The sequence below is a fragment of the Oncorhynchus tshawytscha genome, linkage group LG09 (genome assembly GCF_018296145.1).
Source record: "Oncorhynchus tshawytscha isolate Ot180627B linkage group LG09, Otsh_v2.0, whole genome shotgun sequence".
Classification (NCBI taxonomy): Eukaryota; Metazoa; Chordata; class Actinopteri; order Salmoniformes; family Salmonidae; genus Oncorhynchus; species Oncorhynchus tshawytscha.
In genome coordinates, this window is record NC_056437.1 from 33,047,462 (window position 1) to 33,119,550 (window position 72,089).

The window sequence follows — 72,089 nt, forward strand, 5'->3', positions numbered from 1 at the left end:
ATACAAACTTCTCTTTCTCACCCTCACGTAACCTGTAGCCTTGTCCCAGATGTGTGTGCTGTCTTGTCAACTCTTATGGACAGGTGTGACAATTTATCACATAATCAGAATTACCTTTATTCGCCAAATACATTTATACATACTCAGAATTTTACTTGGTGTTATGGTGCTGGTAGTGATAGACAACGTTTAAAGGCAGAACACAGACAGTAGAGTTTAAACAAAGTTTACATACTGTAATACATTATATACAACTTGGCAGAGTGAGTATAGAGCTATAGAGAATGGGAAGGGGATATACAAATATACAAACAGGAGGTATACAGTTGATCTACAATGGATGTACAAATGTACTGAATCGGTATGAATATATCTAAATGCAGAGAGATGAACAGAGTGCAAATGTATAGTATAGTGCAGTTATTTTGTGTACAGTTCAGAGATGGCTTAATGTGTTGTGCAGCAGAGACTGCATAGTCCTTTACTCTCTACCGGCCAGATGGTGAGGGCCACAGCCCGGGGAAAGAAACTGTTCAAGTAGCGGGAGGTTTTGGTCCTGAACTGCCTGCCAGAGGATCATTTTTAGAAGAGGGGTTGACCGGGGATGGAGGGGTCAAATAGCCCTTACACAGCCTGTAGGTGTGTTTTGGGCCATTGTCTTGTAGAAAAACAAATGATAGTCCCACTAAGTGCAAACCAGATGGGATGGCGTATCGCTGCAGAATGCTGTGGTCGCCATGCTGGTTAAGTGTGCCTTGAATTCTAAATACATCACAGACAGTGTCATCAGCAAAGCACCATCACACCTCCTCCTCCATGCTTCATGGTGGGAACCACACATGCAGAGATAATCCGTTCACCTACTCTGCGTCTCACAAAGACACAGCGACACAACATACTCGGATGTATATCCCGAAAGAAATACATGATCTCACTCCAATACATTTTTATAGAAAGTTAGCAAAAATAGATAAGATCTTGCTACCATGGAAAGGAAAATAGTTGTCTATTTGTGGAAAAATTACCCTGATTAACTCTTTAGTCATATCGCAGTTAACATATTTGCGTTTGGTCATGCCAAACCTAGCAAACAGTTATTTAAATTATGTTAAAAAAAAAAATCTATTTTATTTGGAACGGAAAGACAAAATTAAACAGGCCTATTTATATAATGTGAATATGAATTCAGAGGGCAGAAATGATTCAATATTAAAGCATTAGACCTCTCACTTCAGTCATATAAAAGTTATACTTAAATCCAAACAGGTTATTTTGCTAATTAATAAGAATGTCTCACCCCATGTTCAAGAATTACCTTTTTCCCTTTATTCAGATTACAACCTCGCACTTTCAGATATTTGAAAAGGAAATAATCTCCCAAATATCGCTATTTTTAAAACAAGCCATAGAATGTTGGTTGCAATTTCAATTTAATCCACCAGAAAAAGACATAAATAATACAACAAATATTGTGGTTAAACTCAAATATAGTAATAGATTTATTTTTTTTAAACTATTTTTTGAAAAAATGATTAAAAAAGGTATTATCTTTGTAAATTATATCATAAATAGGACTGGTAGAGTTATGTCACGCATGCAGCTAACAGAAATATATGGAAATGTCTACCTAAAATTGCAACCAACTTTTGCAGCATTACCGGAAAATGGAAGAGGGAAGTGGGAAAAAGTAGGGAACTTGGTTGTTGGCCCTGCATTAAAGACCATAATTGGTTAAAGAAAATTGTGATGAATAAAAAAAGTATACCAGTTTCATTTAAGGACCAAAGATTTGACAGCTGTGCCATTGACAGCTGTGCAATTGACAGCTGTGCAAAATAGTTGGGAAGAGATGTTTGACGTACCGATTCCATGGCACATGGTTTATGAACTAATAGGCAAAATGACGACCAGATTCAAAACTTAGAATTGTTCAATTTAAATTATTATACAGAATTCTTGAAACCAATAGAATGTTATATATATGGGGGATACATCCTTCCCAGCTCTGCAGATTTTGCTGCGAAGAGACAGAATCATTACATCATTTGTTTTGGTACTGTCCATATGTTTATTTTTTAATTTCACCTTTATTTAACCAGGTAGGCCAGTTGAGAACAATTTCTCATTTACAACTGTGACCTGGCCAAGATAAAGCAAAGCAGTGTGACACAAACAACACAGAGTTACACATGGAATAAACAAATGTACAGTCAATAACACAATAGAAAATTATATATACAGTGTGTGCAAATGAGGTAAGATAAGGGAGGTAAGGCAATAAATAGGCCATAGTGGTAAAATAATTAGAATTGGTCAATTAAACACTGGAGTGATAGACGTGCAGAAGATGAATGTGCAAGTAGAGATACTGGGGTGCAAAGGAGCAAAAAAACAAAAAGCAATATGAGGATGAGGTAGTTGGGTGGGCTGTTTACAGATGGGCTATGTACAGGAGCAATGATCTGTAAGCTATGACAGCTGATGCTTAAAGTTAGTGAGGGAGATATGAGTCTCCAGCTTCAGTGATTTTTGCAGTTCGTTCCAGTCATTGGCAGCAGAGAACTTGAAGGAAAGGCGGCCAAAGGAGGAATTGGCTTTGGGTGGTGACCAGTGAAATATCCCTGCTGGAGCGCGTGCTATGGGTGGATGCTGCTATGGTTACCAGTGAGTTGAGATAAGGCGGGGCTTAACCTAGCAAAGACTTATAGATGACTTGGAGCCAGTAGGTTTGGCGACGAATATGAAGCGAGGGCCAGCCAATGAGATCATACAGGTCGCAGTGGTGGGTAGTATATGGGGCTTTGGTGACAAACGGATGGCACTGTGATAGACTGCATCCAATTTGCTGAGTAGAGTGTTGGAGGCTATTTTGTAAATGACATCGCCAAAGTCAAGGATCGGTAGGATAGTCAGTTTTACGAGGGTATGTTTGACAGCTTGTTTTTTATCACAGGTCCAGGAATGGCTGAAGAATTGCAACATTTACCTGGAGCTAACTCTGCAGATAGCACTACTGTCAAATCGATCAATAATATAATACTTTAAGCAAAAATGTTTATTTTAATTTACAATCTGTATAAATTATGAGAATAGAAAGGTTCAGAACTTTTGTGAAACATTCAGTATATGGCAAATAGAAATTCAATATTCAATATGGATGGTGTTAAGAGAGAGATGGGAGGGGTTGGATGGAGCTGAAGGTTAGGAATAATAACTAATAACAACAAGCTAACTAATGTACTGTGTCTGTAAAACGTATAATATAGATTCAAAACGTCTGTGAAAGAAATAGATGGGAGAGATTAAGGTTAGAGGAAGGACAGGACTTAAAACAAACTAAATATAACTATTGTAAAATAAACTGTGCCCGTAAAATGTATATAGTGTGAATAAGCTGGAAGTAGAAGCCTACGCTTTGTTGTTCACTAGTTTACTCCAATTAGGGGAGGGGTGGTAGGGTTAGAATGTAATAAAGGAAAATATATATATATTGAAGGGGTTGTGCAGGCTGAAATTGGGGTTAAGACTTACCCTTTAATGACCATTTTTTGGAATGAAAAACAATTTTATTTATAGGTCAAATTTCATGGAAATCTGGAAAAACTGGAATGTTACTTTAAAAGTTGACTTTGGGCCAAAATGCAAAAAGAACAAATTTAAACTGTATAACTGATCAATGCAAGCATCATACGAGGTCATTTAATGCATAAAAAACTGCTGAATAAGATCTAATCAAATTTGTCACATACACATGGTTAGCAGATGTTAATGCGAGTGTAGCGAAATGCTTGTGCTTCTAGTTCTGACCATGCTGTAATATCTAACAAGTAATCTAACCTAACAATTTCACAACAACTACCTTACACACACAAGTGTAAAGGAATGAATAAGAATATGTACATACAAGTATATGAATGAGTAATGGCTGAACATCATGGGCAAGATGCAGTAGATTGTATAGAGTACAGTATATACATACATATGAGATGAGTAATGTAGGGTATGTAAACATTATATAAAGTGGCATTGTTTAAAGTGGCTAGTGATACATTGTCGTGGAAATGACCGGACCAAGGTGCAGCATGGTGAGTGTACATTCCTTTTTATTTATAAATGTCGCAAACAAAACAAAGAATAAGGACACGACCGTGCTGCTTACTTCGGCTATACAGGCCACTAACAAAGACTACCCACAACTAAGGTGGACAAACAGGCTGCCTAAGTATGATTCCCAATCAGAGACAACGATAGACAGCTGTCCCTGATTGAGAACCATACCAGGCCAAAACATAGAAGCAGAAAACATAGAAATAAAGAAACTAGAATGCCCAACCTAGTCACACCCTGGCCTAACCAAAATATAGAATAAAAGCCTCTCTATGGCCAGGGCGTGACATACATTTATTACATCAAGATGGCAAGATGCAGTAGATGGTATAGAGTACAGTATATACATATGAGATGAGATGAGTAATGTAGGGTATGTAAACATTAGTGCCATTGTTTAAAGTGGCTAGTGAGACATTTATTACATCAATTTTTCCATTATTTAAGTGGCTAGAGTTGAGTCAGTATGTTGGCAGCAGCCACTCAGTTATGGCTGTTTAACAGTCTGATGGCCTTGAGATAGAAGCTGTTTTTCAGTCTCTCGGTCCCAGCTTTGATGCACCTGTACTGACCTCTCCTTCTGGATGATAGCGGGGTGAACAGGCAGTGGCTCAGGTGGTTTTTGTCCTTGATGATCTTTTGGCCTTCCTGTGACATCGTTTGGGGTAGGTGTCCTGGAGGGCAGGTAGTTTGCCCCCGGTGATGCGTTGTGCAGACCTCACTACCCTCTGGAGAGCCTTACGGTTATGGGCGGAGCAGTTGCCGTACCAGGCGGTGATACAGCCCGACAGAATGCTCTCGATTGTGCATCTGTAAAAAATACTTGGCAACAGAAGTTACATTTCTTACCAATCTCTACAGCTTCAGTCCAAAAACAAATCCTTAGAAATTATATCAACACATACTGGACGAATTACTGGCTAGCTACAAGTGGCTATATAGCTTTGCTAATGAACTAGCTACATCGGTCGAAGCGCGCATGACCACAATGACACATCAACCAAATGCACACACAAGAGGAGGAGCCAAATTCGACCATTTAAGCTCATTTCCTGCAATTCTGCACATTTTGCCATTGCTTATTATAATGAAGGTTATATAAAAATGTAAAAAAATATGACGTGTTAATTAATATGCTATCTGGGGAGCCCAGATGAATCAACCTGTTCTAAATATTGGGGAGGACTAGGACTGTTGCCGTGACTGTATTCCTGCCACACTGGCAGTTATTAGTCATGACCACAGTCAAATTCCATGTGACTGTTTAGTCATGGTAACTATGCTCCTCCAAGCTCTGATGCTGCTGATGGTCATTAGTAGCCTGCCAAACTTGCTAACTGCCTGGAACTCAGCACTCTATTGTCCCTCTAATCACTCTGACATCAATGCAAACGTATTCGAAAATCAAATCAAACACTTCATGAGAGCCCATGAGCTCATGTTGAGCAACATTTCTATAGGCTATACAATTGCGTGAGAAAACAGAGTTTTGATGGCATCTATTAAAAAGAAGAGGATCCCATCAGCTTTCTATAAGCTAGGGCTACTAAATTGATTTCTCAGCTTTCCTAATATTAAGCGCATTACTTCTCTTTACAACAGGAATACAGCTTACCTGGCTGGCATGAAAATGATCCACAAGAAAAGCGTCCTCCATTCGCTATTTAAGTGCATAATTTTCATATATTTTTCCCCTGCCTGTTTCGAAACAGATGCATGATAATGGTCCATTCTAAATAAATAAAACATTCAGACATAGATTATTTAGTATATGTAAAGACAAGATTAAATCAATTATAGTCTGATGGGTGACAATATTAGCCTATCACGTGAATTATATATAACCACTTGTGAATGCTGCCCAGCTTATGTACAGTAAGGCAAGAAACAGCACATGCCTTTTTTTGCGAGTTTTTCAAATCATAGTCGCACACCCAATGTAGCCTAGCAGAGGGTTTGTTTCACTAAACTAAAGTGGCCAAATAACTTCTTAAAATTCAGCACATTAATCCGCTTTACAACCGGTGTAGAGACTAACTGGCATACATAGGAGGTGCGTGAGTTTCAAATTTAGGGAAGAGAATTTTCACTATAAAAATGCAGCTTTATAATAAAGCATTGCATGCATAATCACATTTGTGGTTACTTTTGAGAACGGTGTTTTACCGCTAATTGATTGCATTTTGGAACATTCGCGCTTACTGTTGTGTGCGCATTGCTGCACTTATAATGTGAAGAAATAGCCTAATAGTTTATCAACATTTTAGGCTAAACGTTCTGATCTATTGCATCAGCCTCATTGCTTTAAAAAGTTTTTTTTATGCTAGTGGTTATATTAATTTGGGATCTATCGCATCCCACAACTGTCCCAAACTATGTCTGGAAAATGTATTTCTCGCACAGAAGGACAAGTAGACCAATAGAATAGGTCAACTTTTGTAATTTGGGGGATAGTAGATTGACATAGGCTAGTGCTTTCGCTGTTTGTTAGGCATAATCATCTTGTTCGCTGATGAAAAGTAAATGTGACATTTTTTTCCAACATATTCAATATACCCCTCAGAATTCGATGAGAAGGACAGGCAGTTGCATCCCTGATGTGTCTGTCTTCACTTGTAGCCTACTTCGGAGCTGAATTGTGAGAAGGGCCCGATCAAATGATGGGCTTTGGCTAATAAGAATTAAGATATCCGAGAGAGCCATGTGAGTGAGAGGTGCTTCGGAGCAAGCAGCCGGGAGAAGGGAATTATAATGATTATATTCAGCCCAAGGGCACAACGGCAAAAGGCAAGGATTATTTTAGGGGCAATGCGGCCACAAAAGGGGGATGCCGGTGGGAAATTTGAGACATTATCAAATGCTTGTCAAATCTTGAATGAGAGACTGATAAAGTGTGTGCAGCCTGCGCAAAAAACATTGCCAAGTTCATGCTTTTCATGCAACTTTTCAAATCATAATTAGTCACATCATGCAGCCTTAGAATGTATTAAAAATCAAAACATTTAGCACAGCGTTTGTATTACAACTAAAGTTGCATAAATATCTCTAAATAGAGCATATAAGAGGACCTGTTTCTTTGTTGACTTCTCAACACAGAATAGCCGCATGTGTACACGCTCCCTCAGAAATCGTTTGGAGAAAATATCCTTTAGATTTTATTCAGCTATGTTCAATTGTATTCCTTATACTATAAAATAATATAAAATAATGCCATGGAATTCTAATCATATCTGGTCTGCTAAATTAACTAGTGTAGCCCACAGCCATATGGCATAGCCAGATAAGGGCCTAACATAAGGACAACTCTGTGTATGCTATTGTGTTCTTCAGAATTATTTTTTTTCAAATCATGTTTCTTTAGACCTGTCTAAAATAAATAATAGATTTATTGTGAAGGTGTAGGCTATATTAAATTGATTTATTAGACTTTTTAAAATGTAGATGTTCCAATGGTCTGTATCAGTGGATTGTAGGCTATACATTGAAGCCAGGAGATGCTAAATATGTTTATGTTAATTAACAGTCAATTACCATGAGACCTGCAGTAATTTGCTTGACAATCATTGGCTGACAAAATGTCATGACCACCACAGCCCTAGGGGGGACATGTCCCGCCATCCTTGTGGCAATTTCACCTAAGGTGGAAAGAGTGGAGTTGAGAGAAAGAATCCTTGAGAAGCTCTGGTGCTGAGGGATAAAGAATCTAAAAGGTGTTTTCCCAGCTTCACGTGTTGCATCTTGTTGATTACGCAGTTAGTGATCCACTGGCAGATGGAGCTGGACACGTACAGCTGGGAAAGTTTGTCTTGTAGCAGTTCTGGGATGATGTTATTGAAAGCAGAGCAAAGTCGACAAACAATATCCTTGCATCTGTCTTTGGGTTATTGGGGGGGTTGACAAGACAGCACAAAAAACAATCTGGGACCAGGATACATCATCTGCAAATGACAGAGAATTTGTAGTGTTTTCAGCCAACCAGTGAGGAGGTCAGGTCCGCTAACCGACAGCGCCAGAAAACTGTCTTTTTGTGATGCAAAGTCCTCCGGCTCTGGGTCCTGTCTCTTTCAAAATGACATTTTTTTTATTTTACCTTTATTTAACTAGACAAGTCAGTTAAGAACAAATTCTTATTTTCAATGACAGCCTAGGAACAGTGGGTTAACTGCCTTGTTCAGGGGCAGAAGGACAGAGTTTTACATTGTCAGCTCGGGGATTCAATCTTGCAACCTTACAGTCCAACACTCTAACCACCAGGCTACTTGCCACCCCACCTGCAAGCTTCAACAGAATATGACAGGTAGACTACATGGCTGATCTTGTTACAATTAATGAGCACAGACCAGCCACACATGCATGCACATAGGGGGAGAGTGTTTTTATTTCATTTTTATTGAAACTTTATTTAACTAGGCAAGTCAGTTAAAAACAAATTCTTATTTACAATGACGGCCTACCCCGGCCAAACCCTAACCCAGACGATGCTGGGCCAGTTGTGCACCGCCCTATGGGGCTCCCAAGTTGAGCTAAAGGGGTAAGTTGTTTTTAGGAAACCATACCAAATGAATAATGACACAAATATTTAGGAAGAGGTCATCCTTTCATGGAGTCTGTCAAGGAAGAAACCACATGGAAAAAGTAGTAAGTTAGGTTAAAAAATATATTTTCACCAAGTCAAATGAATTTGTGTTAGAGGATTCATGATGCTTGTATCTAAACCAAAGTATATAATTTTAAGATTGTTCTATAAATTAATTGGGGGTTCTGTAAGCTTTAATATGATGTCCTAAACCTAGCACGAAAGTGCATCCTTGTCGCTGTGTGGGCTAATATAGTCAAAATGTTTGCTTGGGTAAGTTGAGCCAATGGCAAGTTGAGCAAATGGAAGTGCTTTTTTCCCCAGGTGTAATGCAAGGCATTATCTCTGGGATATGAGGTAACAACAGGGCCTGGCCTATGTTCAAAATGTTTAAAAATGAGAAAGTATTTGTTAGGTGTTAAGTCTGTGTTGAAAAATGCTTAAAATTATTAAAAGACAAAAGTGATTGTGTTTGGAAATAAAGATAAACATGGTTTTAAGAATGTAGTGGTCATATTTCATTCAGTACAGAAATGTGTACACGGCTTAACTTACCCTGTCCCGCGGCTCAATTTACCCCATATCCAGGGTAAGTTGTGCCAAGAGACCACTTTTTAGGACAAGCTATGTTTTCAAAACTGTAATGTTTACATTAATTCTGATTATTTCCAGGGATACATGTGACAGGTTAAAGGAAATATTCATAGCCTGTTATACATTAAAAAGTATTAGTAAGTTCATAGTATGTGAGGATCTTAAAACATCTAAGGTTAAAAATATCATGCATTCAGTATTAGTTGATAGAGATTGATAACATTCATATAATTGTGTTAAAGTTCAAATCCGTCAAGCGTACAAAGGGTACGAATTGTGAGAGTAATGTGTAAACGTTATATTGATTACTTTATTTTGTGGTGCCTAAAAGTGTTAATCTGTGATCTACGAAATGCTCTTAATCTATGAGCCTGACATCGATTGCTCTGGTTTCCACCCATATTCCTGGGGAAATCACGTTTTTTTTCATTGCACTAAAAGTTGAATTGAGAAAACAAGACCGTATCACTCTCGTGATTATTTCTCCCCTGTTTTCAGGGGCGTAACATACACAACATCCTAAAATATATGTAGATACTGTATCTCCATTCAAAGACTCTTCATTCAAAGTCTCAATAATGGACACTTTCTGACAGTTATGGCTGCTTTGCATGATATATTGTTGTCTCTAGCTTCTGGCCCTTGTGCTGTTGTCTGTGCCCACTATGATCACTTGGCTACATAGCTGATGCCTACTGGACTGTCCATTAATCACGGTACTCCATTCTGTTTATTTATGTTTCGTCTGTCGGCCCCAGCCGCGAACTCAGGCTCTGTGTGTAGTTAATCCGACCGTCTCTGCCCTAGTCATCGCCATTTTACCTGCTGTTGTTGTGTTAGCTGACTAGCTGTTGTTGTCTCACCTGTTGTTTTAGCAAGCTCTCTCAATCAAGACCTGCGATTACTTTATGCCTTGCTGTATGTCTCTCTCAAATATCAATGTGCCTTGTATACTGTTCTTCAGGTTAGTTATCATTGTTTTAGTTTACAATGGAGCCCCTAGTTCCACTCCTCACACCTCTGATACCTCCTTTGTCCCACCTCCCACACATGCGGTGACCTCACCCATTATAACCAGCATGTCCAGAGATACAACCTCTTTTATCATCACCCAGTGCCCGGGCTTACCTCCGCTGTACCCGCACCCCACCATACCCCTGTCTGCACATTATGCCCTGAATATATTCTACCACGCCCATAAATCTGCTCCTTTTATTCCTTGTCCCCAACGCTCTAGGCGACCAGTTTTGATAGCCTTTAGCCGCACCCTCATCCTACTCCTCCTCTGTTCCTCTGGTGATGTGGAGGTAAACCCAGGCCCTGCATGTCCCCAGGCACCCTCATTTGTTGACTTCTGTGATCGAAAAAGCCTTGGTTTCATGCATGTCAACATCAGAAGCCTCCTCCCTAAGTTTGTTTTACTCACTGCTTTTAGCACACTCTGCCAACCCTGATGTCCTTGCCGTGTCTGAATCCTGGCTTAGGAAGGCCACCAAAAATTCTGAGATTTCCATACCCAACTATAACACTTTCCATCAAGATAGAACTGCCAAAGGGGGAGGAGTTGCAATCTACTGCAGAGATAGCCTGCAAAGTTCTGTCATACTTTCCAGGTCTATGCCCAAACAGTTCAAACTTCTGTTAAGGGAATTTTTATCAATGATGACTAATTATATATACATTACAATCAGGACTGACTAATCAGAATACTATTATGTTACTGTATATGTACTAATCCGAATACTATTATGTTACTGTATATGTACTAATCAGAATACTATTATGTTGCTGTAAATGTATGAGTTTTCTTTCTTGATCCCAGTACTGAATATAATGTGTGTGAATGAATCAAGGATTAGAACAATGACGGTCTGTTCCTGGGTAGAAATGAATGAACTAAATCTTCAGACTGGCTAGAATGTTTATCTACACCGGAAAACCTTGGCTCAGTCGTAAATTATATTAAATTGGTAGGAAGACGGATGTGGGAAGGCTTGAGATACAGCCTTTGTACTGGAACGGAGATTGCACGAGTTGGGGCTGAAACTAATGACGTCATTTTCAGTTTATAACCTGTGGTAAACTGTATCGTATTCAGTACTCTCGTGAATAAACTCTGCTGTTTGACTTTAAGACTGGGCTCTGTCTATCATTATAGAATAAGGGTCTTACAAATCCTTATGAATTGACAGAGTGTTTAATTTTAATTGGTTATTAAAACATAGAGCAATTAAATTCCTTTAACAACTTCTAATTTTAAAAATGTATCTCTCCAGAAATAAGTCTCACTGTTGCCGCCTGCTACCGACCCCCCTCAGCTCCCAGCTGTGCCCTGGACACCATCTGTGAATTGATCGCCCCCCCATCTAGCTTCAGAGCTTGTTCTGTTAGGTGACCTAAACTGGGATATGCTTAACACCCCGGCAGTCCTACAATCTAAGCTAGATGCCCTCAATCTCACACAAATCATCAAGGAGGTACAACCCTAAATCCGTAAACATGGGCACCCTAATTGACATTATCCTGACAAACTTGCCCTCCAAATACACCTCTGCTGTTTTCAACCAGGATTTCAGCGATCACTGCCTCATTGCCTGTATCCGCTATGGGTCCGCGGTCAAACGACCACCCCTCATCACTGTCAAACGCTCCCTAAAACACTTCTGCGAGCAGGCCTTTCTAATTGACCTGGCCCGGGTATGCTGGAAGGATATTGACCTCATCCCGTCAGTTGAGGATGACTGGTCATTCTTTAAAAGTAACTTCCTCACCATCTTCGGCAAGCATGCTCCGTTCAAAAAATGCAGAACTAAGAACAGATATAGCCCTTGGTTCACTCCAGACCTGACTGCCCTCGACCAGCACAAAAATATCCTGTGGCGGACTGCAATAGCATCGAATAGTGCCCACGATATGCAACTTTTCAGGGAAGTCAGGAACCAATACACGCAGTCAGTCAGGAAAGCAAAGGCCAGCTTTTTCAAGCAGAAATTTGCATTCTGTAGCTCTAACTCCCAAAAATCTGGGATACTGTAAAGTCCATGGAGAACAAGAGCACCTCCTCCCAGCTGCCCACTGCACTGAAGCCAGGTAACACGGTCACCACCGATAAATCCGTGATAATCGAAAACCTCAACAAGCATTTCTCAACGGCTGGCCATGCCCTCCTCCTGGCTACTCCAACCCCCCCCCCCCTCCCCGCAGCTACTCGCCCACGCCTCCCCAGCTTCTCCTTTACCCAAATCCTGATAGCAGATGTTCTGAAAGAGCTGCAAATCCTGGACCCATACAAATCAGCTGGGCTTGACAATCTGGACCCTCTATTTCTGAAACTGTCCGCCGACATTGTTGCAAACCCTATCACCAGCCTGTTCAACCTCTCCTTCGTATCATCTGAGATCCCCAAGGATTGGAAAGCTGCTGCGATCATCCCCCTCTTCAAAGGGGGAGACACCCTGGACCCAAACTGTTACAGACCTATATACATCCTGCCCTGCCTATCTAAGGTCTTCGAAAGCCAAGTCAACAAACAGGTCACTGACCATCTCGAATCCCACCGTACCTTCTCCGCTGTGCAATCCGGTTTCCGAGCCGGTCACGGGTGCACCTCAGCCACGCTCAAGATACTAAACGATATCATAACCGCCATCGATAAAAGACAGTACTGTGCTGCCGTCTTCATCGACCTGGCCAAGGCTTTCGACTCTGTCAATCACCATATTCTTATCGGCAGACTCAGTAGCCTCGGTTTTTCTAATGACTGCCTTGCCTGGTTCACCAACTACTTTGCAGACAGAGTTCAGTGTGTCAAATCGGAGGGCATGTTGTCCGGTCCTCTGGCAGTCTCTATGGGGGTACCACAGGGTTCAATTCTCGGGCCGACTCTTTTCTCTGTATATATCAATGATGTTGCTCTTGCTGCGGGCGATTCCATGATCCACCTCTACGCAGACGACACCATTCTGTATACTTCTGGCCCTTCCTTGGACACTGTGCTATTTAACCTCCAAACGAGCTTCAATGCCATACAACACTCCTTCCATGGCCTCCAACTGCTCTTAAACGCTAGTAAAACCAAATGCATGCTTTTCAACCGCTCGCTGCCTGCACCCGCACGCCCGACTAGCATCACCACCCTGGATGGTTCCGACCTAGAATATGTGGACATCTATAAATACCTAGGTGTCTGGCTAGACTGCAAACTCTCCTTCCAGAATCATATCAAACATCTCCAATCCAAAATCAAATCTAGAGTCGGCTTTCTATTTTGCAACAAAGCCTCCTTCACTCACGCCGCAAAACTTACCCTAGTAAAACTGACTATCCTACCGATCCTCGACTTCCGCGATGTCATCTTCAAAATAGCTTCCAATACTCTACTCAGCAAACTGGATGCAGTTTATCACAGTGCCATCCGTTTTGTTACTAAAGCACCTTATACCACCCACCACTGCGACCTTTATGCTCTAGTCGGCTGGCCCTCGCTACATGTTCGTCGCCAGACCCATTGGCTCCAGGTCATCTACAAGTCTATGCTAGGTAAAGCTCCGCCTTATCTCAGTTCACTGGTCACGATGGCAACACCCACCCGTAGCACACGCCAGCAGGTGTATCTCACTGATCATCCCTAAAGCCAAAACCTCATTTGGCCACCTTTCCTTCCAGTTCTCTGCTGCCTGCGACTGGAACGAATTGCAAAAATCTCTGAAGTTGGAGACTTTTATCTCCCTCACCAACTTTAAACATCTGCTATCTGAGCAGCTAACCGATCGCTGCAGCTGTACATAGTCCATCGGTATGTAGCCCACCCAATTTATATTCCTCATCCCCATACTGTTTTTATTTTATTTACTTTTCTGCTCTTTTGCACACCAGTATCTCTACCTGCACATGTTCATCTGATCATTTATTACTCCAGTGTTAATCTGCTAAATTGTAATTATTCACTCCTATGGCCTATTTATTGCCTACCTCCTCATGCCTTTTGCACACAATGTATATAGATTATTTTTTTCTTCTTCTATGTTATTGACTTGTTTATTGTTTACTCCATGTGTAACTCTGTGTTGTTGTCTGTTCACACTGCTATGCTTTATATTGGTCGCAGTTGCAAATGAGAACTTGTTCTCAACTAGCCTACCTGGTTAAATAAAGGTGAAATAAAAATTTTTTTACCCTGTTTTGTGCTGCTACTATGATGTGCTGCTGCCATGTTGTGTTGCTACCATGCTGTGTTGTCATGTGTTGCTGCCATGCTATGTTGTCTCAGGTCTCGCTTTATGTAGTGTTGTCTCTCTTGTCATTCATTATGTGTGATTTGTCCTATATTTTTATTTTATTTATTTTTAATCCCAGCCCCCGTCCCCGCAGGCCTTTTAGTAGGCCGTCATTGTAAATAAGAATTTGTTTTTAACTGACTTGCCTAGTTAAATGAAGGTTAAATAAATAAATAAAACATCTTTGTTAGAAATAATACTATATTTCCCTCAATGGAGTGATGCTGAATGTAAAAATTCTTATTTTACCACACTACAGTATAAATCTAGCATGGAATAGGTGTCATTGTTCGAAATGAGTTCTTCTGTATCCTTGTTGAGAATAATGGGAATCCACCATAGTTCTTTTCATGAAAGGAATCCCCACGTGTGACTTCATGTGAAACGAAAATGAAAGGGGTATTGGACAGTCCGGTCGTTGATAGATCAGTTTCTCTTCTCATATTTCGCTCGCTTCGTTATTAAAATCTGAATACCAAATTATAGTGTAAACATTTCCCCTATGTAATCATATTAGGTCATACATGTAGCTATTATTCTATTGTTCGAAAATGTTCCTCTAGTCTGTTGACGATTGTTAAACATACCAAGTCTAAAGGGGTTTAATCCAGCGGAATGCATTTGAAAAGGCTAATATAGAGCTCGAATAATGATGATCCTAGATCATACATCGACATAAAATTGTTTCTTTATTTCAAAAGTGTGTAATGTATTATATATGCAGAACGATTTGCATTTAATCTGTATTGATATTATAACACACCCGCTGATGTATAAGTAGTTCGTTCCGAAAATGTGGGGGGTTTCCGCTCCACTGAAAGTAATGCGCTGTTCTGAGAGCTACCATCAACACTTTACTGCCCTACAGGCGCTCAAGGACTGAGGTAAAGGGAAACGAAATACCCGCGAATTCCCCTGAAGATTTGACAAAGGATTACAAGGTAAATGGCCGTTAAACAGAATAAATAGCTAGCTACATTGTATTACATTGCCATGTTTAATCGCTACTATAATTTTGTTTGGCTCCTGCTGGACATTATTGAACTTGACGACCAGATAATGGGTCACGATTCAGTTAATTAACGTTATCTATGTTGGCTAGCACGGCTAGTCAGTACTGGCAGCAGTGTCATAACAAGGTTTTGCTAGCAGCAACCTAAGTCGTCTACAGTAGCTAGCTGGTTAGCCATTCACTCAGCTAACTACGTAACTAGTTCAATGTGTTGGTATCTAGCTAGCACTATAACGGACGCCGCCCGTACTATATAGGGCTAGCTAGCTAGATGGTTAGTTTGGGAGCTAGCTAACTCTTGATCAGGACTCCGTTCAATAACGGTACGTTACACATGTCATTGGAAGAAAGAGTCTTTATAGGGTTAGTGTTCCAACACAGTCATATCATCCACGCAGGGCCGGTTCTTGCCTTTCTGCTGCTCTAGGCGATAATATACTAGTAATAGTACAAGCATTTCGCTACACCCGCAATAACATCCGCTAAACACGTGTATGTGACCAATAAGATTTGATTTGATATAGGTAAAAATACCTGTTTTCCAGATGTTAGGTTAAATGTAGGTTCTGAATGAAAGGTAAAAAGGTATGTTTAAAATGCACCTTTTCCAGGACATTGAAGATGCATCTTTTCAAGATGTTGAAATCGGTTCATATTCGGTTCTGGATGAAAGTTGAAAATACTTATTTTAAGGGGCACTAGAGAGTGTGCTATGGAATAGACGTGTTTTGTTAGAGCTCTGCAAAATTGAAACATACATATTTATCTTAATCTCTCACGGCCTATGATTTCAAATCATTGTCTGACAATATGACTAAAGGAAATGCCACCAACAAGATAATTTGGACGAGACACAAGGAACGGATGTCAACATCGCTGACACACGATGTACGCACACTCAAAAGGTTCTACAGCTGCAACACCGAGAGCATCCTGACCGGTTGCATCACTGCCTGGTACGGCAATTGCTCGGCCTCCAACCGCAAGGCACTTCAGAGGGTAGTGCGTATGGCCCAGTACATCACTGGGGCAAAGCTGCCTGCCATCCAGGACCTCTACATCAGGTGGTGTCAGAGGAAGGCCCTAAAAATTGCCAAAGACCCCAGCCACCCCATTCATATACTGTTCTCTCTACCACCGCATGGTAAGCAGTACCGGAGTGCCAAGTCTGGGACAAAAAGGCTTCTCAACAGTTTTTACCCCCAAGCCATAAGACTCCTACCCGGACTATTTGTATTGTGTGCCTCCCCCCCAACCCCTCTTTTACGCTGCTGCTACTCTCTGTTTATCTTATATGCATAGTCACATTAACTGTACATTCATGTACATACTACCTCAATTGGCCCGACCAACCAGTGCTCCCGCACATTGGCTAACCGGGCTATCTGCATTGCTAACCAGGTTATCCGCCACCCACCACCCCCTCTTTTTACGTTACTGCTACTCTCTGTTCATCATATATGCATAGCCACTTTAACGATACCTACATGTACATACTACCTCAATAAGCCTGACTAACCGGTGTCTGTATATAGCCTTGCTACTCTTATTTTCAAATGTCTTTTTACTGTTGTTTTATTTCTTTACTTACCTACACATACCTTTTTTTTCTCGCACTATTGGTTAGAGCATTTCACTGTAAGGTCTACACCTGTTGTATTCGGCGCACGTGACAAATAAACCTTGATTTGAGTTAGCTGAAGATACTTGCTCTCCACAGGACCCACCCCGATTGACCTACTAGCTGCTATAAACTCACAAAGCGGGAAGGTGGACACAAGGTTGGCTCATATCTCAAAGAGTCTTGGGACTTTGACTGAAACTGTGAAGGCAATCAAATAAAACCATTTTTATTTAACTAGGCAAGTCTGTTAAGAACAAATTCTTAGTTGGGAATCCCTGTCACGGGTGGTTGATACAGCCTGGAATCAAACCAGAGTCTGTAGTGACGCCTCCAGCACTGAGATAGTGCCTTAGACTGCTGTGCCACTTGGGAGCCCGAAGTGCAGGGTGCACGAGGTCGGGCAAATGACACGTTTGACACCCCAAAAGAGGCTGAACTGTTCTTTTCATTCAAGCTCCCTGGCTGAGTATACAGAACTGCTGTGCCAAATATAGGCCAGGGATGGTTGAATTTCCTGCAGATATCAGTCTTATCCATTAGAAGATCAGAAATTGGAACTTATAATGATGGGTGAGATTGTATTGTTTTATATAGCATTGTTTAGCCACCCACCCACTAACGTGACAGTTAAGTATTATTTAGTCTTTGTTTACATGCAGAAAATCTATAGATTTAGATTAGGTTTTATGTCTCGTCACCCTAAGCTATGTTAGTTCATCAAGGAGTGCTTCATTTGGGGAAGTCACTCAGTAATGGGATGGGGTCTGTGTTTTATGTTCACTTTTAGTACAGGTGGCATGACAAGATCCCACATGTTTTGGGTTTAATATAACGACAAGAATTTGCTCTAAAATAAGTAATGCCACATAGTAACCGGGCACAGCCATGCCTCCTTGCCTGTCCAACATTTCCTCATCTCCCAGCCCTTCTAATGCGATTAGCCCCAATGCTCCTCGCTCTTTTCCCCTTGCTCCGCTACAGTTTCTCCCTGCAGGCAGTCACCGAGTCCGAGGTGCTAAAGGAGCTCCTTAAACTTGACCCCAAATTAACATCTGGGTCAGATGGTTTAGATCCTTTAAGGTTACAGCCCCTATCATTGCTGAGCCTATCTCTGACCTTTTTAACCTGTCTTTACTCTCTGGGGAGGTCCCCATTGCTTGGAAGGCAGCCACAGTGCATCCTTTATTTAAAGGGGGAGATCAAGCTGATTCTAACTGTTATAGGCCAATTTCTATTTTTTCCCTGTTAATCAAAAGTGTTGGAAAAACCAGCCAGTTGACTACTGAGAAGTTTTCTTGATGTTTCTAGTTTCCGGTCAGGTTATGGATGTGTCACTGCAATCTTAATGGTCCTAAATAATGTCACAATTTCCCTTGATTCTAAGCAATGTTGTGCTGCTATTTTTATTGACTTGACCAAAGCTTTTGATACGGTAGACCATTCCATTCTTGTGGATCGGCTAACATGCTGACTAGACCGCGCACATACATCTGCATTTTGATTTTGGCCCCCCACACCAGACACGATCAGAAAACGCAGGTTGAAATATCAAAACAAACTCTGAACCAATTATATTGATTTGGGGACCAGTCGATAAGCAACCATTTCTGGCAATTTAGCTAGCTAGCTTGCTGTTGCTAGCTAATTTGTCCTAGGATATTAACATTGGGTTGTTATTTTACCTGAAATGCACAAGGTCCTCTACTCTGACAATTAATCCACAGATAAAAGGGTTAAAGTTTGTTTTCTAGTAATCTCTCCTCCTTCAGGCTTCTTCTTTGGACTTTATATGGTGGTTGGCAACCAAGTAGATTAATTTTCTGATCCTTTGATTGGGTGGACAACATGTCAGTTCATGCTGCAAGAGCTCTGATAACTTCAGGAGGACATCCTCCCACCTATCATAATTACTTTGAAAGTCAATGGAAGGGGGTGAGAACCATGACCCTCCTAGGTTTTGTATTGAAGTCAAAGTACCCAGAGGAAGACAGAAGCTACCTGTCCTCTGGCTACACCATGGTGATACCCTACAGATTGCTGCTGAGGCTACAGTAGACCTTCATTGCAAAACAGTGTTTTAATGAATTATTTGGTGACGTAAATGTATATATATATATATTTTTTCTAAACTGGATAACTTTAATGGTTCACAATTTTATATTTTTCTGAAATTCAGTGAGAAGGATGGTCCTCTTCTAGCCTACCCGCACAGCCTACTCTCACTGTATCTGCAAGCTGTTGCATAGAGCTGGGGACAATAAAAGGCCACTAAAATGTGCAGTTTTGTCACACTACACAATGCCACAATGTCTCAAGTTGAAGTAGTGTGCGATTGGCATGCTGACTGCAGCAGGGTCCACTGGAGCTGTTGCCAGATAATTTTATGTTAATTTCTCTACCATAAGCCGTCTCCGTTGTTTTTGAGAGTTTGGCAGTACGTCCAACAGGCCTAACAACTGCAGATCACATGTAACCATGCCAACCCAGGACATCCACATTCTGCGTCTTCACCTGTGGCTTCCTCACCAGCCACCCGAACAGCTGATAAAACTGTTTGTTTGCACAAATGGCAAATTTCTGCACAAACTGTCAGAAACCATCTCAGGGAAGCTCATCAGCGTGCTCATCGTCCTTACCAGGGTCTTGACATGACTGCAGTTAGGCGTCGTAACCGACTTCAGTTGTCAAATGCTCACCTACGCTGGAGAAGTGTTCTCTTGAGGCCCATTGTCGTGCCATTCGTCCACCGCTATCACCTCATGTTTCAGTATAATGCACAGCCACATGTCGCAAAGATCTGTACACAATTCGTTCAAGCTGAAAATGTCCTAGTTCTTCCATGGCCTACATACTCACCAGACATGTCACCCATTGAGCATGTTTGGGATGCTCTGAATCGACGTGTACGTCAGCGGGTTCCAGTTCCCGCCAATATCCAGTAAACTTTGCATAGCCATTGAGCAGTGGGACAACATTCCACAGGCCACAATCAACAGCCTGATCAACTCTGCACGATGTGTCGCACTACATGAGGCAAATAAATGGTGGTCGCACCAGATACTGATTGGTTTTCTGATCCACGCCCCTATCTTTTCTTTAAGGTATCTGTGACCAACAGACGCATATCTGTATTCAAAGACTTGAAATCCATAGATTCATGGATTTATTTAAATGAACTGATTTCCTTATGAACTTTAACTCAGTCAAATCTTTGAAATTGTTGCATGTTGTGTTTTTATTTTTGTTCAGTGTAGAATATTCAGATGAAAATTTGTCGCCAATTGGATGGGAACCTAGCTACTGATACTTGTTTTTTCATGACTCTCTCTTCCCCCTCTGCAGGAGACATATGGTGAGCAATATGTTTGGAACATTGAATTACAATAAAATCTGTCGAATCGCAATTGCTTATAGATTCGTAAGGATTCTAATACATATCGTATTGACATTTAAAGTATTGTGATAATATCGTTTCGTAAGGTCCCTGGCAATTCTCAGTCCTATTACATACACATTTTCACTTTTTACCAGGAGTCGTTTTCAAATGTCAAATGATGCTGATAATATTTAGGAACTGTGAAAGAAGATTGGAAACCTAAAATATGTGCCCCTGCTTATTCATTTTAATCTCATTGTGCAGTTTTGTTCTGTAATCCTTAGATAAACGCAGGGAAGACAAGTGTCCTGGAACAGAAATACTAACATTATATTCACATTGTAATGAATAATCCCCTTGGTTATCACATTCTGGAATGGTCACCTTATGTAAGCCGGGGTAAGCTAATTTACCATTTCCATGGGTCACCAGACACACTATTTTCTTTCTCTGTGAGAGATCACTGTTGGGTCCTCGTTTACATGCCAGTACTCCTACGACTTTTTCATACGCGTTCTAAAAGTTGTTCCATCCTGTTGTCACCTGAAAATCAGCAAAAATCTCTCCTCTCAAAAAATGTGATTCCTATCTTCTTCAATGTCTTGATATTTCATGAGGCATAATGCTTACAGGGCACTGCCTTAAGCAAACCATAACTCTCGCTACTATCAGCATAGTAATGACATTCTCGTGATGAGCCACTAACTTGAGTGTTATTTTTCCATCTAACTAATACAAGCTAAGACGTTAGTTTGAAAGAGATTCTGTTCAAGAATGAAGGAGGACTCTTGACTTCTAAATGTCAAAACAAATGTTGATGTTGTGCAAGCCCTTCATGCCTCATGTCCTGCCATGTGCTCTTGTCTCTGTTTGTTTTTCAATTTGAGACAGTATGGACAAAGCGGAGCAGTTTGTCAACATCGACCTAAACGACGACAACATCTGCGGTGTCTGCAAGCTGGAGACCGACACGGGGACCATGTCCTTCTGCCATGTCTGCTTTGAGCTCAGCATCGAAGGTGAGAGAGGCGCCAGTCCCCAGGGCTTGTTGAGCAAGTTGGAATGAAGAGCAAACAAAGTGGTCAATATACAGTGGGGTCTGAAATTGACACCCTTGATAATGATGAGCAATATTGACTGTATAAAATAAGTCATTAAAATACTGAGCTAAATTGTATGTGCAAATGGAGTAATTATTTTATACTATTACAATAGTTTTAGTTTAACAAGTAATTTATTTATTTTTCTCAAAGGTACTGGTCAAAATTGACACCCCTAAATATTCTTATAAATAAAGTAGTCAAAAGTTAAGTATTTGGACCCATATTCCTAGCACGCAATGCCTACATGAATCATGAATAAGGATGAGAAATAGTTTTGACTTGAAACTTGAAATAGTTTTGTATTTTTTTTTTACTGGCTACTTCTGCATTCTTGCAGGGCAGTACTTCAACCAATAGAAACTGTGTAGGCCTACGCGTGGTCTCAAGTTTCCAGGAGGATAACCACATTCTCATCTTCAGTTTTTATATATGCAAACTTTTGCGTCAACTGTCGCACGCATGTTATGAGGCATATTTTGTACGTACGTAGCATTTATAAATGAGGCCCCGGGCGTTTACATTTGAAAACAGAGGTCTTTGGCCACGTACACCAGTGCATGCATTTCCTGCATAAGCAGGAGAGACCCCATACCTTCTGTAAAATATGGTTGTGGATCTTTAATGTTATGTGGCTATTTTGCTTCCACTGGTTGTTAAAGTCAACAGCATCATAAACTTTACCAAGTACCGAGACATTTTTGCCAAAAACCTGGTTGGCTCTACCAGGAGGCTGAAACTTGGTAACAAGTGGATCTTCCGGCAAGACGATAACCCCAAGCACACATCAAAATCCAGGTTTTTAAAATTTGATTGACCACAAAATCAACATTTTGCAATGGCCGTCTGTCTCCCGACTCAAATCCCGTTTAAAAACCTGTGGAATGAATTGAAAGGGCAGTCCATAAGCGCACACTAAGGATATCAAGAATCTGAAAAGATTTTGTATGGAGGAATGGTCTAATATCCTTCCCAAAAGGCTCAGTGCTGTTATCCTCGCAGGGTGAGGTATTGTTTATAATCATTTTGACCCTCTATGTTTTTGAGAGAGAAAAAGTATTGTTAAACAAAATCTTACTCTGAGCAATAATTTCCCAATTTTGTTGCGCATTCAATATACACTATATATAATCAAGTCTGTGGACACCCCTTCAAATTGGTGGAGTTGGCTATTTCAGCTACACCCGTTGCTGACTGGTGTATAAAATCGAGTGCACTGTCATGCAATCTCCATAGACAAACATTGGCATTAGAATCGCCTTTCTGAAGAGCTCCGTGACTTTCAACATGGCACCATCATAGGATTTGGAGGATGCCAGGGGAAGACTACCTGCCCCAATGCGTAGTGCCAACTGTAAAGTTTGGTGGATGAGGAATAACGTTCTGGGGCTGTTTTTCATAATTCTAGTGAGGGGGAATCTTAACGGAACAGCAAACTTTGTGGTAACAGTTTGGGGAAGGCCCTTTCCTGTTTCAGCATGACAATTTGCCCTGTCCACAAAGCGAGGTCCATACAGAAATGGTTTATTGAGATGACCTCAACCCCATTGAACACCTTTGGGATGAATTTGAACACCGACTGCGAGCCAGGCCTAATTGCCCAACATCAGTGCTCGACCTCACTAATGCTCTTGTTGTTGAATGGAAGCAAGTGCCCGCAGCAATGTCCCAATTAGAGGTCAGCAGATTATGATTTTTCAATGCCGATACTGATTATTGGAGGACCAAAAAAAGCCGATACCAATTAATCGGCTGTTTAAAAATAAATGTATTTTAAAAAATATATATATTTTAAATATATTTGTAATAATGACAATTACAACAATACTGAATGGACAATGAACACTTATTTTAACTTAATATAATACAGAAATAAAATAAATTTAGTCTCAAATAATGAACATGCTCAATTTGGTCTAAATAATGCAAGAACACAGTGTTGGAGAAGAAAGTAAAAGTGCAATATGTGCCATGTAAAAAAAGCTCATGTTTAAGTTTCTTGCTCAGACCATGAGAACATATGAAAGCTGGTGGTTCAATATTCCCAGTTCTTCAATATTCCCAGTTAAGAAGTTTTAGGTTGTAGTTATTATTGGAATTATGACACGACTATTTCTCTCTATACCATTTGTATTTCATAGACCTTTGACTATTGGATGTTCTAATAGGCACTTTAGTATTGCCAGCCTAATCTCAGGAGTTGATAGGCTTGAAATCATAAACAGCGCTGTGATGTAAGAATTGCTAAGAGCTGCTGGTGTTGATGAATAGCTATATTAGAAACAAGACCAAGTTGCAACTCTGGACAAGGCGGATAATGTATAGTAAAGGCCGTTTATTCAAACGTAATGATATCTGGCAAAACGTGCTGCACGGCCCCTTCGTCTAGTTCTTATGGAACTATCGGAAAAAGAGAGAGAGAAACATGATGGGCAGTCCATTTTATACATTGAAATGACATATGTAGATTCTGGTAGTCCTGGCTTCTGGTAGGTTGCTTGTAGGTGATTGACAGTCCCCTCCAGCCTGGTGTCCGTATCCCATTGGCTCTTGACAGAGTTCTTTGTCTTTGGAGCCCATCCCGAAGTGGGTCGAGTGTGTGTGTGTTTAGGAATTTCAGTGTTTACGTTATCTTGGTCAGCCCCCCGTACGGGGTTGTATCAGTGCGGTTAGTATCTACAGAAGGACAGGGGGAGGAAGGTTTATGACACAGTGTGCAGGCTATAATATCATGCTTAGGCCACAGGCAGACAACAGTCAGTGAATGCGTTATTACATGTGTTTAATATGTTTATTACACTGGCAAATACAGTAAAGTTTGAATGAATGCTTACGAGCCTGCTGCCGCCTACCACCGCTCAGTCAGACTACTCTATCAAATCATAGAATGAATTATAATACACACAGAAATACGAGTCGTTAGTTTCTGGATTTGACCACATTAATAACCATCATTTAGAAAACAAAACGTTTATTCTTTCAGTGAAATACGGAACCGTTCCTTAAGTCTAAATATTGCTGTTACATTGCACAACCTTCAATGTTATGACATAATTATGTAAAATTCTGGCAAATTAGTTCGCAACGAGCCAGGCTGCCCAAACTTTTGCAAATTTCCTGACTCTGCGTGCAATGAACACAAGAGAAGGGACACAATTTCCCTAGTTAATGTTGCCTGCTAACATGAATTTCTTTTAACTAAATATGCAGGTATAAAAATATACTTCTGTGTATTGATTTTAAGAAGGGCATGGATGTTTATGGATAGGTACATTCGTACAAAGATTGTGCTTTTTTCGCAAATGCACTTTTGTTAAATCATCTGCCGTTTGGTGAAATTAGCTGTGATTCGATGATAAATTAACAGGCACCGCATTGATTATATGCAACGCAGGACAAGCTAGTTAACCTAGTAATATCATCAACCATGTGTAGTTAACTAGTGGTTATGTGAAGATTGATTTTTTTTTTTTTATAAGATCAGTTTAATACTAGCTAGCAACGTACCTTGGCTTCTTGCTGCACTTGCGTAACAGGTGATCAGCCTGCCACGCAGTTTGTAGAGGCGTCCAAAAATGCTGATTACCGATTGTTGTGAGAACTTGAAATCGGCCCTAATTAATCGGCCATGCCGATATAGCAGAAAAGGGGAGACCAACTCGATATTAATGCCTATGATTTTGTAATGAGTTGTTCGATGAGCTGGTGTCCATGTACTCTTGGTCATATAGTGTAGCTCAGTATGTGTATTTTATGTAGTATTTTTTTTGTTGCTCATCTTGATTAAGTGAGACAATAATTTTGGACCTGACTGTATGTGCTTTGCATGCATTGAGCCTTTATCGAATCCCGGAACTGTGGGAATATATCCTGACTGAGAAAAGGGAATATATCCTGTTTGTTCCAGGTGGAGTTTTTATTGATTATTGTACTGCAGTAGAGTCCCAGAAAGAGCCTGATTGTAGAGATGAGCATCATGTGCAGATGCCCCAGTCTGTCACAATGTGTTACCATTGTTGCTCCACTGTGTGTCTGTATCTAGATAAGCCTGTATAGGCTATTGTTGCAGAGATTTTGATGCAGCCTCTGGCCATTTAGCAGTAGTTAAGAGGCAGCCAGGGATGGCACATGGGTGTGGGGTGGGGGTGAGGGCAGCAGTAATAATAGTGATATATGGGAGGGATCTGTGACTAGGCCCTGCTTTCTGTTGAATTTCTCCCTGGCCACGCTAGGCTAGATGCCCACTGATCTTCTAGGTTAAATTCCCATCTAGGCTAATGCCCACGGCTCATCTGATTCTGCTTGACTTCATTAAGGTAGAGCGGGAGGGAACTGCTCTCTGTCCAAGTTCCTCAGAGTAGAGGAGGCCATGCGTAAGTACATGGTGTTTCTCAATATGCATACTAGCATGTTCCACACTCATGCTCAGAGAACACCCTCTGAGGAAGTTCTGTTTAGTATGTTCTTGTTAGGATGAGAGTGTGGAGAACACATAAAACATTACATTTGAGAAGCAGTTAACTTTTGGGTCCTCCTGCCGTTCATATTTTTTTACCAGCCCAAATATTTTTTTCCCCTGTTTAGAATTACACCAACAAAACACAAAAAACAGATGAGCACGCTTTGTAATGTTTATAAAATAATTATATTACTAGTAAGAAGTAATGTGGTATATTTTAAAATGTTTTAACTTTTAACCAAAATAACACCGATGAGTCAAACATTTTCACTTGCCCCTTTTTAAGGGTGGGAGGTTCTGGTAGCGTGACTAGTCATGTTTGTGCCTGTGAGATTGAGTCTGACTTGTAGAAGTGTGGTCTTCTCTTCCATAGCAGTTGAAACTCAAACATAGAAAAACAACCTAGCTTGTGAACAAATTAATGTAAATAGCTAAGAAACACAAGGACAGTAGACTTCCGTTTCAAGTAAATTAGACTAACTTTTATGCCTGTGCGCAGCGCTTATGAATATGAATCTTTCACTCAGCTCTTCATGTGCGCACAGTCCCCAAGCAGTGTTTCAGCGCGAGGTGGAATAGGCTATATAGGATTAGTAGTTCTTTGACTTTGTGCGATTTAATTGACCAGCTATGAAACAAAACGACAGAAATACTTGAAACCAGCTACTTTAGCATTTACTATAAATGTGATCATACTTTACTATTTTTATTCACATATGCGAGTGAAATGCTCACACTGTGGAGCCCTGACCACCTGCCAATGTGGTTAGTGAAATAGACATCTTACCTGCCAATGCCTAAATCTACCCGCAGGTGTCGGGTGTTAATTTTAGGCCCTGGTTGGTAGTGATGTTCAAATCAAATCAAATTTTTATTTGTCACATACACATGGTTAGCAGATGTTAATGCAAGTGTAGCGAAATGCTTGTGCTTCTAGTTCCGACAATGCAGTAATAACCAACAAGTAATCTAACTAACAATTCCAAAACTACTGTCTTAAGGATATATGAATGAGGATATAAGGATATATGAATGAGTGATGGTACAGAGCAGCATAGGCAAGATACAGTAGCTGATATCGAGTACAGTATATACATATGAGATGAGTATGTAAACAAAGTGGCATAGTTAAAGTGGCTAGTGATACATGTATTACATAAGGATGCAGTCGATGATATAGAGTACAGTATATACGTATGCATATGAGATGAATAATGTAGGGTATGTAAACATTATATAAGGTAGCATTGTTTAAAGTGGCTAGTGATATATTTACATCATTTCCCATCAATTCCCATTATTAAAGTGGCTGGAGTTGAGTCAGTGTCAGTGTCAGTGTGTTGGCAGCAGCCACTCAATGTTAGTGGTGGCTGTTTAACAGTCTGATGGCCTTGAGATAGAAGCTGTTTTTCAGTCTCTCGGTCCCAGCTTTGATGCACGGTTAGCTGCCAAAAATGCATAAAAAAATGCAAAAATGGTCATCCTTGTTGGTCTATTGGGAAATCAATTGGCACGTGTGTATTTTTGTTGTCGTTGTGCATCTTATTTATCACGTGCACAACATACAGAGTCAAGTTTGAGGAGTGGAATAGCCTACCACCTGTCAGGCAGCTCGAGAACTCCTCAAAAAGCCTGTAGGCTACTGGAGTGAAACCTGCTGAATGAATGATAAAAAAAAAAAAAAATCGCATCAAATTGGCAACCCATCCCTTATGGGATTAATTGACAAATAAACAAACATTGCAATAATTCACTATGGTTTTAAAATCCAGTCATTGCGCAACAATGCAATCGCGTGTTAACTTTGGCTATTTTATTTCTCAATCTCAATTCGTCATTAAAGCACGCATACCATTCATCTTTCGGGTACATAGGCTATATACAGTTAATTCGGAAAGTATTCAGACACCTTGACATTTGACAAAATTGTTTTTCCTCGATCTACATACAATACCCCATAATGAGGAAGCAAAAACAGTTTTTTAGAAATTGTTGCACATTTATGAAAAATAACTAATTCACATAACTATTCAGACCCTTTGCTATGAGACTTGAAATTGAGCTCTGGTGCATCCCGTTTCCATTGATCATCCTTGATGTTTCTACAACTTGTTTGGAGTCTACCTGTTGTAAATTCAATTGATTGGACATGATTGTGAAAGGCACACACCTGTCTATATAAGGTCCCACAGTTGACAGTGTATGTCAGAGCAAAAACCAAGCCATGAGGTTGAAGGAATTGTTTGTGGAGTTCCGAGACAGGATTGTGTCGAGGCACAGATCTGAGGAAGGGTACCAAAACATTTCTGCAGCATTGAAGGTCTCCAAGAACACAGTGGCCTCCATCGTTCTTAAATGGAAGAAGTTTGGAACCACCAAGACTCTTACTAGAGCTGGTCAAACTGAGCAATCGGGGGAGAAGGGCCTTGGCCAGGGAGGTGGCCAAGAACCCGATTTGTTACTGACAGAGCTGCAGAGTTGCTTTGTGAAGATGGGAGAACCTTCCAGGATGACAATCATCTCTGCAGCAGTCCACCAGTCAGGCCTTTATAGTAGGGTGGCTAGATGGAAGCCACTCCTCAGTAAAAGGCACATGACAGCCCGCTTGGGGTTTGCCAAATGTAACCTAAAGGGCTCTCAAACCATGAGAAACAAGATTCTCTGGACTGATGAAACCAAGATTGAACTTCTTGGCCTGAATGGCATCTGGAGGAAACGTGGCACCATCCCTACGGTGAAGTATAATTGTGGCAGATTCATGCTGTGGGGATGTTTTTCAGCGACAGGTACTGGTAGACTAGTCAGGATCAAGGGAAAGATGACTGGAGCGAAGCACAGAGATCCTTGATGAAAACCTGTTCCAGAGCGCTTAGGACCTCAGACTGGGTTGAAGGTTCCGCTTCCAACAGGACAACGATCCGAAGCACACTACCAAGACAACGCAGGAGTGGCTTCGGGACAAGTCTCAATGTCCTTGAGTGGCCCAGACAGAGCCCGGACTTGAACCCGATCGAACATCTCTGGAGAGACTTGAAAATAGCTGTGCAGCGAAGCTCCCCATCCAACCTGCCCGAGGTTGAGAGGATCTGTACAAAATGTCAAAGTCGAGGGGTCTGAATACTTTCCAAATGCACTGTATAGCCTGCCTACCGTTGACTATCAACACGTCACCCACCACTTTGCAATGTGCGCTTGATGCAGTATAATGATGCAGTATAATTGTTTGAAACCTGGATGTTTTACTTAACTTCAAATAATGAGGCATGTCTTACCTTGCTTCAAAATTAGCCTTGTGGAAATCAATCCATAGAAAACAATTATTTTATAAAGAATTCCTCATGCCATTAACAAGCATTTCTCTCTTGTTCTATTGCTTTTCATATCAACATTCTTTCGTTGTCCAGAAGCCAAAGACACAATCCTAGTCATATTAGCAACCCATCATAGTTGTTGCGATTATATTCCCCCTCTTTCGAAGTTTCTAACTGAGATTTTCATCTGTCACACATGGAACTGCTCGCATTAGGTGCTCTGTTTACAACACATTGAAAATTACATTTTATTAGCTGCTTCATTACAGGAGTTGCATCTTCAATAATAGGCTATATAGCCTTTTGACTAAGACGATCGGCTTGCTATTGTTGCATGTTTCCATTAAGCTCTTAATGACACATTTCTGGTCTGTGTGTGTGTGCATAACATCAGAGCGTAAGAGGCGAAGCGAGAGGTTTCACTCAACAAAATCTGTACAAAATAAGCCCAATGTGTTTCTATGGGCTTATTTTGGGACTAAGCTTGTTGCCTGCCTTCCCGCATTGTTAGGTCGGAAACATATAATGACGAGACGCTTCCACAGATCTCTGATAGTATTTTCTGTTGGTCACGTCAACCGTTTGTTGACCGGTTAATAAGGGTCAGTTAGTCGGCAGCAAAATGGACAAATTTGCATCCCTGCTAGTTAACTTCTTTTGGATGGTAGCGTCCCACTTGGCCAACATCCGGTGAAATTGCGGAGCGCGGAATTCAAACTACAGTATTATAAATATTTAACTTTCATAAAATCATAAGTGTAATACATCAAAATAAAGCTTAACTTCTTGTTAATCCGTGGTGTCAGATTTCAAAAAGACTTTACGTCGAAAGCACACCATGTGATCATCTGAGGACAGCGCCCCGCATAAAAAACATGAAACATATTTCAACCAGACAGGTGCGACACGAGTCAGAAATAGCGATATAAAAAATGCCTTACCTCTGATCTTCTTCTGTTGGCACTCCAAAAAGTCCCAGTTACATCACAAATTGTCCTTTTGTTCGATAATGTCCTTTATATCCATAAAACTTAGCTGGCGCGCTCCAGTCAATAATCCACCCAGTTTCCCTCCATCAAAATGCATACAAAATGAATCCCAAACGTTACTAAAACTTTTCCAAATAAGTCAAACAACATTTATAATCAAACCTGATGTACCCTAATACGTTAATAAAATATAACATTTAAGACGGAGAATCGTTATTGTCTTTACCGGAGAAAAATATCAAAGAACGCGCTCTCATCCACACGCTTGGAAACACTACAGCTATTTTTTGGGATGGTTTGTCCGTGCGGTTTCACCTGCCATATCAGTTCTGTTATACTCACAGACATAATATTTACAGTTTTGTAAACTTTATAGTGTTTTCTATCAAAATCTACCAATTATATGCATGTCTTAGCTTCTGGACCTGAGTAACAGGCTATTTACTTTGGGCACACTTTTCACCCGGACGTCAAAATACTGCCCCCTACTCAAGAGAGGTTAAACAGTCAAAAATGACCTAAAACTAATGTTATGCAAGGTAGATGTCAATTCTACTTAGGTAACTAGCTACAAATTCTTTGTGGCTAGCCAGTTAGCCCTATTGACTTACATTGGACTTACCATTCACTAAACCTTCTTCCAGCCAGGACAATGGCAATAAAGACAAAACAAGATTATACATAAAGCAAACGTTTTACTTCATAATTATCAGCTAGATATATATGTGGATCGAGCTGACAAGATAGTTTAACAGGTGAATATGACCAACTAATGTTATGCAAGGTTAGATGTCAATTCTTTGTGGGTAGCTAGCTAAGTAACAGGAACTTTAGAAGCTAGCCAGTTTGCCCTACTATGTGCTTATGATTTACGTACACTACAGTCGGTATTGTAGGCAGGTAAACATGCCACCATTAAAACACAGTATGTATTTATTAACGTATCAAGATAAAATATTGTAGTCAGGCAACATGTGAGATGTGAATGCGCAACATTTAATTTCGAAATCAGTCTATTTTCTCACGCTTCAGCTCAAATAATCAGCAGCATTAATTTCAAGAAAATTTGCATTGCTTTTACGTGATTGCGTCATATTCCTGTGACTACTTTCCATTGAAGCTTGCATCTATGCATGCTTCAAAATATGTACAAATGGAGTACACATCCGAGAAGTGCCCTCTGTGCTCCGTTTCTCATACTTTGATTTGGACTCATAATCCAACCCTCCCATGCTCCAGTTTGCGTGCTTGCAGCACGGTAGTATGCATTTTGAGTAACACCCATAGTGTCTCGCTCGGACTGTACCTCATGAGTGAATTAGCGCTGTTGAATATTCATCAACGCGACACCACATTCTCATCTACTAGGATACATTTGATAGTTCAAGACAGATATCTAGGCCTACATGCTTGCACTGTTGTTGGAGGGTAGGTCTATAGGGCTGTTTGTGTGTGTCTAACCACTTTCAACTCCACACCCACAGCTTCCCCCTAACGTAGCACGAAGGATAGATGTTCAGGCTTGTCTGTTTTTAGCTGCTGACACGCACACTCCTTACATGTAGCTAGAGTCAGACAACACACTGCACCGACATACAGCACTAACAAGCTCTAGTCCACACACACACACTGTAGCTAGCAAGAATATCAACTAAAAAAGAGGCTGACGTTGACCGAGACACTTTCTTTTGTGGTCATTGAGTTATTGACTGTGGAAACCACGCAGACAACAGGGGAGGTCCAGTAGGAGCAGTAGCAGTCTGCTGTTTTGAATAGGTTGGAATAGGGAACTGTGTAGCCTGTCTGGCCCCTTCAGTGTGAAGAAAGGATATGAAGATCAAGCTCTGTTCTGTCATGTCTGAGTGTGCTTGCTTATGTTTGGTCTTAGAGGTCTACATGACATTTAATGCTCGTGACGTTCAGGCCCTACCCTACCCAGTCTGATTGCTTCCTCCAAATTTACGGCCCTGCCCTGCTGAATCAGAAATAACTTCCCCCATATCCATTAGCTGCTTGTCACTGTCTGTCCCCTGCTCCCTGAGCTGCCGCTCTGCGTGTGTGAGTGTCCATAGCAACGGCTCCGCTTTGGGCTTCTCAATGGCAAGACGTGAGAGAGCTGTTAGCTAGCTACTTTTCGTCACTCTAAACTCACAGAACATTTATTTTCTGTGTAAGACTCCCCTGTCAGCTCAGACAGTGTTCTGGTCACCATGTTATGATCTTAGTCAGATGTGACTGTTCAGATACATTGCACAGCAGGGCAAAAAAAAAGTTAATAATGAAACCTGTTCAATTTGGTTTAAATAATGCAAAAAAAAAGTGTTGGAGAAGAAAGTAAAAGTGCAATATGTTCCATGTAAAATATGTGCCATGTAAGAAAGCTAACGTTTTCCTTGCTCAGAACATGAGAACATATGAAAGCTGGTGGGTCCTTTTAACATGATTATTCAGTATTCCCAGGTAAGACGTTTTAGGTTGTAGTTATTATATGAATTATAGGACTATTTCCCTCTATACCATTTGTATTTCATTAACCTTTGACTATTGGATGTTCTTATAGGCACTTTAGTATTGCCAGTGTAACAGTATAGCTTCCGTCCCTCTCCTCGCTCCTCCCTGGGCTCAAACCAGCAACAAAACGACAATTAGCGCGCGCTAACTAGCTAGCCATTTCACTTCGGTTACACAAGCCTCATCTTGGGAGTTGATAAGCTTGAAGTCATAAACAGCGCAATGCTTGACGCACAACGAAGAGCTGCTGGCAAAACGCACGAAAGTGCTGTTTGAATGAATGTTTACGCGCCTGCTTCTGCCTACCACCACTAAGTCAGATACTTAGATACTTGTATGCTCAGTCAGATTATATGCAACGCAGGACACGCTAGATAATATCTAGTAATATCATCAACCATGTGTAGTTAACTAGTGATTATGATTGATTGCTTTTTATAAGATAAATTGAATGCTAGCTAGCAACTTACCTTGGTTTACTGTATTTGCTTAACAGTCTCCTTGTGGAATGCAATGAGAGAGAGGCAGGTCGTTATTGCGTTGGACTAGTTAACTGTAAGGTTGCAAGAGTGGATCCCCCAAGCTGACAAGGTGAAAATCTCATTCTGCCCCTGAACAAGGCAGTTAACCCACGGTTCCTAGGCCGTCATTGAAAATAAGAATGTGTTCTTAACTGACTTGCCTAGTTAAATAAAGATTAAATAAAGGTGTAAAACAAAAAAAAAGGCACTCAAAAATACCGATTTCCGATTGTTATGAAAACTTGATATCGGCCCTAATTAATCAGCCATTCCGATTAATCGGTCGACCTCTAGTGCAGACAATGGAACATGACTATTACTGCAGTCCTTCCCTCACACCCCCAACAGTCTTCCAGGTCAGACAAGCTGTTTGATGTTCCTCTGTGGGAGAGATGAGGCTGTTTTTATAGTAGTTGTGGTTGGCTATAGCCTAGCCTATGTTTTGTCTCTGTCTAAGCCTTTTTATATTTGAGTTTAGGGGACATTTGAGCAATCTTTTTTTGTTTTTAAATTGTGTTTTTTTGCGCCTCCTGAGTGCCATTCACCACAGCAGTGAGTGCTCATCCCTCTATGTAAATGGAATCCTGGGAGCTCTTTCAGAAGAGCACTCAATATCCTTTGAAGATTTAACCAGCTATGAGTCAGAATACATACGTTTCACAGCTGTTTTTCCCTGTAGCTGACAGGCCTCCGGCTGCTGAGTCAGAGTAGGCTAACCACCTGAGAGAGCCGCCAGTCTAACCTGAGCCAACGTCAGAGACGAGAGAGGCTCAGTCTGACTTGATACAGTGGAATGATATAGCTGATGCTGCCGCTATGTGCTGCTGTTAGGGGCCATTGTGCTGCTCTCTGGTCTAAACGACCTGTTCATTGTGGCTGAACTTCTCACCTTGAGGTGTAAACTACTCTGATTTTTTATTATTTTAATTTTTTATTTCCCCTTTATTTAACCAGGTAGGCTAGTTGAGAACAAGTTCTCATTTGCAACTGCGACCTGGCCAAGATAAAGCATAGCAGTGTGAACAGACAACACAGAGTTACACATGGAGTAAACAATTAACAAGTCAATAACACAGTAGAAAAAAAGGGGAGTCTATATACATTGTGTGCAAAAGGCATGAGGAGGTAGGCGAATAATTACAATTTTGCAGATTAACACTGGAGTGATAAATGATCAGATGGTCATGTACAGGTAGAGATATTGGTGTGCAAAAGAGCAGAAAAGTAAATAAATAAAAACAGTATGGGGATGAGGTAGGTAAAAATGGGTGGGCTATTTACCGATGTACAGCTGCAGCGATCGGTTAACTGCTCAGATAGCAGATGTTTGAAGTTGGTGAGGGAGATAAAAGTCTCCGATTTTTGCAATTTGTTCCAGTCACAGGCAGCAGAGAACTGGAACGAAAGGCGGCCAAATGAGGTGTTGGCTTTAGGGATGATCAGTGAGATACACCTGCTGGAGCGCGTGCTACGGATGGGTGTTGCCATCGTGACCAGTGAACTGAGATAAGGCGGAGCTTTACCTAGCATGGACTTGTAGATGACCTGGAGCCAGTGGGTCTGGCGACGAATATGTAGCGAGGGCCAGCCGACTAGAGCATACAAGTCGCAGTGGTGGGTGGTATAAGGTGCTTTAGTGACAAAACGGATGGCACTGTGATATACTGCATCCAGTTTGCTGAGTAGAGTGTTGGAAGCAATTTTGTAGATGACATCGCCGAAGTCGAGGATCGGTAGGATAGTCAGTTTTACTAGGGTAAGTTTGGCGGCGTGAGTGAAGGAGGCTTTGTTGCGGAATAGAAAGCCGACTCTTGATTTGATTTTCGATTGGAGATGTTTGATATGAGTCTGGAAGGAGAGTTTACAGTCTAGCCAGACACCTAGGTACTTATAGATGTCCACATATTCAAGGTCGGAACCATCCAGGGTGGTGATGCTGGTCAGGCGTGCGGGTGCAGGCAGCAAACGGTTGAAAAGCATGCATTTGGTTTTACTAGCGTTTAAGAGCAGTTGGAGGCCACGGAAGGAGTGTTGGCCACGGAAGGAGTGTTGTATGGCATTGAAGCTCGTTTGGAGGTTAGATAGCACAGTGTCCAAGGACGGGCCGGAAGTATATAGAATGGTGTCGTCTGCGTAGAGGTGGATCAGGGAATCGCCCGCAGCAAGAGCAACATCGTTGATATATACAGAGAAAAGAGTCGGCCCGAGGATTGAACCCTGTGGCACCCCCATAGAGACTGCCAGAGGACCGGACAACATGCCCTCCGATTTGACACACTGAACTCTGTCTGCAAAGTAATTGGTGAACCAGGCAAGGCAGTCATCCGAAAAACCGAGGCTACTGAGTCTGCCGATAAGAATATGGTGATTGACAGAGTCGAAAGCCTTGGCAAGGTCGATGAAGACGGCTGCCCAGTACTGTCTTTTATCGATGGCGGTTATGATATCGTTTATGTGATCCTTCCTTTTTTTTTTTTTTTACTCCTTTTTCTCCCCAATTTCGTGGTATCCAATTGTTGTAGTAGCTACTATCTTGTCTCATCACTACAACTCCCGTACGGGCTCGGGAGAGACGAAGGTTGAAAGTCATGCGTCCTCCAATACACAACCCAACCAGCCGTACTGCTTCTTCTTCAGAGGCCCAATAACACAGCGCGCATCCAACCCGGAAGCCAGCCACACCAATGTGTCGGAGGGTACACCGTGCACCTGGCAACCTTGGTTAGCGCGCACTGTGCCCGGCCCGCCACAGGAGTCGCTGTTGAGACAAGGACATCCCTACCGACCAAGCCCTCCCTAACCCGGACGACGCTAGGCCAATTATGCGTCACCCCACGGACCTCCCGGTCGCGGCCGGTTACGACAGAGCCTGGGCGCGAACCCAGGGACTCTGATGGCACAGCTGGCGCTGCAGTACAGCGCCCTTAACCACTGCGCCACCCGGGAGGCCCATGCGATCCTTCCTTAACCCATACGAAGTCCCATCCAGTTGACCAGCTCTTCAAAATGATGAATGACTTAAATGGAGCTGCTAGGGTTGTGCATCTTTCCCCTTCAAGACGATTCGATAGATATCTAGGTACATTGGTTCCGATACGATACAGAAACTATACATAATTACATACACTTCTTCTCCCCACTGTGTATATACATATATATATATATATATATCACACTGTTCTAAAGTTAGGTGTGACTCAGAAATGTCGTTGTTTTTGAAAGAAAATTAGACTTTGTTAATGTTGTAAATGACTATTGTAGCTGGAAACGGATGATTTGTTATGGAATATCTACAAAGGCGTACAGAGGCCCAATATCACTAACCATCACTCCTGTGTTCCAATGGCATGTTGTGTTAGCTAATCCAAGTTGATCATTTTAAAAGACTAATTGATCATTAGAAAACACTTTTGCAATTATGCACAGCTGAAAACTGTTTTCCTGATTTAAAGAAGCAATAAAACGGTCCTTCTTTAGACTAGTTGAGTATCTGGAGCATCAGCATTTGTGGGTTCGATTACAGGCTCAAAATTGCCAGAAACAAAGGACTTTCTTCTGAAACTCGTCTGTCTATTTTTGTTCCGAGAAATGAAGGCTATTTCATGCGGGAAATAGCCAAGAAACTGAAGATCTCGTCCAATGCTGTGTACTACTCCCTTCACAGAACAGCGCAAACTGGCTCTAACCAGACTAGAAAGAGGAGTGGGAGGCCCCAGTGCACAACTGAGCAAGAGGACAAGTACATTAGTGTCTAGTTGGAGAAACAGCCGCCTCACAAGTCCTCAACTGGCAGCTTCATTAAATAGTACCTGCAAAACACCAGTCTCAATGTCAACAGTGAAGAGGAGACTCTGGGATGCTGGCCTTCTAGGCAGAGTTGCAAAGAAAAGCCATATCTCAGACTGGCCAGTAAAAATAAAAGATTAAGATGGGCAAAAGAACACAGACACTGGACAGAGGAAGATTGGAAAAAAGTGTTATGGACAAATGAATCTGAGGTGTTCGGATCACAAAGAAGAACATTTGTGAGACGCAGAAAAGATGCTGGATGGGTGCTTGACGCTATCTGTCAGTGCATGGTGGAGGCACTGTGATGGTCTGGGAGTGCTTTGGTGGTGGTTTAAGTGGGATATTTGTACAGGGTAAAAGGGATCTTGAAGAAGGAAGGCTATCACTTGCAATGCCATACTCTGTGTATGGTGCTTAATTGGAGCCAATTTGCTCCTACAACAGGACAATGACCCAAAGCACAGTTCCAAACTATGCAATAACTATTTATGGAAGAAGCAGTCAGCTGGTATTCAGTCTATAATGGAGTGGCCAGCACAGTCACCAGATCTCAACCCTATTGAGCTGTTGTGGGAGCAGCTTGACTGTATGGTATGTAAGAAGTGCACATCAATCCAATTTGTGGAAGGTGCTTCAGGAAGCATGGGGTGAAATCTCTTCAGATTACCTCAACAAATTGACAACTAGAATGTCACAGGTCTGCAAGGCTATAGTTGCTGCAACTAGAGAAGTCTTTGATGAAAGCAAATTTTGAAGGACACAATTATGATTTCAATTAAGTCATTATAACCTTGTCAACAGCTTGACTATATTTCCTATTCATTTTGCAACTCACTTCATGTGTGCTTTCATGGAAAACAAGGACATTTCTAAGTGACCTCTAACCTTTGAACGGTAGTACACATGCGTGTTTGCATACAGATTGTTTCAAGCAAAACTATTCAGGTTCACCCTCAGCGATAATCTAAATGTAATGTAAGCCCTGATCAGCATGTAGCCTTCCTATAATTACGTTGGTTGTCACTCAACAAATAATGCCTAATATTGCGCAGGTCATTTTATAAACATTTGAACGCTGTAGGTGATGCGCAGATGTGCCAAATCAGGAATATGCCTCCCTCTCTTTGGTCAAGGTGCGACTCTACGCATAGCGCACAGTTTGACTAGGCTACTGATATTGTCTGGGGTTGTTTGACATTCAAAATGAATTGCAGATCAATGACCGTTAACATAATTACATACTTAGCTTGACACTGGAGTGCACGCAGTTGTCACAAAAGATTAGGTATTTTTGGAAGGTAAAAAAAGTAATTTGAACAAAATAAATTGTGGACCAGCGAATTGTAACACAGATTTTCTGACCGACGCATGCAACATTTGGATCGTTTTGGGTCCCAGGGACCAATGCACTCATATCTTAAACATTTGAACCCGGGGACTGATGCATATCGGTGAATCGTTACATCCTTAGGTGCCGTCCATGCTAAAGCTTTTGGGCACTAGACCTCTCTATAGTTGGAGATTGAGAAACATGCTGTCTTTGCCGTAGCTGTGCCCAGAGCTACTATTCCACCAACCCACTGAGCATGAATGGCTTTCAGGGTATTTATTTTGGGGTGGTAAAGTGTAATCTGTGGCTTTCAGTACTAATTCCAGCTTTGGACCAAATGCCTTTTTATGAATTGTGCTAATAGGCCAATGCTTTGGGAATACAGTAGAATATTTAGGCTAATACATTAATCATTTGCATCATATGCTGTTCAGCTCTATCTAGATGGACCTGCCTAAATACACTATCACCCATATGAATGCAACGTAAAAAGGTAATATATGTCTGCTTAACCAACTATATGAACCTCTTGGGTTAGTTTTTGTTCACCCCAACCAGTTAAAAGCCCCTCTTCTTCCCCATCCACCACTCAGTAGAGCAGCGGCAGGACCAAAGTGTGACTAATTAACTCTCTGGTGTACTGTACAAATGTGAGCTCTGTCTGTGATCCAGGCTTAGCTCTGCAGCTGTTGACATCTGCGACACTTTCAGCCATGTCAAGTTCTATTTGGACATGATATCACCATGACCCCTGCCCCATTTTTTTTTTACTAACAACCTCCTACCCTGGCCCCAACGACTCCTAAACTGTGTCAATAATTGAATGTCCTTGCCCAATGTAGGCCTACACACACAGAAAGCAGTTCCCTATAGCTAAGGGAGTGTTACTAAGTAGGTTAAACCAACGTCACATCATGATAGAATTCAACTCATTTTGCCAAGAACACTATAAGGAACCGTGAGTTGTTTTCAGAAAACATAATTTCCGTCACCTTTTGTTTGGCCTGTTAGTGACATGTACAGTAAACAACTACACATCTACAGTAGATTTACAATGGTGATATTCTATCGATCCTCTGAAACTAAGCCTGGCCATACCCCTAGAGACATAATCAGAGGTGTGGCCTATTATCGCCAGTCTAGGACAGCATTGACGAATAGTAGAGAAGGGAAAGAACAGGTTCTGATGGAGTGCGTGAGCCTGGGCCATGAAAATACAGGCTGTCTGGTCTTAGATTACATATGTTAAGATTAGGCCTACGGTTTCCATGACAGCCCCCACATTCACTGACCCTCCCGGCCTACAGTCTGGAGAGTTGTGGCAAAGTGTGTTTGCTAAATAGACAGAGCAGGATTAGATCAGATGGATAAGAGCACGACTACTTTAGCGCCGAGGATTAGCGTTTCCGATTGTCGTTAGTTACTACTAACCATGGCATGGTGACTCATCATTCTTCATGTAATGTTTGCCTGCTCTGTATATGCTCCCTTAGCTTTTACTCTGACACCATTAAATTCAAACAGGAGTTACCCTACTCAATGATCGTTTGCGTTTGCCTATCTATGCTCCCTTAGATTTTACACAGACCGATACCATTCAAACAGTACTCTGACTCTGAGGGCATGGTGGATGGTTTACGCAGTGCTCAGATGAGGTTGTTCTGTGGCTGCTCTGTGGCTTTGTTTCTCTGAAGGCCAGGTAAACGGCTTCCACTGGAGATGTGCTAAAGCCAACAAAAGGATGATTCACAGGCCTGTGTTCTGGAGCCTATTTCTCATCAGCGTCGTGCTTATGCCTCTGACGAGTTGACTGCCACTGCCGAAGACATTGACTCACCTCTGAATTGTGTGTGTGATAGAGAGTAGTGCTAGCTAGCTGCTAAGCTGCTTAGCACATGGCTGGGAGCTTAGCTCCATTCTGTTTGGCTGGTGGTACACTGCTCTGATTGTGGGCCTGTGATATGACTGTTGGGCCTGTGTTATTTTGTGATGGGACGAACCAGTCGGTGGTCGAAGCCTGATTATCTGATCGCTTAATACATGGCTTTTGGCTTGGTGGTTTATGAAGCTCCTGGTAACTGGTATGCAGGTTGGACTTTGGGAAAGTTCAGTAGCCAGGGACACACACACAGTCCCAGACCAGCTCTCCAAGCCTCTAGAATTTTCTAGCCTCACAGCTTCCTCATAAGACTAATTCACCACACAGCTGTCTGTTTCAGGGTACACACCAATATTATTGTATAGGCATAATTTGGCTTGTTCTTAGTATAAACACGGTGTGCTTGTGTGACGGTTGGTTAGCACAAGCAAGTCAGCTGATGATCATGTCTTAAAGCCTACAGCGTTGAACAACTCGATGCTTTTCTGTTTTCTGTGACAGGCAGCCAAGCTGCCCACAGTGTCTGCGTTTTAGGGTTGGATGATTATATTGTGAATGGGTATGGATCCACGTACCGGTATGGATTTTTACAATATCATTTTATAACAATATTTTGATAGTGTTAAATTATACTGAACAAAAATATATAAACGCAACATTCAACAATTTTACTGAGTTGCAGTTCATATAAGTAAATCAGTCAATTGAAATAAATAAATTGGGCCCTGATCTAATGGATTTCACATGACTGGGCAGTGGTGCAGCCACCCACTGGAGAGCTAGGCCCAGCCAATCAGAATGAGTTTTTCCCCACAAAAGGGCTTTAGTACAGACACAAATACTCCTCAGATCCATCAGCTGTCCAGGTGGCTGACCTCAGACAATGCCGCAGGTGAAGAAGCTGGAAGTGGAGGTCATCGGCTGGTGTGGTTACACGTGGTCTACGGTTGTACAGTTGTGAGGCTTGTTGGACGTACTTACAAATTCTCTAAACCTTTGTTGGAGGCGGCTTATGGTAAAGAAATTAACATTAAATTCCCCGGTCAAAGGCTCTGGTGGACATTCCTGCAGTCAGCATGCCAACTGCTGGGGTGGCAGGTATCCTAGTGGTTAGAGAGTTGGGCCAGTAACTGAAAGATTGCTGGTTTGAATCCCTGAGCTGACAAGGTAAAAATCTGTCTTTCTGCCCCTGAACGAGGCACTGTTCCCCGTAGGCTTTCATTGTAAATAAGAATTTGTTCTTAACTGACTTGCCTAGGTTAAAGGTAAAAAATATATATATATGCACATTTTAGTGGCCTTTTCTTGTCCCCAGCGCAAGGTGCACCTGTGTAATAATGATCATGCTTCTTGATATGCCACACCTGTCAGGTGGATGGATTCTCTTGGCAAAGGAGAAATGCTCACTAACAGGGATGTAAACAAATTTGTGCATAAAATGAGATAAATTAGCTTTTTGTGCGTATGAAAAATGTATGGGATCTTTTTATTTCAGCTTATGAAACATGGGACCAACACCTTACATTTTGCATCCATATTTTTGTTTAGTATGAATGAAAAGTTCTACAAATTGGACAACTTCGCTGTCAGTTTTGTCCAAGTTTGGTCCGGGTATAAAACTATAAGAATGGAGAAAAACCATTAATATCACTAATTCATTTGTTGCCATTCTAGGATCATGCACTAATCTTAATATATATTTAAAACTTTTATTATTCAGAAACAAAATACTGCGCCACCGCCATAAATTAGAAAAATATTGTGATATGATATTTTGGCCATATCAACCAGCCCTAGTGTTTGAGAGCTGGGCTTGGCTAAAGTTCTTGGCCTCCCCTTCCTCTTTTGTCTGGGAAATGGCTTCAGTTAAGTGTCTTCCTGTTGGCCCTGACATGAATGTAAAAGAGCAGGAAATAGCCTTATCACGTTGACATGATTTTAGTTTGAGCTTTCATTTTTTTCATCCTTTATCTTAAAGCTGAGGCGAATGCTTTCTGATGACTGATATTGACTGAACTTTTGGGGGGTAGTTTATAGGCCTAGCACATTTAGACTCGTCATTTGGTGGCCGCATGCCATTACCTCTTCTCTCTTTCCTGGAGAAGTGTCTGAGGTGAACCTACCTAACGAGCATCCGTCTTACTGCCTTGTACTCAGTCTTGACCTAGACCAATCCCCTAGCTGCAGGCTCCAGCACGTCTGTCTGTGTGATATGTAGGCTGAAGACGAAGCCTGTACAAACATGCTCGCTTGTTTGCTCACTTTCATTCTCACACTGTGTGCGCTCCATTCAGTGTTTACATGATTGCCAGTGTCCCCGGTTTACTTCAAGGTTAGTTTGACTTTGGATGTGGTGTCTGAGGTAAATTCCCCTGCATTTTCTCTGTGTGTTAAATGCGTTAGAGAGAATGGCCTCTTGCAGTCCAAATTGAGGAAGTGTTGTTAATCCCAGGTGATCCTTTCCCTCTGGGGAAGCTGGAGGTTCTAATATGACCCAACACTCAGTCTCTGGAGCGCTCTCAGTCTCTGGAGCGCTCTCAGTCTCTGGAGCGCTCTCAGTCTCTGGAGCGCTCTCAGTCTCTGGAGCGCTCTCAGTCTCTGGAGCGCTCTCAGTCTCTGGAGCGCTCTCAGTCTCTGGAGCGCTCTCAGTCTCTGGAGCGCTCTCAGTCTCTGGAGCGCTCTCAGTCTCTGGAGCGCTCTCAGTCTCTGGAGCGCTCTCAGTCTCTGGAGCGCTCTCAGTCTCTGGAGCGCTCTCAGTCTCTGGAGTGCAACCTTTCTCTTAATAGTTACTCAATGAGATTCCTCAGAAGGATTTCAGAAACATCCTTAAACAGGAAGGTCTGCCTAAAACATTTATCTTTGAAAATGATGGTACTTAACTCTGTTCTTTTACACATTCGGTTAACCTGAAATGCATTAATGGGCTAGTTTCTTTGAAAAGCTGTTTTAGATATTGAGAAGATGATAGCTAGTCATTTAGGTTAGTCTGTGTTGGCAGGTCACTGCAATCTTTAGATAGTCCCTATTAAAATTGTAAATTCTGCCCAGCATATATCTGTCCATTTTAAGATCGGTCAATCTCCCAGCCCTGCTCTCTCAATGGTTCAGAAGCTAAGCCCACTATAAGCAGCTTTCCCCTGGACATAAAAACACTTAAATCTGCCTATTTTAGGCTGCTTTCAATGGGTTTATTCCAAAAAGGAAATGTTTGTCAAATGCGGTAAGTCAGTACTGTAAGATCGTTATAGTTTTATGTCCTTCTAGAACAGCATCTAGAGCAGGAAATAATTGAAATCTGCAGTGGCTTGACTTTGAAAAAAGAGCAAAGCCAACAGTACCTTTTTTTTTTTACTGTATCATTTCAGTTCTTAGTCCTCTGTTTCTTAGAAATATGTCCCTCAGTTCAATACCTTGAAATACATATAGTATTTATTGCTAAACAGAACATGTAGCTAATTGTCTTCTCTGACTGATTGCTATGTGTCTCGCTCTTGCTCTGCTTGCTGCAGGTGTGTCCCATGCGACCCTCCTGCACTCCAAATCCCTACGGGGTCACCGGGAGTGTTTTGAGAAGTACCACCTCATCGCCAACCAGAAGCTGTCCCGCTCCAAGGTCTCCCGCAGTGCCTACGAGGGAATGAAGCTAGCCCTGAGCCAGAAGATCAGCCGTATTGTTCAGTACGCCCAGAACAAAGACTCCGTCAGCTTAGAGGGAGGTCCGGGCCGCCGGGGGGGCAAGCACCAGCTCCTTTGCTACAGCCAGAATGGAGAACGTACACTTCTTCCCCAGTCAGACGCCCAAGTGCCTCGCTATACCCCATGCTGGAACCAGGGGACGGGGGCAGGAGGGCTGCCGGACTACGCCACAGGCATGCTGGACTGCCACTCAGCCGAGGGGCTGGGGTTACTGGAGGACGGGCAGGGCCTGGGGGGCCTGTGGGGGTCCACAGGGAGGAGGGGTCTTCATAGCCACAGCCAGTGTTCTGGAGGAGACCACCAGCTGCTGCACTCAAACAATGGCCACAGCAGAGACGAGTGTGAGTTCTTTATACCAACTGTAATGAACACTAACTGGCTTCCTCTATTCCCAACACACCACACTGGCTGTGGTCAGATGTTCTACCCCTCTGTTCTCCAGAAGTGAGCTCTCTGCATACAGAATAAACATTGTATTGATGTAGCCTAAGCATGGGGCTAGAGGAAGCCTCTGGGAACGAGTGCACCATTTTAGGAAGGTAGAGAAGTCAGACTGTAGCCAGTGTTATTTAGCCCAGTCATCACTGGAGAGGCTTCAGGGGATCTGCCTTTCCTGCATACATTCCCTTCATCAGAGACATCTCAAGGCTGGATCAGAAGGTGTCTGCCTCTGTGATGAATGGCATTGAGTGGGAGGAGGCGTGTTGAAAAGGGAGGAAACGTGGGAGGGAGACAGATGGGATGCACCGCGTCCATTTCTCTCCTCCTGATCTGTTCTATGATCTTTTTTATATGGACTCCTATCTCTTCCATATCCCCTACTACTCATTAATGGCACACAAGACAATGTAGTGATGCAGGCAAGGGCTCCGTTTTTAGAGCATCCTCCTCACACATTCCTCCTTGACCACCACTTTCCCCCCTTTCCCCACACCATCACACTCCAGAGAAAAGCTTTCTCTCTCCTACCTCAGTGTCCACGTCCTGTCCCTGTAACAGCACCAATGTTTTTTTGTGCCTGCTGCACGTCCTTTGGGAGAGAGGAGGGATAACTCCCAAGGACGGTGGCTCTTTCATGCTGTTGTTAGAATTCAATTCCTTTAGTAAATGACGACAGTGTAGCTATATGACTCTTCGCTCTGCGTAGTTTGTTGTTGCTATGTGTCGTCCCTGAGGTTGCATTAGTTGTTTAGTTAGAGGACTGTTCTGAACAAGTTTTCTTTACTTTATCACACATGCTGTGTTGCTCTTGTTTTGTGACCCAATCTGTGTTTTATCTTCCAGTGATTAAAATGAGTGTGGATGAACTCCACCAGCTGAATGGCCAGCTCCTGCTACAGATTCAAAGTAAGAAATTCACTAGATGGCTATTAAAGTGTAACTGTGAATTATATATTTGAGTGCATGGGTTTGGAATGTCTCTTGTTTTAAATGACCATAAATGGAAGGAAGTGAATATGTTGCATTATTGTTTTGTAGCGTCTCTTCTGTGCTGGTGTCTTTGATGTGTCTTTGTGAGGTAGAATTATGTTTTGCTGGTACTGTGTTGTCATTGCTGTCTGCCCCCTCTGCTTAATCTGTTTAATTGATTTCCTTGTTTGTCACAAATTGTTGTCTTTGTGTGTGGTCCCTGGCTTGCAACATACTGCTTTGCTCTGTGATCTGTCATGCCATCCAGTGTGTGTGTGTGTGTTAACCCTGTGCTATACTGATCTCTGCCTCCCCCTCTACAGAGGTGTTTGAGGAGCTGACGGTGGCTGTACAGGAGAAAGACTCGCTGGCATCGGAGCTGCACGTTCGTCATATCGCTATCGAGCAGCTCTTCAAGAACTGTGCCAAGCTTCCCTGGCTTCAGATCAGCCGAGCTGGGTCCGGGGTCAAGGCCAGCAGCAATGCCCCCGTGGAGTGATGGGAGTCTGGGGGTACCTACCTGGCTTGGCTGCCTCTCTCAGGGGGCTGGCTGTCTCACTCCCAGGGCTATAGACACAGGCTGGCCTCTAGCCAGTGCCCTTTGTATTGTGAAAGACTTGCTGCGTGGTGTGGTTTGTCGCAGATGAGTGAGGAATGGACTTGGCCTCCTCATCATGCTTAAGGCTTTCTGACTGCAGTACTTGAATAAAGGGCTTGAGGAAAGGCAATACAATTGAAGGACCTTGGGAACCATCGACTTCCAAATGGGAACTGTGGGTTTTTGATCCCCTCTGTTGGTGGACCTGTTGCCTATGCAGATAAAGTATTTTTGAAAGAATGTCTATTTAAATGCATTTGATTCAGTGACGTGAGCAAGATCTTGTTTGCATATCTAGCTAAAGTTGTTTTCATTTCACCAACATTTTATTTTTTGGTTTTCATCTTTTACATTTAGCCTTTTGTTATTTTCATTACACCATTTCCTCGCTCCTCAGCAAATATTTTGTTGACTTATTCTGCAGCTATGGTAACTGTTTCTAAATGACGAGTGAGATTTTATTTTGTAATCTGTGCAGTGAAACCCACTCCTGAGGTTTGAAGATTCTGTTACATCACCCACAATCTAGTTCTAAGTGGAGGTGGGATTTTAGCCGTTTTGGATTAGGGTTGAATTTATCTTTTTTTGGTTTTGTATTTTCATTTTTTGTTAGTGGCATGCTGCAAATGCTATTCTCTGATATTTCTCTCTCTTTTCAACTGGTAAGGTATTTTATGGCTGTCGAGCACAAGTCATGCCTGTAGTTGATCAAGAGAGTGACATGAAATACATGCTGAAAGCAGAGAAGGCCCTACTCTAAGCGTTATATGGTCCAATCGCCAAACCAAAGTATTTTATTTGCTTCAAGGCAGCAAATGTCAGTATTTATTATTTTACTTGTGGCCTACAAGTATAGGCCTCGCTAGACCAACTAGAATTGATAGTGAAATGCAATAGAATACACTGATACCAAATTCACCTGAAATGTGGCTCAATGACAAATGTGTGATTCTATAACATAGGTTTAGCTGTAATGTCCTCTGTTATGAACCGTTCAACACTTCTCCCCTGGTTTCATGGTCTGTTATGAATGTATGTAATCAATTATTTTAATATTATTTTTCTCTTCTGGTTTTGGGTTTCAAATGTGCTTTGGTTTGTACTTATTTTATTTATAATTTTAGCCAATTATTTTCTGGGGGTAGGCCTATGCCTTGTGGAGTTCAAATGTATGGATATGTGAACTCAAACTAGACTGCCAAATCCTGTTTTATCTTAACAGGATGTGTCCAACAATTACCCTTGCCTCCTGCTTTAAGGGCACTGATTGGAAGGAACCAATATAGCTGAAAGAACCCAAATAATAATTTGTTTCACCTATCCAGCCTGATCAGATCAGTGATTTTGAGAGAGAAAAAAGTGACAAACAAATGAACTATTCATGAACATTTGGGGAACAGCTGTAGTAAGAACATGATTTCTTTATGTTTAGACACCCTCAAGTGGTAGTTTAAAATTACTGCAGAGGTTCTTACCACTGAAGTGGAACCTCTTGGGATAGTTCTATAATTGGCCCAACATGAACTTGTATGTTTTGGGAAGAAAGAAACACTTATCAGGTTGTGATGTATTTGAACCTCCCAATGTCAGTCACCCTCTTTATAAGAGATCAGATTTGACCCCTTTGGGGTTTACACGAAAGGTTTTAGCTCTGCTTTGTCTCATCCTGGTTTTGTTTGGATTAATAGGTGTGTTCTGCTGAGCATGAGTTACTGATTTCTAGATACACTTAAAATAAGGGCTGTTTCTTGTAGACTTCCCCTGGTGTGACGTTTTGATAACCAAGTAAATCTCTCTCGGACAAGGTGACTTATCAATATATTCGGCTCTATTTACTCTGAATCGAAAATGCTAATTTGCATCAAAGTAGACATGCAAAACTACAAATCCCTGCAAGCTCCTGCACGTCATCTCAAGCTGACACGTTTGCTAACATGTATTGTCAGTTTAAAACTTGCTCAAGACAGTTCACAGAATTGTCGATTTTTAAAGAAATGTAGCCATTTAGCTAACATTAGATACTTAATCCAGAGATTCTTACCTTTGCCTCGATTCTGCAGTCTCACCAAGATCATGCCATTTGTAGTTCTTCATCATAGCCACATTAGCAGCTAATTTAGCATTTCATTTTTGGGGGGTAAATACAGGTGAATATATTGTTAAAAGTTGCCTTGTCCTAGAGAGATTTACATGGTTATAAAAACATCACACCAAGGTAAGCCTGCATGAAACAACCCTTATTTTTAGTGTTTCTAAAAATCCACTATGGGGGGAAATGAATGGTAGAAGAACAATATGAAACATTTCCCTGTTTGACTGCTTGTCTTCATGGGTATTATGACTCATACTGTGGTACTCTATAGTATACTTATACCAGGGGATGGGGTGCCATTTCAGATTTGTCCACTGAGTGGTTTGTAGGTTTTGTAAAATTATATGTCTGAACGGTTGCTTCCCTGGTTGGAAAGACCTGTGAGCCACCTGTGTCTGTCTGGGGTAAATGTCCATTAGCTGTGTGTATCTGGAAATGTGTACATACATACCCGTTACATTGCTTTCCCCTTTCTGCTAAATTTGACTTGACTCATTATTTACTTGGTCTGATATACATTTAAAGGGATAGTTATACCAAATTACAAAATGACGTTGCTTTCCTTACCCAGTAAAGTATGACAGCAATCCATGTTTTGTTTTTACTTCCCTGTCACTGTTTCCCCGCATTTGGCATATTCGTTTTTTTGCGCATCATGTCCAACTCTTTCGATAGTATCTCAAATGTATTGTGAAACTCAGTAACTTATAGATGATTTGAACATGATGTGCAAAGAAATGTGCAAAAAATGCTAAAGTCAGTACCAGGACTTGAATGGGATTTGTGCCACAAATGCTCCAACGTTCTTTTGTAAGAGGTGCCAGGAAAACTTAACCGAAGCATGGATTGTTGTCATACATTGTCCAATATGTCATTTGGGTGAACTATCCTACATATAGTAATGTGTGAACTATGCCTGTGCTGTGTGGATTTCTTTGTAGAAAATGTTTATTTGTGGAGCTGACTGCCTATATGAATTGTCTAAATTGTTTTGTATTTTTTCCAAAATATTTCAATAAAATATTTTTCATACATTTTCTGTTTGGTGTCATATTGTCTGAATAGATGTAGGCAATGTATGACAACAATTGAGTTGGCTACAAAACAACTTATGAGATCATGTTATGGAATCTAGTAAATTACCAATTGTCTCTAATCAGAGCCCTTTTAGTCAACAAGACTAAAAAAATGCGAGTCCAAATCAAGACCATGATTGTAATTTTGTCAAATCACCACCAGAGTTCAAAATGTCCAGTATTTCTGTGTTCATATTTCAGAACATATGGATTATTTAGACATTCTATATTGTGAAAGAATGCATGCTGAGGGAAAATAATCTACAAATAATTGTTCCCCACTGTGTTTGGGTTAATAATGAGTGCCTTCTACACCTTCAGAGAAGGGCTAGGGATTTATACAATTGTTATTATAATTATAATTGCAAAATTATTTTCAATTATGTTCTGATTTAATCTCTTCAGTTTTCTGTAAAGGAAAGGGTTGAAGAGAAAAAAAATCCAATCAGGATTTTTCTTTGCTGGTCTCTGCGGAGATACACCTAGCTAGCTAAATCAGCCATTGGCTAGGCCAATAGAAACTAGATAAAGGCATCTGCCATTCAACTGTATTAGGGCAACATTTTGGAGTGACAGTGGAATCAACCAATCACATTTTGACTTAATGGATGGGACCGTTTTTACAAAAATGTATGGAAACTGCTGCCTTCTTGAAGGTCAACAGGTCACTGCGCAATAGTGAGCAGTAGTTTCCCACAGTCTAGCTAGCTTTTGTTGTCAGCTAGTTTGCAGCGGCTGCAGCAGGTGTTGTCAAAGAAGATGTTGTTGCTAGTTTGTTAGCTTTTCCCTTTTCAAGAATAACTTTCAACAAGAAGTTAACTTTCAAAAGATCATCATCTGGTGAGTGCGCATGCTGTTAGCCATGTCTTTGAAAATAACTTGTGTGTGAAACATTGTTGCATTTAATGTGGAACTGACACCATTTTAGCAACATGAAATCTTATTTAAAAATTTTCATATACACCCCCGGGAAGAATGACACTTAAAACAGAAAATCTGACAAGCGACCACTTAGATATGGTAATTTTAATAAATTCTTAGAATGTTTGGGAATATACTAAGGCATATACTAAGGCACCAATCTGAGCTACCGTAGACCTTTATTCAAAGAAGTAATTTGCCTCAAGGGCCTGACATCATTCACTTTGAACCATACTGTGTGTTTACAGGCAGTTGCAATAGCGCGACTTTAGATCATTAGAACACATTCACCAAAAGCCACAAAATACACCTGAATGGATTTAATGCAAATATGTAAACAACTTACATATTGGAACTTTACAGTCCTATTGATCAAACAACCATGAAAAGGTAGACTCTCTCTCCCTCAGTTATGCACATCAACAACAATAAGATCAACAACTAATGCTAGCCAGAGTAAGATGAGTTCAAATCTAAACGAAGGAAGATTAGATAAACCCTCTCAAACCTTTTCATCTAGTTGGCCGTCAAAATGCACTGATAAACAAAAAAAGTTAGTCACTCACACACTCCTCTAATGGAATGACATGACATCCTCCTAGCAGTATGTGGACACCCCTTCAAATTAGGGGATTTGGCTATTTCAGCCACACCCGTTGCTGACAGGTGTATAAAATCGAGCTCACCGCCATGCAATCTCCATAGACAAACATTGGCAGTAGAATGGCCCGTACTGAAGAGCTCAGTGACTTTCAAAGTGACACCATCATAGGATGCCACCTTTCCAACAAGTCAGTTAGTCAGATTACTGCCCTGCTAAAGCTGCCCTGGTCAACTGTAAGTGCTGTTATTGTGAAGTGAAAATGTCTAGCAGCAACAACGGCCATAGCAGCTCACAGAAATGGACCGCCGAGTGCTGGAGCGCGTAAAAATCGTCTGTGGTCAGTTGCAACACTTACTACCGAGTTCCAAACTGCCTCTGGAAGCAACATCAGCACAAGAACTGTTCGTCAGGAGCTTAATGAAATGGGTTTCCATGGCCGAGCAGCCGCAACACAAGCCTAAGATCACCATGCGCAATGCCAAGTGTCTGCTGGACTGGTATAAAGCTCACCGCCATTGGATTCTGGAGCAGTGGCAATGTGTTCTCTGGAGTGATGAATCACACTTCACCATCTGTCAGTCCGACGGTCGAATCTGGGTTTGGCAGATGCCAGAAGAGCGCTACCTGTCCGTATGCATAGTGCCAACTGTAAAGTTTGGTAGAGCGGGAATAATGGTCTGGCGCTGTTTTTCCATGGTTCGGACTAGGCCCCTTAGTACCAGTGAAGGTAAATCTTAACGCTACAGCACACAATGACATTCTAGACGATTCTGTGCTTCCAACTTTGTGGCAACAGTTTGGGGAAGGCCCTATCCTGTTTCAGCATGACAATGCTACCATACACAAAATGAGGTCCATACAGAAATGGTTTGTTGAGATCGGTGTGGAAGAACTTGGCTGGCCTGCACAGAGTTCTGACCTCAACTTAGATCAGTTTCAAACGAGCAGGATTAAACATTTTGGCTAATATCTTTGATACAGATGTTATTAGCAACTTCTAGGGTAGCTAGCTAGCTTTAGCGTGCTACCTAGCTAGCACCAATGCAACCAGCCTGAAACTGCAGTCATGTTCAATATTCTTAGCAATGGTTTAGGAATCCATGTGACTAAGTATTAGCTAGGTGACCACGTGTTGTTCTCCAATTAAAATAACTAGCTAGCCAGCTACTTAACTCTGTTGCCCAAAACTAACATTATAAACAGACAGCTAGCTTAATCAGGCTAGTATGGCTTTACAGGACCGGGTTATGTGTTGTGAAGCTAGCCACAATAAGGATTTGCCACAATAGTGGAATTTGCATTTTGCCTTCAAAATAAAAGTTTCTCTTTTAAAGTGATTCATGTCATATTTAGACTAGATAATCTTAAACAAGGTTGGAATGTGGAGTATTAAAATGGAATATGAGTCTACTCGGTGACACCCACAGAACACAACTGTGAAGAGTTTACGCAAATATTAGCGTCGTAGTAGCTCTTATTGAGGGACTTTGACCCACAAGGGTGTGTGCTCAGCCCCCTCCTGTACTCCCTGTTCACCCATGACTGTGTGGCCATGCACGCCTCCAACTCAATCATCAAGTTTGCAGACGACACAACAGTAGTAGGCTTGATCACCAACAACAACGAGACAGCCTATAGAGAGGAGGTGAGGGCACTTGGAGTGTGGTGTCAGGAAAACAACCTCTCACTCAATGTCAACAAAACAAAGGAGATGATTGTAGACTTCAGCAAACAGCAGAGGGAGCACCCCCTTATCCACATCAACGGGACAGCAGTGAAGAAGGTGGAACGTTTTAAGTTCCTCTGCGTACACATCACGAACAAACTGAAATAGTCCACCCACACAGACAGTGTGGTGAAGAAGGCGCAACAGTGCCTCTTCAACCTCAGGAGGCTGAAGATATTTGGCTTGTCACCTAAAACCCTCACAAACATTTACAGATGCACTATTGAGAGCATCCTGTCGGGCTGTATCACCGCCTGGTACGGCAACTGCACCACCCACAACCGCAGGGCTCTCCAGAGGGTGGTGCGGTCTGCACAACGCATCATCGGGGGCAAAGTACCTGACCTCCAGGACACCTATAGCACCCGATGTCACAGGAAGGCCAAAAAGATCATCAAGGACAAAAACCACCCGAGCCACTGCCTGTTCACCCTGCTACCATCCAGAAGGTGAGGTCAGTACACGTACATCAAAGCTGGGACAGAGAGACAGAAGCTATTTTTCAGTCTCAAGTCCGACTGTTAAACAGTTATCACTAACACAGAGAGGCTGCTGCCTACATACAGACTTGAAATCATTGGTCACTTTTAATAAATGGATCACTAGTCACTTTAATAATGCCACTTTAATAGTGTTTACATATCTTGCATTACTCATCCCATATGTATATACTGTATTTTATACCATCTATTGCATCTTGCCTATGCCGCTCAGTCATTGCTCATCCATATATTTATATGTATATATTGTTATACCATCCCTTTACTTAGATTTGTGTGAATTAGGTAGTTGCTGTGGAATTGTTAGATTACTTGTTAGATATTCCTCCCTGGAAGCCTGTGTTTCAGACATAAGGAAGTGGATGGCTGCAAATGTTCTACTTTTAAACTCGGACAAAACAGAGATACTTGTTCTAGGTCCCAAGAAACAAAGAGATCTTCTGTTGAATCTGACAATTAATCTTGATGGTTGTACAGTCGTCTCAAATAAAACTGAAGGACCTCAGCATTACTCTGGATCCTGATCTCTCTTTTGACGAACATATCAAGACTGTTTCAAGGACAGCTTTTTTCCACCTACGTAACATTGCAAAAATCATAAACTTTCTGTCCAAAAATGATGCAGAAAAATTAATCCATGCTTTTGTCACTTCTAGGTTAGACTACTACAATGCTCAACTTTCTGGCTACCCGGATAAAGCACTAAGCAAACTTCAGTTAGTGCTAAACACGGCTGCTAGAATCCTGACTAGAACCAAAATATCTGATCATATTACTCCAGTGCTAGCCTCTCTACATTGGCTTCCTGTTAAGGCATGGGCTGATTTCAAGGTTTTACTGCTAACCTACAAAACATTACATGGGCTTGCTCCTACCTATCTTTCCGATTTGGTCCTGCCATACATACCTACACGTACGCTACGGTCACAAGACGCAGGCCTCCTAACTGTCCCTAGAATTTATAAGCAAACAGCTGGAGGCAGGGCTTTCTCTTATAGAGCTCCATTTGTATGGAATGGTCTGCCTACCAATGTGAGAGACTCAGACTGGGTCTCAACCTTTAAGTCTTTACTGAAGACTCATCTCTTCAGTAGGTCCTATGATTGAGTGTAGTCTGGCCCAGGAGTGTGAAGGTGAACGGAAAGGCACTGGAGCAATGAACCACCCTTGCTGTCTCGGCACTGGAGCAATGAACCACCCTTGCTGTCTCTGCCTGGTCGGTTCCCCTCTCTCCACTGGGTTTCTCTGCCTCTATTACGGGTGCTGAGTCACTGGCTTACTGGTGCTCTTCCATGCCGTCCCTAGGAGGGGTGCGTCACTTGAGTGGGTTGAGTCACTGATGTGATCTCCCTGTCTGGATTGGCACCTCTCCTTGGGTTGTGCCGTGGAAGAGATCTTTGTGGGCTACACTCGGCCTTGTCTCAGGATGGTATGTTGGTCTCCCGACCCCTGCTGTCTCAGCTTTTATGCTGCAGTAGCTTGTGTCGGGGGGATAGGGTCCGTCTGTATTTCTCCTGTCTTATCCGATGTCCTGTGTGAATTTAAGTATGCTCTCTCTAATTCTTTATTTTCTTTCTTTCTCTCTCTCTCTCTCTCTCTCTCTCTCTCTCTCTCTGAGGACCTGAGCCCTAGGACCATGCCTCAGGACTACCTGGCCTAATGACTCCTTGCTGTCCCCAGTCCACCTGGCCGTGCTGCTGACCTGTTTACTGGAAGTGCTACTTGTCCCAGAACTACTGTTTTCAACTCTCTAGAGACAGCAGGAGTGATAGAGATACTCTGAATGATCAGCTATGAAAAGCCAACTGACATTTACCCCTGAGGTGCTGACCTGTTGCACCCTCGACAACCACTGTGATTATTATTATTTGACCCTGCTGGTCATCTATGAACATTTGAACATCTTGGCCATGTTCTGTTATAATCTCCACCCGGCACAGCCAGAAGAGGACTGGCCACCCCTCATAGCCTGGTTCTTCTCTAGGTTTTTTCCTAGGTTCTGGCCTTTCTAGGGAGTTTTTCCTAGCCACTGAGCTTCTACACCTGCATTGCTTACTGTTTGGGGTTTTAGGCTGGGTTTCTGTACAGCACTTTGAGATATCAGCTGATGTAAGAAGGGCTTTATAAATAAATTTGATTTGAGATAATTTTATTTTGAGAGCAAAAAATGGATGGTCTAAATCCACAGCAATGCTTAAACCATATCAATACAGGATTAAGATTGAATTATACTACACTGGATCTGACGCTCGTCGGATGTGGCAGGGCTTGAAAACTATTACGGACACAAAGGGAAACCCAGACGCGAGCTGCCCAGTGACGCGAGCCTACCAGACGAGCTAAATGCCTTTATGCTCACTTCAAGGCAAGCAACACTGAAGCATGCACGAGAGCACCAGCTGTTCTGGATAACTGTGTGATAACACTCTTGGTAGCCGATATGAGCAAGACCTTTAAACAGGTCAACATTCACAAAGCCGCGGGCCCAGATGGATTACCAGGACTTGTACTCAAAGCATGCGTGGACCAACTGGCAAAGAGACTTCATTGACATTTTCAGCCTCTCCCTGACTGAGTCTGTAATACCTACACTACCATTCACATGTTTGGGGTCACTTAGAAATGTCCGTGTTTTTGAAAGAAAAGCACATTTTTGTCCATTAAAATCACATCAAATTGATTAGAAATGCAGTGTAGACTTTGTTAATGTTGTTTATTACTATTGTAGCTGGAAACGGCTGATTCTTTTAATGGAATATCTACATAGGCGTACAGAAGCCCATTATCAGCAACCACCACTCCTGTGTTCCAATTGCATGTTGTGTTAGCTAATCCAAGTTTATCATTTTAAAAGGCTTGATCATTAGAAACCCTTTTGAAGTATGTTAGCACAGCTGAAAACTGTTGTACTGTGCTGATTTTAAAGAAGCAATAAAACTGGCCTTCTTTAGACTAGTTGAGTATCTGAAGCTTCAGCATTTGTTCGTTCGATTACAGGCTCAAAATGGCCAGAAACAAAGAACTTTCTTCTGAAACGTGTCAGTGTACACTTGTTCTGAGAAATGAAGGCTATTCCATGCGAGACATTTCCAAGAAACTGAAGATCTAGTACAACGTTGTGTACTACTCGCTTCACAGAACATTGCAAACTGGCTCTAACCAGACTAGAAAGAGGAGTGGGAGGCCACAGTGCACAACTGAGCAAGAAGGCTAGTACATTAGAGTGTCTAGTTTGAGAAACAGACAACTCGCAAGTCCACAACTGGCAGCTTCATTAAATAGTACCCACAAAACACCAGGCTCAACGTCAACACTGAAGGGGCGACTCTAGGATGCTGGCCTTTTAGGCTTTTGTTTTGTACACTGCTGCTACTCACTGTTTTTCTATGCATAGTCACTTCACCCTACCTACATATTATACAAATGACCTCAACTAAGCTCTGTACCCCCTGTATGTAGCCTCATTATTGTATTACTTTAAAAAAAAAAGTTTTTTTACTTGAGCTTATTTGGTAAATATTTTCTTAACTCTTCTTTAACTGCACTGTTGGTTAAGGGCTTGTAGGTCTACACTTCTTGTATTCGGCGCATGTGACAAATAAAGTTTGATTTGATTTTCATCTGACTGGGTGGACTTGTCATATCCAACCATTTCTATGCCACTGATGCAAACAGCACATGACGAAAATTGCTCATCACTAATAGCTTACTAACCAACACTTCGGACTTAACTTTTTCAATACCTGGTTTGCATACTAGGCTATGTGTGCGGCGCGCATGTGAATATATTTCACGTGCTTTGCAATTGTGTAGGCTACTTTGTGCATGATTTCTCTGTTGAACTACATAATTGATAAATCGTATACCTCCACGACATACGCTGATACGCATCAATAGGGAATAAGAATGGACTAAATGCAATGGCCACTAAAACAAAAGTGGGTATACGGGTTATACCTGTGTAAACCCTACATTACACCTTTCGTGTTTAAAAAAAGTGCTCTCCTACATGAGTGCGCTGGTATTACGGTTGCTGTCCTTTCAGAATCATGAACCTGTCACACACTGAAGGCCTATAGGTTCGGCACTGCGCAAACATGTCTACAAAATATATAACGGCTGTTAAGATAATGTTTATTTTTTTCCTCCCCAATTTCGCCTCATCATCGCTGCAACTGCCCAAAAAGAAAGGAGTGCAATATACGGTCTGGCTAACTGAATGGAGACTGATAATTAGCTTCCCTATCAAATCTAAAAAGCTCAAATAGAAAACCGAAGAAAACGAACAACAATGACAAAATGGTTTGATGAAGAATGCAAAAATCTAAGAAAGAAATTGAGAAACCTGTCCAACCAAAAACATAGAGACCCGGAAAACCTGATTCTACGCGTTCACTATGGTGAATCACTGAAACAATACAGAAATACACTACGGAAAAAGAAGGAACAGCACGTCAGAAATCAGCTCAATGTAATTGAAGAATCCATAGACTCTAACCACTTCTGGGAAAATTGGATAACTCTAAACAAACAACAACACGAATAATTATCTATCCAAAATGGAGGTGTATGGGTAAACCACTTCTCCAATCTTTTTGGCTCTATAACAAAGAATAAAGAGCAAAAACATATACATGATCAAATACAAATCTTAGAATCAACTATTAAAGACTACCAGAACCCACTGGATTCTCCAATTACCTTGAATGAGTTACAGGACAAAATAAAAACCCTCCAACCCAAAAAGGCCTGTGGTGTTTATGGTATCCTTAATGAAATGATCAAATATACAGACAACAAATTCCAATTGGCTATTCTAAAACTCTTTAACTCTCCCAATCCTTAGCTCTGGCATCTTCCCCAATATTTGGAACCAAGGACTGATCACCCCAATCCACAAAAGTGGAGACAAATTTGACCCCAATAACTACCGTGGAATATGCGTCAACAGTAACCTTGGGAAAATCCTCTGCATTATCATTAACAGCAGACTCGTACATTTCCTCAATGAAAACAATGTACTGAGCAAATGTCAAATTAGCTTTTTACCAAATTACCGTACAACAGACCATGTATTCACCCTACACACCGTAATTGACAACCAAACAAACCAAAACAAAGGCAAAATCTTCTCATGCTTTGTTGATTTCAAAAAAGCCTCCGACTCAATTTGGCTTGAGGGTCTGCTATACAAATTGATGGAAAGTGGTGTTGGGGGTAAAACACATGACATTATAAAATCCATGTACACAAACAAGTGTGCGGTTAAAATTGGCAAAAAACACACACATTTCTTCACACAGGGTCGTGGGGTGAGACAGGGATGCCTACTGTTTGCTGATGATCTGGTGCTTCTGTCACCAACCAAGGAGGGCCTACAGCAGCACCTAGATCTTCTGCACATCTTCTGCACTGACCTGGGCCCTGACAGTAAATCTCAGTAAGACCAAAATAATGGTGTTCCAAAAAAGGTCCAGTCGCCAGGACCACAAATACAAATTCCATCTAGACACTGTTGCCCTAGAGCACACAAAAAACTATACATACCTTGGCCTAAACATCAGCGCCACATGTAACTTCCACAAAGCTGTGAACGATCTGAGAGACAAGGCAAGAAGGGCATTCTATGCCATCAAAAGGAACATAAATTTCAACATACCAATTAGGATCTGGCAAAAAATACTTGAATCAGTCATAGAGCCCATTGCCCTTTATGGTTTTGAGGTCTGGAGTCCGCTCACCAACCAAGACTTCACAAAATGGGACAAACACCAAATTGAGACTCTGCATGCAGAATTCTGCAAAAATATCCTCTGTGTACAACGTAGAACACCAAATAATGCATGCAGAGCAGAATTAGGCCGATACCCACTAATTATCAAAATCCAGAAAAAAGCCGTTAAATTCTACAACCACCTAAAAGGAAGCGATTCCCAAACCTTCCATAACAAAGCCATCACCTACAGAGAGATGAACCTGGAGAAGAGTCCCCTAAGCAAGCTGGTCCTAGGGCTCTGTTCACAAACACACCCCACACAGCCCCAGGACAACAGCACAATTAGACCCAACCAAATCATGAGAAAACAAAAAGATAATTACTTGACATATTGGAAAGAATTAACAAAAAAACAGAGCAAACTAGAATGCTATTTGGCCTTAAACAGAGAGTACACAGTGGCAGAATACCTGACCACTGTGACTGACCCAAACTTAAGGAAAGCTTTGACTATGTACATGCTCAGTGAGCATATACTTGCTATTGAGAAAGGCCGCCGTAGGCAGACATGGCTCTCAAGAGAAGACAGGCTATGTGCTCACTGCCTACAAAATGAGGTGGAAACTGAGCTGCACTTCCTAACCTCCTGCCCAATGTATGACCATATTAGAGAGACATATTTCCCTCAGATTACACAGATTCACAAAGAATTTGAAAACAAATCCAATTTTGATAAACTCCCATATCTACTGGGTGAAATTCCACAGTGTGCCATCACAGCAGCAAGATTTGTGACCTGTTGCCACAAGAAAAGGGCAACCAGTGAAGAACAAACACCATTGTAAATACAACCCATAGTACATTGTTACAACACTGTATATATATATATATATATATGACATTTGTAATGTCTTTATTGTTTTGAAACTTCTGTATGTGTAATGTTTACTGTTAATTTTGATTGTTTATTTCACTTTTGTATATTGTCTACCTCACTTGCTTTGGCAATGTTAACACATGTTTCCCATGCCAATAATGCCCCTTGAATTGAATTGAATTAATTATGAGTTTTTTACTCGGCTGGTCTTGGGAAGAAATTACGAGTCCTGACTGTCCCGAGATCGAGTCAAGCCCGAGTACAAATGTGTCCGAAACCGAGACACTCAATATATGGTTTCGAGGACCTGGAGCCCTCTAAACCTTTTTTGATAACTCATAATCCAAACTAAGTACAGTCTTCTACAAGGGTTCTACCCACTCTGATTTGATACATACAGGCCGATTTAGATGAAGGTTGAGCACCCCCCTGTGGATAAAAAAAAATTTATTTCACCTTTTGCAGTTGTATTTTGCTTCGTATAGGACGTGTACTAATAAGGAAGCGCCGTGTAATTTTGGAGCAGTTAAAATATAGTACGCTTTTTCATAGTTTCAAACAACATTATTACATCCCCATTTACATTCTTTAACTTTATTTTGTAGCTGAAGGATGATTTCAAGTCAGCCATTTTCTTCCCGTTGCTCAATGGGGATGACGTCGGATCGTCACTAGTTACCACATCCACAAAGTCAAAAATAGGCTATATCGTAAAAATTCATTAAAACAAAAACGTGCTTTTTTGTTTTAATTTAAGGTTAAGGTTAGGCATAATGTTATCCGTTTGGTTGCAGTCTGGTTTGTAAATCATAATAAAAAGAGACATTGTAGAAATAGGCGGGGTTTAGCCACCATTATGACTCTGTGACTGTAATAACTAGTGACGACCGTGACGTAGGGCTAGTCCAGAAAACGCGCGCACCGCTTCCTGGGGCAGGTTATGCTCTCATGCGGAGGTTCAGACTTTCATGAGCTAAACTGGCAACAGTTTTCCATATGGTGATGAACAGCAATTACGGTAATATGATGACCTTTTAATTGTTCTTTTGGATAATCAAATAACATGTTTTGATGTGTAGTTTACAAAGTTTACTTAGCTAGTTGCCCGAGGAATTTATTATTAATAGCATGGTTTAAAAAAAAAAAACTGTTTCTCTTGAGCTACAGTAGCTAGCTGGGATGACGTTAAGGTTACTTCACTTGAAACGTTTTGTCACAAACATCTGCAATTAATATAAACATCGGTTATGTATATAGTTTTTACGTTTTTGTCTGGGTTTTTTGTTGGCTAACACTGAGTTAGCCAGCTATGAATGATTGGCAGTCACATGGCTAAACGGAAATAATGCATCACAGCGCGCCTTTCTGGAAAATGTCCCGCCAGACTGGAATGTCGTTTGGATTCAACAATGGTTAACCCACTAAATTAGCTGAGTATTTACTTTCAACGAGTTCTTGTCAGCTTGTTTTGCGTTGCTAGGTAGGCTTTGCTTGCTACATAGTTCATGGATTTTGGAGATTAATTGATGGATGAAACTGCTGTTTCTAGGCTAACTTGTTTGTGAGTTTACTGTTTCTAGTCAATTTGTGCTACTATTCCTCATATTTCCAGAAGTTCGACCATCGTTACAGCACATCAGTGAAACATGATGAAGAAAGAGATTGCAGCAGTGGTGTTTTTCCTGAAAAGACTGATCAAGAAGGTGGAAAGGTTGGATACCCAGAAAGTGGACTTGTTTGTGGAGCGGTTGACTGTTGTCCTGCAGGAGAAGTTCAGGGGGCATTGGTATCCTGACAACCCCAGCAAAGGACAGGCCTTCAGGTAACTGACTATGAATCAGATGCCTGTCTGTGGCCTTGCTCCCCCTATCTTGATGACCATATCAGTAGCTTTATCAACCTCTAGTCTAGGGCATCATGCCCTATGAAGAATAGGGTATGTTTTGGATATGCAGAGATTTGTATGATTGGAGTTATTGAAGGTCTATTGCATACTCTACTACTTTGCAGGTGTATTCGGGTGAACAGGTTGCAGAGGGAGGATCCAGAGCTGCTGCGGGCCTGCCAGGAGAGTGGGGTTCAGTACAAGGACCTTGGCCTGCCCAGAGAACTCACCCTGTGGGTGGATCCAGGGGAGGTGTGCTGCAGGTCAGTCTTATTTAAAAGCATTGGCTGGAGGGCGTGTACACTTTGGGAGATGGGCAGTCTCAGGGTTCGCACAAGGTGCTCGAAGTACTCTGAAATTCAAGTACTGGAATACCTTGAAAATCAGACATTTTCTCAAGTTGGTACTTGAATAAAAATGAGAGCAGGAAATCTTAAAATATGTTAATATAAATAATATTACATGTATTGGTCTTAAGACTTCATTTCCAGATGTTTTTTTTTTTAGTTCACGTGATTTGTGCTCAGGTTGCCAGGTGAGTGCTCATACCACTCACACTGCCACTCAACCAGGCAGGTACAGAACTGACTGATGAGGTGCTGCCAAAACGTCACATCGACAGCTAAAATGCCGGGCAAATGTAGATTAAATCCTGCTTGGCAGGATATTGATGTTTTATGAATCTGTTTTGCCAGACCCAACCAACCCACATCATGCAAGGTGTAAAAAATGCATCAAAGATGTTGACATTGTGAGCATGGGTGAATCTGCCCCGAAGAGCTACATGAAGGGGGAAAGACGTAAAGCTGCAGCCCGGGCTGGCATCAGTTCTACATTGTAACTTTTTCTTTGCAACAACCTCCAGAGCTTCAGCAGCAACTGCACAACCAGACTAACCGGCAAATAAACGTTTCAAATGTGAATGACTTCTGTTAGCTACATTTGAATAATGGAAAGAGCTAGCTAGCCTACTAGCTAACGTTAGCAGGCTAGAGTTTACCAGCTAGCTAGTTAGCTAATAAAATTATGTGAACTGTAGCTGTAGTATTACAGAATTTCTAGGTAACTATAGCACTTTATCTATGCCTCGTTCAAGGCTGTTGATCTGGGATATTGAGTGTTGAATGATTTTTGCGCACAATGATGTTAGCCAACTTGGCTAAAATAGTGAGCTAACTAGCATTGAGTAGTCTGTTTGCAAACATTTGGCTAGCTAGTTAGCTTGCAAACTCTACCACAGTTAATTTCTGGATACAGAACAGTATATTTTTTCCCATCAAAGCCAGCCAAGATCAGCTGACAAATGAACTAGCATCATGATTCAGCAGCATTGTTTCTGAAAGTAGTTTCCACAGCTGCACCTAATGTCAAGCTATAACGTTAGACATTTTAATACATTGTTTAAAGATAAATGGTTTTAATTACCATTGTTCTATTTGTTTGTTTAATGTCTGTTCTAAGGTAATATAGCTACAGGCATTTGTTTGAAGGGGACATTTAAAATGTATGTAGCATAGGCTATGTGTTTAAGGGTTGAAGATTAAATGTAAGAGGTAGTTGGATATACACTGAGTGTACAAAACATTAAGGGCACCTTCCTAATATTGAGTTGCACTACCAAACCCGTTTCAAAGGCACTTACAGTTGAAGTTGGAAGTTTACATACACCTTAGCCAAATACATTTAAACTCAGTTTTTCACAGTTCCTGACATTTAATCCTAGTAAAAATTCCCTGTTTTATTTTTAAAATGTGAAATGTAAGAATAATAGTAGTGATTTATTTCAGCTTTTATTTATTTCATCACATTCCCAGTGGGTCAGAAATGTACATACACTCAATTAGTATTTAGTAGCATTGCCTTTAAATTGTTTAACTTGGGTCAAACGTTTCGGGTAGCCTTCCACAAGCTTCCCACAATAAATTGGGTGAATTTTGGCACATTCCTCTTGACAGAGCTTGTGTAACTGAGTCACGTTTGTAGGCCTCCTTGCTCACACACAGTTTTTCAGTTCTGCCCATACATGTTCTATAGGATTGAGGTCGGGGCTTTGTGACGGCCACTCCAATACCTTGACTTTGTTGTCCTTAAGCCATTTTGCCACAACTTTGGAAGTGTGCTTGGGATCATTGTCCATTTGGAAGACCCCTTTGCGACCAAGCTTTAACTTCCTGACTGTGTTGAAATGAGATGTTGCTTCAATATATCCACATAATTTTCCTACCTCATGATGCCATCTATTTTGTGAAGTGCAACAGTCCCTCCTTCAGCAAAGCACCCCCACAACATGATGCTGCCATCTCCGTGCTTCATGGTTGGGATGGTGTTCTTCGGCTTGCAAGCCTCCCCCTTTTTTTCCGTCCAAACATAACGGCGATCATTATCGCCAAACAGTTCTATTTTTGTTTCATCAGACCAGAGAACATTTCTCTAAAAAGTACAATCTTTGTCCCCATGTGCAGTTGCAAACCGTGGTCTGGCTTTTTTTATGGAGGTTTTGGAGCAGTGGCTTCTTCCTTGCTGAGCAGCCTTTCAGGTGATGTCGATATAGGACTCGTTTTACTGTGGATATAGATACTTTTGTACCTGTTTCCTCCAGCATCTTCACAAGGTCTTTTGCTGTTGTTCTGGGATTGATTTGCATTTTTTCGCATCAAAGTGGGTTCGTTTCCAGGAGACCGAGCGCATCTCCTTCCTGAGCCCTATGACGACTGCGTCCTCCCATGGTGTTTATGCTTGTATACTATTGTTTGTACAGATGAACGTGGTACCTTCAGGCGTTTGGAAATTGCTCCCAAGGATGAACCAGACTTGTGGAGGTCTACCGTTTTAAAACATGTTTTTTCCTTCTGAGGTCTTGGCTGATTTTCTTTTGATTTTCCCATGATGTCAAACAAAGAGGAACTGAGTTTGTAGGTAGACCTTGAAATACATCCACAGGCACACCTCAAATGATGTCAATTAGCCTATCAGAAGCTTCTAAAGCCATGACATCATTTTCTGGAATTTTCCAAGCTGTTTAAAGGCACTGTCAACTTAGTATGTAGACTTATGACCCTCTGGAATTGTGATACTGTGAAATAATCTATAAACCATTGTTAGAAAAATGACTTGTCATGCAAAAAGTAGATGTCCTAACCGACTTGCCAAAACTATAGTTTGTTAACAAGAAATATGTGGAGTGGTTGAAAAATGAGTTTTAATGACTCCAACCTAACTGTATGTAAACTTCAATTGTACATATTTTGTCTTGCCCGTTCATACTCTGAAAGGCACACATATGCACTCCATGTCTCAATTGTTTCAGGGTGTAAAAATCCTTTTAGTATGTCTCTTCCCCTCCACTGATTTTGAAGTGGATTTAACAAGTTCCATCAATAAGGGATCATAGCTTTCACTTGGACTCATCTGGTCATTCTATGTCATGGAAACTGGTGGCCTTAATGTTTTGTGCACTCAGTATGAATGTCAAGTAAAGGGATATTCCATTACAAATACAACCTAACATGAGTAGAATTGTATTGCTTTCAGAATCCTCCACCTGAGTTCAAAGCTCTCTTCACGGGTCTGAAACAATGATTCATGATGCGCAGAGATCCTATGGACAATGAAGTGTCGCCCACTACTCCTGCAAAAGTGCAGAGGACAATGCCACAATTTTCCCCTGGATGTTTCCTGACAGTGCTAATGCCAATTCATATGCCTGTACGGAGGAGAACTGCCTACGTGATCAGTCATGGTCTTGCGCCTTACTTTCGGCACCACCTCCTGGACAAGTTGCTGAAAAACGATGGTTATGTGCTGCTTTTTGACTAATTGTTGAAGAAGAAAAAAACAGTTCAGCTGAAAGATGTCCACGTAAGGTATTTAGACCCCGCACGACCAACAAGGTTACCACACACTACCTGGACTCATCCTTCAAGGGACATGGCTCAATTAAGGACTGTCTCTCCAGATTAGACAGATAAACTTAACATGTCTCACCCCCTATACATTTTGATGGATGGACCAAATGTTAGGTTTTTACAGAGAATTCATATCTGCAAGGACAGAAGACAGCCTTAGAGCTAATTGATATTGGACCATGTTCCTTGCGGTGTCCACAAAGCGTTTTGAAATGCATTTGACTAATGAATGATGTCCCTGCAAGACGGGATTATTTTGTGACAAATCACAGGCTTCTCAGTTTTCCCTAAAGTTTTGTGGACATCGTTGGGTAGAAAACAGAGGTTTTGCCAAACCTAATAACATTTGTACAAGCAGTCGAAAGCAGAAAATCCTGCAGAACACCGCCATGCATTAAATTCACAGCTGTAAAGGAAGTGATAGCAGACACTTATCCTACAGAGTTCGCACAAGGTGCTTGAGGTGCTTAAAGTACTTGAATTTGGCACTCTGAAATTCAAATACTGGAATACAGTTACAATATTCATCCCCCTTGGTGTTTTTCCTATTTTTTTGCATTACAACCTGCAATTTAAATGGATATTTATTTGGATTTCATGTAATGGACATACAAAATACTCCTAATCTTGTGAGAGAAACAAACAAAAAATGTTAGCCCCCCCCTTAAGTGTCACATGATCTCAGTGTGTATATATATCTGTTCTGAAAAGTACCAGAGTCTGTAACACCAACAAGCAAGGGGCACCATGAAGACCAGGGAGCTCTCCAAACAGGTCAGGGACAAAGTTGTGGAGAAGTACAGATCAGGGTTGAGTTATATATATATTTTTTTAAACTGAAACTTTGAACATCCCACGGAGCTCTGTTTTTATAAAAATGAAATATGGCACCACAACAAACGTGCCAAGAGGGGGCCGCCCACCAAAACTCACAGACCAGGCAAGGAGGGCATTAATCAGAGAGCCAACAATGAGACCAAAGATAAGCTTGAAGGAGCTGCAAAGCTCCACAGCTGAGATTGGAGTATTTATCCATAGGACCACTTTAAGCCATACACTCCATAGAGCTGGGCTTTACAGAAGAGTGGTCAGGGGAAAAAATAAGTAAACACGCTTGGTGTTCGCCAGAAGCCATGTGGGAGAGTCCCCAAATATATAGAAGGTACTCTGGTCAGACGTGACTAAAATTTGATCTTTTTGGCCATCAAGGAAAACACTGTCTGGCACAAACCCGACACCTCTCACCTCTTCAGCAATTTGTGGCTTCAAATTATTGCTGCTACAGTTTATAAATAAAATGATTCACATATTGTGATATCAATTAAACAATGTTACATGGCCTCAGTGGTGTAAATTTCTTAAGTAAAAATACTTTAATGTAGTTTTGGGGAGTATCTGTACTTTTCTGTTTATATTTCTGCCAACTTTTACTTCACTACATTCCTAAATAAAATAATGTACTTTTTACTCCATACATTTTCCCTGACACCCGTTTTGACAGAAATGGTCCAATTCACGTACTTATCAGGAGAACATCCCTACTGCCTCTGGTCTGGTGGACTCACTAAACACATGCTTTGTTTGTAAATTTATGTCTGAGTGTTGGTGTGTGCCTCTGGCTATTCATCAATTAAAATATATATATTTGTGCCCTCTGGTTTGTTTTAATATAAGGAATTTGAAATGGATTATACTTTTACTTTTGATGCTTAAGTACATTTTAGCAAATCTATTTACTTTTGATACTTAAGTATTTGGTTTTAAGTATACTTAAGGCTTTTACACAAGTAATATTTTACTGGGTGACTCACTTTTACGAGTCATTTTATATTAAGGTATCTTAACTTTTACTCCAGAATGACAATTGAGTACTTTTCTACCACTTTTTCCACAACCTAGAAACAACTGCGTAATAGGAACTACTACAAATTTATGGTCCTTAAATAAATATTAGTGCTTCAAAAAGTACTTAAGTCCTTGAATTTGACTTGCCACTGTCTGTACAATCCTGAGTCATTTTTGAAGTCTTTGTTCCATTGTTTACCTCTTAACTACACCATTCATGTTCAATCCCTCTGGGTCACCAGTCGAGGCACTAAATTGTTGATATACATTCAGTGACAAAGAATTGTCTCGTTGGCTTCTTTTCCTCATGCAGATATGGAGAGAGAAACCTTGCTTTCACTGTTGCCAGTTTCTCTGGTGATGACAAAGAGTATGTGACCAGCGCTGTCGAGCGGGTGACCTCTGACTACCACTCCTGTTCCTCCTCAGACGAGGATAGTGGCCTCAGGGAAACCCGTCCTCCCCCTACCTTCCCTCAAAATCGCCATAAATACCAGGTACAACCAGTAACGAACATGGAGGTTGCAACAATTTCGTGTTCCATACAGTCTTGTCTGAATACCTCCTTGGTCGGCTCTGACAATGGGGGAAATATAATTTAAATTGACCAATGTTTTATTGTTCAAAGGTGATCTACCCAGCTACTCCTTTGTGGCGTCCTCCGGTGCCCAAGCAGAAGATGTGGCCGGGTAAAGGATATAATGGACCTCCACGTCCTCCTCACTATGACTTCAGAACTCAAGGTAGACCCACCCAGCCCTTCAGACACAACGACTGGGCCCCACCTGGCCACAGAAGGTGGCACGGATACTGGGGTGGCACTCCAGGCCTGGCTCACTGTTAGGGACCACCGTAGCAAGTGTTGCTGTTAGTGTTAGCCTGTTCCAGGTTCCCTGAGCTGTGAAAGGGTGTCCACTAGAGCAAGCAATATAGTTCTTGTTGGAGGAGAATGAGAGGGCAAACAAAAATTCACTAACATGACTGACCACATTTTTAAAAACTATTTTAGTAGTTTAATAGTCACTCTGGAAACTCTTGAATTTGTTTAATTATTTTTGTGATAAGAACATTAACTCTTTGCACTTTAGATAATTTGTAATCGTGTGAGTAAAGGAATCTACAGTTGTAATGGAGAAGGAATATTGGAATTTGTATTTTCATGTATTTTATAGCTATGAAGATATATGTATTTATATTTGATGGATAATTGTATGTTACCTACTGTACTGTCCATCAGTTATGGTCTGAGAATTTATTTATTCAGTTTACTCATGAATTGTGCCAACCTCTTAAATTATGAGACATTAAACAAATGTTCAAATCATACTCTGTTGCTGTTTTTATATATTTTACTGCAGTGTAATTTGAATGCTTGTTGCCTTCATCCCATAGGCTTACAGTAAATACCATATTATATGCAAATACAATATGATTGTCTATGGCAGACCAAATAATGTACACATTTGTATTACACCTGTTGAATTCAGACGTTCTGATCAAATGTGTGCACTGTCATTATAGACCTACATTGTAAAGCTTTTCACAACTATATTTTATAACTAACTTGTCTTGTTCTGTGTTTTCAAAGTTCAGTAAATGTACTATTTCTGTAACCATTGACTAGAAAGCTGTCCAGTGTTGTGAACGCATGTAATACGGCAGGGGGCGTGAAAGTGCCTTCGAAAACACGACTTTGGTACCCTCCGGAAATCACGTGTCTGGACTCCAGCTCTCCTATAATGCACCTGCTGAGGCGTAGAGGGATCGGAGAGTTTTGATGCTTCGAGAGAGTGCTCTGACAGTCGGAAGCACCGCATAAGTTTATTTTTCACCTGTGTTTTGAAAGAAAAATTATTGGAATAGACCGAAAGGAATGGATTTCACGATACCCCACCTCTGCTGTGTATTGATTAGTCTTATCGCAGGTAAGTTTGGCGTCCACCGGCTACTTTAAAAAAAAAAATCCTACATTTTCATAAGAGCGAGCGAAAATGGGAGTGCTGGCTACGAGTACCATGCTAAAAAGTTACGTTTGCGAATAAAATAACGATCTGGTTCTATTTAATAATATGTCAAATAATTACTTTATACTAATTTGCTTACGCCTGTTTTTACTTATATTGAAAATGGCTAGCTAGTTTAGCATAGGAATTCAAAATTGTATCAAACTAACGTCAGCTAACTAAATAACACTTGTCAAAATGTGATAACCCAAAAATTATATCCTTGAATTCTGGAATCCCAAATGTAGACGCACTGTGCATAAAGTAACGTAGATATTTATTATTGAAATTACTGGAACTGCGTTTGACTTGAATAACATGTATATGTTTCAACACATGGTTTATTGAACTCATATATTATGGATAATATGCTAGAACAGTTTATTTATTTTTTCCCGCAAACATATTTGCTAAATTGATATAGGTTGCATCGTGGTGAGATTTGTTTTCCCTACACGCTGCAAGGCATTTTTTAACGCTACCTAGTTGTTTTTGTTTTGCAACTGGTAGTTAACACACACAATAGCCTGATCCGCCTTAAAACCTGTAAAGGGCTTCAAAGTGCTGCGTTTTCTGTCTGCCATCTGCCAAGACAATTTAAACTGTATTCCCCCCTCCCGCGCTAGGCAGGAGTCTGAAGGTCTTTAAATGACTTTTAGGTGCTTTCTAAACCCAGACAGAAATGCATTTTAATCACGTTGGTCGCTGAGTATCGACCAGATTTATGTCCCTGAAGTATATTCTTACTGTATGTGAGTGGGAACCTTCTACTATTAGGCCAACAGTAAGTGTAGCCCATTTGGTATTAGTTTTCTTTAGTCTCATGGATGGAAAACAGAGGGCCTAATTAGTTTTAATTCACAATCCTTCACCAGTTATTTGTTGAGGTCCATTTTCTCCTGACTGCTAATAATATCCCACACTTCTGTCACTATTCCTCCCCAAAGTAATATGCCACTACAACACACAATGTCCTGCTTATATGAATCAGTGATGAAAAAAGATTGAGGCCATCGACTCATGTAGGTGGCTCTGATTGAGGCGTGTTAGATGCATTGCTATCATAAACACTGCTTGAACTGTTGAAATGGGTTTTGGCTCTCACATCATCTAGTTGGGATAGAAATCACCCTCTTATCAGCAGGTCAGGCGATTCAGATGGGTTGTTAACATTGATTACCTATAAAACTAAACAATACAGCTAAAACGTTTGTCAACTGGGATGCACTTTAGACAGTGTGTATTATTGAGAGTGGGGAGCTCACTGCTACAGGGGAATTCAGCACTCCTATTATTATTTGTGTGTCACTTGTAGTTTGTTGCTGTCCTGGAATTTCGACTGAAACCAGCCCCTCCCTCTCTCACCACAAAGTGAAACTATGGAACTGTAGATGGATTGTGTTACTATTAGTATCAGCCTGTGTTCTGTAGCTCAAAGGTTCCCTGCACTTTTAAAGTGGAGCTGCCACTGTGGATGGAGCCATGGTTAGGGCAATGATATCCCGCACCACTGGTTACTGATAAACCCCTGCAATAATGAAGTGCTTCGTTTACACAGGCAGGCACAACTTTTTCTGCTGTGTTAAAGCCCTGGCACAGTGAGGGTAATGTTTAAAGGTCTGGTTAGGGGTGTCGTTATACTTGCCCACCAGTGCATTGTTCTGTAATGCAATACATTTTTGTACATGAGTAGAGGCTCATTACCATAATAATGTCTTCATGGGCTCATCATTTGGGGTGCTCATCCTCTTCCAAATGGTGATTCAATGCAACTAGAACATTTCTAGCTTATATGTTAAACTTCATGAAGCTTTCATTATTTTATTAGGTCAACCTAAATGCTTCAACAAAAACATTTACAAGCAAATATCATACTATATAAAGCAAAGGATGTCTAGCAGGTTATAGTTAGTTTCCGGAGATGTGATGTAACGGTTTCTTAAAACCCTTCATATAGACTAGCTTTGCCTGCTGAAACAAATACGCTTTTACAGGGAGCTCAATGTCAAAGGTGATTCTCTTTTTGAGGCTTGTGTCAAGACAGTGTCCAAGGCGGTTCTGTGTTTGTCATGTCAGAGACACATTCTCTATATCTTCTCCATAGTCCCTGACAGCCCTGTCTAGTCCTGGCTGAATTAAGCAGATGCCAGTAGACATCCTCCAGCCAGTCAGCACTTTGATGTTTGTTTAAGTTGTGGGGCCTGGATTGTTATTTTCTCTGAAACCTGAGGAGATTCTCCTGTAGAGCCAGCTCTGGCCAGCTCTGGTCCCCCCCCTTCACCCCTGGCCTACTCTGCCCCCCTTCATCCCTGGCTGTGGACTGGTCAGTGCTGATTGAAGCTTGGGACCTAGGATAAGGTAAATGCAGAGAGACTCAGAGTGCAGAAGACCAAGGATGTTGTTGTTACCTGATAAGCTTGCTGCACTCCACTCCCCGCTGGGAGCTCATTGCTAGGATACCTTTTCTAAACATGCAAATCAATTATAATTTGTCACATGGGCCGAGTACTATAGGTGTCAACTTTACAGTGAAATGCCTACTTACGGGCCCTTTCCCAACAATGCAGTTAGTAATGAGTTAAAAAGTAAGACAAATTTGCTAAATAAAATAGTAACACAATAAAATAACAATAATGAGGCTATATTATACAAGGATTACCGACACCGAGTCAATGTGCAGGAGTACAAGGTAGAGGTAAAAGTGACAAGGCAATCAGGATAGATGATTAACAAAGTAGCAGCAACATATGTGAAGAGTGTGTTTGTGTGGGGTTTGTATTC

The 72,089-nt window shown here is 41.4% G+C and overlaps 3 protein-coding genes across 4 annotated transcripts in view; all 3 read left to right on the plus strand.

The window, feature by feature from the left end:
• The first annotated feature begins 15,332 nt into the window (after positions 1 to 15,332).
• Positions 15,333 to 49,284, plus strand: LOC112257837 (protein EURL homolog). Its single transcript, XM_024431712.2, has 5 exons — positions 15,333 to 15,494; positions 21,457 to 21,584; positions 43,964 to 44,491; positions 45,435 to 45,497; positions 45,884 to 49,284. The coding sequence occupies exons 2-5, from the start codon at positions 21,458 to 21,460 to the stop codon at positions 46,057 to 46,059; spliced, it is 894 nt and encodes a 297-aa protein (XP_024287480.1). The 5' UTR covers positions 15,333 to 15,494; position 21,457; the 3' UTR covers positions 46,060 to 49,284.
• An 11,272-nt stretch (positions 49,285 to 60,556) lies between these two features.
• On the plus strand, positions 60,557 to 68,629 carry btg3 (B-cell translocation gene 3). Of its 2 annotated transcripts, XM_024431714.2 has the most exons (6): positions 60,557 to 60,688; positions 61,027 to 61,150; positions 61,283 to 61,492; positions 61,681 to 61,818; positions 67,619 to 67,802; positions 67,934 to 68,629. In XM_024431714.2, the coding sequence occupies exons 3-6, from the start codon at positions 61,317 to 61,319 to the stop codon at positions 68,147 to 68,149; spliced, it is 714 nt and encodes a 237-aa protein (XP_024287482.1). In that variant the 5' UTR covers positions 60,557 to 60,688; positions 61,027 to 61,150; positions 61,283 to 61,316; the 3' UTR covers positions 68,150 to 68,629. The 2 variants fall into 2 exon arrangements, with proteins under 2 accessions (XP_024287482.1, XP_024287481.1); XM_024431713.2 differs by lacking the exon at positions 61,027 to 61,150.
• A 429-nt stretch (positions 68,630 to 69,058) lies between these two features.
• Positions 69,059 to 72,089, plus strand: part of cxadr (CXADR Ig-like cell adhesion molecule) — a 129,972-nt gene continuing 126,941 nt past the window's right edge. The window contains exon 1 of the mRNA XM_024431715.2: positions 69,059 to 69,230. Within this exon, the coding sequence (XP_024287483.1) occupies positions 69,179 to 69,230 (52 nt within the window). The 5' untranslated portion in view covers positions 69,059 to 69,178. The remainder of the gene's footprint in view (positions 69,231 to 72,089) is intronic.

Coding starts and splice junctions, on each gene's coding strand:
- LOC112257837 (XM_024431712.2), top strand. CDS start 21,458: ATGGACAAAGCGGAGCAGTTTGTCAACATCGACCTAAACGACGACAAC. Junction 44,492..45,434: donor TGGCCACAGCAGAGACGAGT/GTGAGTTCTTTA, acceptor TTTATCTTCCAG/TGATTAAAATGAGTGTGGAT. Junction 45,498..45,883: donor GCTCCTGCTACAGATTCAAA/GTAAGAAATTCA, acceptor CCCCCTCTACAG/AGGTGTTTGAGGAGCTGACG.
- btg3 (XM_024431714.2), top strand. CDS start 61,317: ATGATGAAGAAAGAGATTGCAGCAGTGGTGTTTTTCCTGAAAAGACTG. Junction 61,493..61,680: donor AGCAAAGGACAGGCCTTCAG/GTAACTGACTAT, acceptor ACTACTTTGCAG/GTGTATTCGGGTGAACAGGT. Junction 61,819..67,618: donor CCAGGGGAGGTGTGCTGCAG/GTCAGTCTTATT, acceptor TTCCTCATGCAG/ATATGGAGAGAGAAACCTTG.